This window comes from Onychomys torridus, chromosome 11 (genome assembly GCF_903995425.1).
Source record: "Onychomys torridus chromosome 11, mOncTor1.1, whole genome shotgun sequence".
NCBI lineage: Eukaryota > Metazoa > Chordata > Mammalia > Rodentia > Cricetidae > Onychomys > Onychomys torridus.
In genome coordinates this window covers 39,416,874-39,472,529 of record NC_050453.1, presented here as the reverse complement: position 1 = coordinate 39,472,529, position 55,656 = coordinate 39,416,874, and the positions used below count along the sequence as shown (strand labels likewise).

Below are 55,656 nucleotides of genomic sequence, written 5' to 3'. Positions count from 1 at the left end.
TTTAATGGTGTAACTTTATTGCTCCTTAAGGTTTAATGAGAATCAAGATTTGTTTTCTTTGCATAATTTGAAAATTGTATTTATCTATTATGTTTATGAGTGTGGGTGCCATGCCATGGTGTACATGGAGAGGTCAGGAGACAAGCTGTGGGTCAGTTCTCTTTTCATCTGGGAATCAAGCTGGTTAATAACTTGCCTTACTTTAAAAAGTATTTAAAACCACTATCTTCAGGGGTTCTTTGTTCATATGTGACCACTTGGATTTTGTTTTTCATTAAAGGCATTCCCTTGTTGTGACATACTTTTAAGCATTTCTGATGACCATCAAGTGAACATTCCATAACTTATTTATCACTTTTTAGCATTTAATATATAAACTGACTAACACTGGTCCTTGTTTATTTTAAGCCATCATGTAGAAAGCAAGAACAGACATGTTGATAACAATGAAAGTGTGGAAAGAAAACACAACCGGTGTGCGCATGTATGTGCACACTCCTGTTGTTGGGTGGAAATGTGAAAAATTATAGCCAGATCAATGGAATTTAATTTGAGTAAAAAATTTCCTGGAATGACCTAGAGAATGCACATGGACTTCATAGTTACTAGGTTGGAATGCAGGCTGGAGAGGTGGCTCAGAGGTTAAGAATGCTTCCTGCTCTTTCAGAGGACCTGTGTTTAGTTCTGAGTGCTCATATGGTAGCTTACAACTTCCTATAACTTCAGTTCTAGGGGAATCCAACTCCCTTGTCTGACTTACAAGAGCTTTTGCATGCACATGGTACATATTAACTCATGCAGTCAAATACACATACACATTTAAAAAAAAAAACAAGCAAATAATTTTTTTTGTCAAGGTTGCAGTAATGATAAAAAGTATAACATCTTATGCCCCTAGTACCATTTTCTTCATCTTCTTTTCACAAAAGACTTAGCATGAACTCAACAGAACAAACAACCCAGTTAAAAACAGGCCAAGGACCTGACAAGCCAAAGATTACACAAATGACTCCTGAACACATGAAAAGATTCTCAATACCATTAATCATTAGGGAAATGAAAAGTCGCAACCGTAAGATTCCACCTCACACCCAGTAGGTTGGCTGCTACTTAAACAGACCAGAAAATAACAAGTGTTGGCAAGAATATGGAAAAACAGGGTTGGGGATTTAGCTCAGTGGTAGAGCACTTGCCTAGCAAGCGCAAGGCCCTGGGTTCAATCTGCAGCTCAAAAAAAAAAAAAAAAAAAAAAAAGAATAATATGGAAAAACTAGAATCCTTGAGAACTATTATTGGAAGTGCATATTGGCATAGTATAGCCACTGTGAAAATAGTCCCTCCAAAAGAAAAAAAAAAGGATTTACCATATAATCCAGCAATTCAACTTTTAGTTACTGTATATATTCAAAATAGTTAAAGGCAGGGTATTGAAGAGATATCTATACATTTGTGCTCAAAGCATCATTGTTCACAAATACCAAAACTTGAAAGTGACCCAGTTGTCCCATGATGGGTGAATGGACAAACAAAGGGTGGCAGATAGCAGTAGAACATTATTCGGCTTTGGTGGTGGAATTCTGAAATGCACTACACCATGAGTGAACCTTGCCAACGCTATGCCTGGAGAAACAGAATGCTGTGGAATAATCCTTTTGTGCACTGTGAAGATGTGTTGCTCTCATTGGTTCACTAAAGAGCTAACCAGCCAATAGCTAGTCAGGAAGAAGTTAGGCAGGAAAGCAGACTGAGAGAATGCTGGGAAGAAGAAGAAAGGCAGAGTCACCAGCCAGACTTAGAGGACGTAGGAGATGAACTTGCTGTAGGGAAAAGGGGCTGGCTAAAAAGCTCACCCTGACCCGGAGCCCAGAAATAGGGAAAGATGGCTCAGAAAAGGCCAATGAAAAAACACAGTTTGGCTCTGAAATCAGAGCCATGTCTGCCCATAGCCAACTGACTTATGAAACTAACCAATCACAGAGCAGGACAGTAGATCCCTGGCCCTGGGGCCCAGGACCAGGGAAAGAAATACAGCCTGGGTTTGGGACCTGAGCCAGAGAAATGAACACTTTATCCCCAAACCCAGAACCAAGGAAACATGCCCTGACTCTGAAACTAGTGCCAAAGGAACACTCTGGGACCCTAGAATCAGAGTCAGTGAAAGAAATGTGCCCTGGCCTTAGAATTAGTGTCAAAAAGCTAAGTAAGGCCAGTGAAAGAAGCACAGTTTGGCTCAGTCAAATCAGAGCCATCTCTGCCCCTGGCCAAATGACTTGTGGAAACCAACCAAGCACAGCAATCACAGAGCAGGACCGTAGAACCCTGGGCCCCAAGTCAAGCCCTGGTTGACTCCACCTCCAAGACATCCTATATAAACCACCGTGCCTGGTCAGTTAAAAAAAAGAGCTACTCTCCTGGACTCCTCCTTCCCAACTAAATCTCTTTCTCAAAAGATGTCCTTGCTGAGACATCCCTCAGTGGACAGAGCAAGGAGGAGCCAAACAGAAGATCCTTGCTAAGATGTCCCATAGTGGACAGAGCAAGAGAGAGCTGAAAAGTAACACTTTTCTCCAGAGCCAGAGGAGATCTCCAGGGGTTCCCCCTTTTGCAGAGTGAAGCAAAAGAAGCAACATCTTAAACCAGAGAAGCAGAGCTCTGCTAGGAAGCCCCCTTAAGTGGGGGCTGAGCAAAGCCCAGCTGTAGCAGCTCTCCAGGGTTGCTATATCCTACAGGGAGACCATCCCCCATCACAAAAGGTATAGCCTGACTTTCCTAAACAGTCAGGATAACCTTCCCTGCTGAAGCAGTTCCAGGTGTGACTCTCCCGAGTAGTCAGAAAAACTTCCCTTCCAGGGCTGAGCTGTCTCTTTGCAGCTCCAGCGGTCAGAACTGTCCTAAGCAGCTCAGGGTGTTGCCTGACTCCCCAAGTAGTCAGAATACCTTTCCTCGGAGTTGCAAAACTCACATTTTGGTGCCAAAGTCTGGGATCAAACCCACAGAGTTGCAACATATTTACCTACACTTGCCATGCTGAGAAAAGGTGCAACATATTTACCTACACTTGCCATGCTGAGAAAAGGTACGGAGCCACATGGTTGAACATAGATTAAAAAATATGGGCAGCTAGTTAGTAGCAAGTTTAAGCTATCAGTGGAGCATTTATAATTAGTACTAAGGCTCTGTGTGGTTATTTGGGAGCCGGCTGGGGGGACAGAGAAAGTCTGCTTACAACAGAAAATCACAAAAGGCAGATCTTGTCTGAACACACTCATCAGAGGTACCTAGAACAGTCAAATTCAGAAATGTAGGAAGTAGGCTAGTTGATGTCAGAGATTGGGGGAAGGGATAGTGAGGAATCGTTTCATGGGTATGAGATCAAAGTATTTCTGGAGATGGGTTGTATCACTCTACACTTCAAAATGCCTGGGAGAAGCTAAGGCGTCGCCTTGTTGGTTAAGCACTTACCACACAAGCATGAGGACCACCGGGTTTGAACCCTAGAACACAGGTGAAAAAACTGGGTGTGGTGGCATGTGCTTATGATCTCAGTGCTGAGGAGGCAGAAGCAAGCAGATCTCTGGAACTCGAAGGCTGGCTGGCTTAGTCTAATTGGTAAGTTCCAGGCTGATCAGAAGACAAGGTTGACAATACCTGAGGAATGATACAAGGTTGTCTATTAGCCTCTGTGTGCACTTGCACACACATATATCCATGGACCACTGGACACACAAAAAGATTCACACACACACACACACACACACACACACACACACACACAAGACGATAGATTTTAGGTTTTGAGGGGTTTTTTTTGTTGTTGTTGTTGTTTTATAGAGACATGCTGGAGCATTGTCAGGTTTTTTTTTTTTTTTTTAAGATTTATTTATTTATTATGTATACAGTATTCCGCCTGCATGTTTCCCTGCAGGCTAGATCTCATTACAGATGGTTGTGAGCCACCATGTGGTTGCTGGGAATCAAACTCAGGACCTCTGGAAGAGCAGTTGGTGCTCTTAACCACTAAGCCATCTCTCCAGCCCCTGTTTTGAGTATTTTTACCACAATTAAAAAGTAATGTTAAAAATGAGTTTGGATGGTCTCCAGGATTTCATGCTTTGTAAAATGCATTCATATATATGAGCACATTAGATACTTACAACTTATAAGTGGGGGAGGCTGAATGTTATTACTTCCCGTTTAGAGAAGAAGAGATTCCTTGTAGGGGTAGAGGTTCTTTTGTAACCAGTGCAACAGGAATGGGGATATTTTAAAGAGACATTTGTGCCCTTCCCTTTGGCTCTTAGACTATGGAAACAATGATCAGCAAGAAATAGGAATTTCCCCTGGAATCTCATGCTGGCAGGAGAAGGCTGAAGCCTGGCGCAGGCCAGAGGAGAAACTTTTTGTGTGTGTTTTCTGAGGAGGAACTTTGTTTCCAGGAAAGAGATTTCAGATGGTCTGACAACTTATCAGACCGTGTTGTAGGAAAGATTGAGCTGAGACAATGTTTGGTCAGTGATGGGCAAGACTACACTTTGAAGATGACTACTTAGCTATGCACACCTCTGGCCCTGTATTAAAACCTTGATGCTGGCATCCATTGTGGTTATGAGCTATGATGTGATCTTCTCTGGTCCTCATCCCCACCGCTCTGTGGTGCTGACACCTAGGCCCTATTTTCCACGTTGTCATATCTTTATTTCCACACACCCTATCTTACAGGACCCAGTGAGCTCTCCCCACCATTTGCTCCCCTAATTTTGGAGACCTACTCAGAGACTAGAGTTTCCCCAGGAAACTTTCTCAAGGGCTCCATAGAAAATGGAGTTGGTATGTTAGCCTTCCTCAGCAACCTGAACAGAATTTTAGTGGCATGGTTAGGTGAATCCTGACAAATACATGCACCCTTGTACCCCACACCTTTGTCAAAATACAGAGTATTTTTAGCAACCCACAAAGTTTGCCACTCTACCCCAAAGCATCTACCTACCCTGTGGATCTCTCACTCTCTAAGAAATCTTCATTCTTTTGGAGAGGGTGGGGCCCGAGTGGGAGTGTGGAAGGCATGGCTATTTGCTGAGCATTGTTCCCAAGCATTGTTTCTCACCCAAGACCTGGGACCTGCTAAATTAGGGGAGGCACAAAAACACAGAAAACAAAGGAATAACTTCCTCTGTTTCTCACATTTAGCTAAAACTTCCCTTTCCTTGGATAGTAGAGGCCAAGTTCTAGTTTGAGAGGGGGTGAAGGATAGTGACAACCCCATACACACATGCTTGCTCAGTCCTCCGTTGTTTCCATTATTTTCAGACCCTAGTTATTAAGCTTCCTTGAACAGCTGCCCTCTATCCTCTGCTCCTACTCGTAAAACCCTTACGTCTTTGTAGCTCAATTAATAAACCCATAAGCTGGAGAATAAAGGTCTGTGCTAGCCCTCGATATGGTGATGACATTTACATGGTGCCCAGATCCTCCCGGAGCTTACAGTTCAGTGGGAAAGATCAGCATACATGAATCTAATATATACATACCCTAAATCAGGTCACCTTCTGGAGTCTCTTTCTTTTTAAAAAAATCTAACAGTTTCTATTAGCATATATTAGACATAATTTGTTTCATTGTGACATTTTCATATATGCATATAATGTATTTTGATCATGTTCTTCCCCTTCCCATTAGCTCCTTTTGTTCCCCACTTCCACTGATTTTCCTCAGTAGGAGAGTCTTTCTACTCACTGCCAACTCCAAACCCCGCAAGCCTTCTCACTAGCCCTTTCATCCTCTTTTTACCAACTTCTCTGCATCAGGAACCAACCGTATCTACCTCTGTGGTCTCCATACCTCTTCTCAAATGCACCCCCCCTCTATGTCTTCATTTCCACACTGGCTCGTAATCTTCTCATCCATCTTCTGGACTTTCTAGCCACTGCAATATCTGTCCCAACGCCAGCGACTTAGTTACTCTTCTGTTGATGTGAAGAGACACCATGACCAAGGCAACTTATAAAAGAAAGCATTTCATTTGGGGCTCACAGTCCCCGAGGATATAGAGTCCATGAATCATGGTGGGGAACACAGTAGCAGGCGTGTAAGCACAGCACTAGAGCAGCAGCTCAGAGCTTACATGTTGAGACAACAAGAAGGTGGGGAGTGCTAGCTAGGAATAGTGTGGGCTTTGGAAGTTCAAAGTCCTCACACCTTCTCCAACAAGACCACGCCTCTTCATCCTTCCCAAACAGCTCCGTTAACTAGAGAACAAGCACTCAGATGTATGAGCATATGGTGGCCATTCTCACTCAAATCACAGCAGTCAGTCTGATGCAGCCATTTCTCGAAATCCCTAGGCTTACAGGACATAACACACAGATGCAGCACTCCCAACCAGCTGGCCCTGCCCACCGGCAGCCTTAGCACCTGCTGCCTGCTCCTTCTCAGGCATGACAGAAATACAAGGGAAATTCATGAACATTCGAAAAAGACCCTCCCTATCCTAGGATCTAGTTTTCCTTTCCTGCTGACAGAATCAAGGAACTTGAACACAAAGGATAAAAGAATTACCTACAAAGATAACGTGTTTTCTTAAAGACATCTCAGTGCAGATGTTAAGAATAGCAAATGAACTAGTCTGTTAATTTTAATTTTGTTAATTTAAAATTTACATTTATTTATGTGTATGTGTGTATGTGTGTGTATACTTGTGCATACACATAGCACAATGAATATGTGGTGGTCTATTGTGGAATATTAGTTGAAGATGGACTACATTTGTTTATGCTGTAGAATATTTGTTTAATGATGCAAAGATGTGTTGCATTCCTTTATGTTGCATTTGTTTAACTTGGTGAAGCTGTGTTACTTTGCCTGCCTAAACCACCTGATTGGTCGGTCTAATAAAAAGCAGAATGGCCAACAGCTAGGTAGGAGAGAGAAATAGGTGGGGCTGCCAAGCAGAGAGAATAAATAGAGCAAGAGGAGGGAGAAGAACAGAAGAAACAGAGAAGGACAGGAGGATGCCAGAGGCCAGCCACACAGCCAGCAATGGAGTAAGAAGGAAAAGCAACATGTAGAATGGAGCAAGGTAAAAGCTCAAAGGCAAAAGATAGATGGATAATTTAAATTAAGGAAAGCTGGCTAGAAATAAGCCAAGCTAAGGCCAGGCATTCAGAAGTAAGAATAAGTCTTTGTGTATTTATTTGGGAGCTGGGTGGCAGGCCCCCAAAGAGTAAAAAAAAAAAAAAAATCTACAGTGGTCAGAGGGCATTTTTCAGGAATCAGTTCTTTCCTTCTATCATGTGGATTCTGGGCACTGAATTTAAGACCTGAGGCTTGGTGGCAAGTACTTTCTAACCTTAGTGAAACTACTCCCTACCCCCCACCCCCAGCAAGGCTTCTCTGTGTAGCCCTTACTGTCTTGGAACTGGCTCTGTAGACTAGGCTGGCCTTGAACTCACAGAGATCTGCCTGCCTCTGCCTCCCGAGTGCTGGGATTAAAGTAAAGGTATGCGCCATCCCCGCCTGGCTGCAATAAGAGCTCTTAAACCCTGAGCTGTCTCCAGATCTCTCAGCCCTAATCTAAACAATGCACCTCATAAAATCAGTTTACAACTTCATTTACTACAAAAAAAAATTCTTTAAAAAAAAGTTAACAAGTTCATATATCTACTTAACTTTTACACTTTAAATTTTAGACTTTGCTTAATCTTTTTCCCCCCCAGGGCTGAAGACTGAACCCGGGGCCTTGCACTTGCTCTACCACTGAGCTAAATCCCCAACCCCAAAATGAGGACTAGAGGTTTTGTTTTTGTTGTTTTTTTTTCCCCCGAGACAGGGTTTCTCTGTGTAGTTTTGCACTTTTCCTGGATCTTGCTTTGTAGACCAGGCTGGCCTCGAACTCACAGAGATCCGCCTACTTCTGCTTCCTGAGTGCCGGGATTAAAGGTGTGCACCACCACTGCCAAGCTTTGGCTTAATCTTTAAACCCTGTAAATTACAACCTTGGAGAAGTTCAGACCTGTCAAAGCCACAAAATTATCCATATAGACATCCAAGTATGACTCTCTGTGGAGGAGCCCACATTCCTGTCTCCAGATTGTGCCTGTCCTTTCCCTGTGTACAACTTGATTTCTAAATACTTAGTACATTTACTAACTTGATTTCATGACAGTTCATCCTGAAAATCTTTCTGAGGTATAGTTAAGATTCTGGCTGTACTTGAGTGGAGGAGGTCCTGAACACCAAAGGGAATGACTCAGGCTGTTGGTAGCTACCATGTTGGGCTGTGTCTCCCTGATGCAGCTGACACTTCTACCCCAGTAATGCTCTTTGCTCTGGCTTCAGGAGGCTGCTTTGCTGGTCTATATCACTGATCCCTTCTGCCGTTAATCGCTGTTTAGGAACCTCCCATTCCAGCCCCAACACATCCACAAATACACTAGTATCTCAGCTCTGTTATCTGTGTATTCCTCTGGTTACCTGTGCCCTCTCATTATCTGTAACTGAATGCTCCTCCCCACAGGCCTGAGAGCTCATTGAAAGCTAGGGTATTCATCTCTGAGTCCTACTTGAACAGAGAAAAAGCTCAGGTGTGCTAGGCTTTGTCCCAAGGCCTTTTCACAGGCCATCCCAGGCCTTGAGACACTGGAGGAGAAAGATGTTAGTTACTATGCCATCCATTCGCAGCAAGGAGAGTGAACAATTAGGGACTTTGCTCAAACATGGCTGCTCAAAGTAGCAGAGCTGAGGTTTTAAATTCAAGGATCAGCTCCAAGTCTCATTTGTAATCCCTGGGCTCGCCTGCCTTTCCGATGTCAATGTCACAAGAACGTTTTTATTTCCCCATCTCAGTATGTCGGTACCCAGAGCCTGCAACTCTCCCAGCAGCCCTGCTTCTCTGCATCTGCCGCCCACTGCTCCTTCAGTTCAGTGAAGCTTGGAGCCTTCGTCTTTCACGTCTCTCTTCCCTTCTCCCATTACGTCCAGGGACTATGTTTTGTATTCCTTGGGAGCATCTATCTGACTTGCTCCTTCTCCTTCATTCTCCCTTACCGTCATGTAATCTGCTTCCTTCAGCTGTCCCTGACAATACTGCCTCAGAGTTTACACAACAACACAAGAGCTAGCTAGGTATTGTTTACATCTTTTTTTTTTTTTTTTTCCTGAGACAGGGTTTCTTTGTGTAGCCTTGGCTGTTCTAGAAGTAGCTCTGTAGACCATGCTGGCCTCGAACTCACAGAGATCTGAGTGCTGGGATTAAAGGTGTATGCCACTAATGCCTAGCTTGTTTACATCTTAAAGATGAAGAATTGAATGAGGGACTACAGGTTCAAAGGAGATTTGTTTGATGTAAGTTCCAAAGAGACTAGAGACTTTGGGCAAGTCACTTAACCTCACAGAGTCTCAGAAAGTTCATTCATAAAATGCAGATAATAAATAACAGTAATTACCTTACTGAAGACAGTGAAGTAACTTAGAATCCTGCCCAACACTCAGTAAGTGCTCAGCGGTTATCAGCAATGAAAGGTCACAGTACTTAACCGTGAAAGCTATGTACAGCGTGTTGAAAATTCCAGTTCACTGACTGTGCCAGATAAAATGTTTTTTGAACGTTTTACAATCACGATTGAGAGGAAGTTACCCTGCCTGGCTCCTTTGCCCTTCAACTCTCTGCTGGGAAGTTCATTTTCAGAATGTATTTCAAAAGGTAATACTGTCCATTTGGGGGAAAGTGGCCAGGACCTGCGGTTCTGTATGTGACCCTGCACAGGAGAGACTGAAGCCTCTCACAGAATAGAAACAATAGGACCTTCGTCCCCCAAAGAGTATTGAGGATGTTTATACAGCCTTTACACACTACATGCATGACCTAAGACTTCGCTATAATCAGGTTATTTGAGAATCCTATAGTGCAATTTGAGGATGAGATGGGCAGGTAGATGACATGGCGTTAAATGCAAGTCTTAAAAGTTGAGGAAAGATAAGAGGTCTACGCAAACAGATTCAGCAACTGCTAAAATCCCCCTAGCCTTCTCCCAGTAGAGGCAGAAGACCTCCCCTACCTCCCAGAGCTCCGCCTCTCGGGCCCAGTGACGCTGGGCCCAAGCCCCGCCCCTCTTTGGCCCAGAGCCTGGGCGATCTGGGTCACGTGAGCTAGAGTGCGGAAGTGGAGCTGAGGTACGCATTCATGATTGGTCGCGGCTACGGCCTTGGGGGCGGGGCCAGGCGCCGGAGGTGCCGGGGGAGGAGGCTGCGGTGGGGGCCGGCTCAGAGTGGGATTCGGCCCACGGTGCTGACCGAGTGCTGGACCGGCGACGGACGGGCACCCTGGTCTGCGCGCACCGCTGCTCCGGGTCACCCCGGCCGAGACGCTGGCCGCGGGAGACCTCGGGGAAGGCTCGGGCTGCCGGGCCGGGCGCCATGTCCATGGAGGACCCCTTCTTTGTGGTGAAAGGGTGAGTGTGGGCCGAGGACTCTCGCCGCCGGTGGAAGGGAGGGAAATCGAGGCAGGGCGGCACCGCCTCTGCGCCCCGACACCGCGCGTCCTCCGGGGCTGGGCCCCCAGGGGTCCTCCTTTCCGCCCGCACGGCCACTTCCTCGGGGTCGCGCGCCGCAGGTGGGGAGCGACGCGCTGGAGCGGGCGGCCAGCATCTGGGCAGGAAAAGGGAAATGGCCCTCCTGGAGTGGGCGTGCGCGGGGGCGAGCTCCATTGTGGAGTCGGGAGCTAGCCCGGGACGGCCACCCCGCGGCTTGCCTGGAGGCGTTCAACCGGGAGCGGGGTGCGGGAGGACTCACGGTTTCCCGGGGGAGGAAAAGTCCTCCAGGCCCGGTACTGATGTTGGAAGGAAAACAAGATGCAATCAGCCAAACTAAACTTTCTGAGGCTTTCTGTGAGCCACCGGGATTTTCCCACCATGTCGAAGGAAATGAGTGTTTCTTTTGGACTCCTTGGTTTCGTCCTAGGTGTTTGACAGGTCTCCCTCACTTCACGTTCTGCCTTTCAGAAGCCAACTGCCCTCTCTTTGAGAGGGAGCTGTCCTGACTCCATCTTTGATTGTTGGGAGATGGAAACATCAACTTTGTAGCCATTGCACAAATGCAAGAAAGCGCAATTATGATGTCGCAACTTTTTTCTAATAACATGTCAGCTTTATGCTTTGACTGTCAGAGAAATATCAAAAACCTTGAGAACTGCAAAGATAAGACAGGATAATTTCTACTGACTGTGAAGCTCCCTTGCTCTTAACTGGTTGCTATTTGCATCTTATTTGTGCAGTGGTAAAAGCTAACCAGTTGTGTGGGTGTTTGTTTTTATACTTGAGGGTACTGGGAAAATTTAAATGATATTTTAGATGAGATACTTTACTATCCATAGTGTATACAATCAAATATATTAAGACTGTTTCTTAATATTCAGTAATAAGGTTTTTCTTTTACCTTGCTTTAATTTAGATGGGAGAAGGAAAACCTTTTTACTGAAATGTTAAGACTCTGGGCGGTGGTGGTGCACGCCTTTATTTCCAGCACTGGGGAACCAGAGGCAGGTGGATCTCTGTGAGTTCAAGGCCAGCCTGTGCTACAGAGTGAGATCCAGGAAAGGCCCCAAAGCTACACAGAGAAACCCTGTCTCGAAAAAAAGAAAATGAAATGAAAAGAAAAAAGAAAGAAACAGTTTTAATATATTTGATTGTCTACACCATGGATAACCTGGAACTTGCTTTGTAGACTAGGCTGGCCTCAAACTCACAATGGTCCTCTTGCCTCTGCCTCCTGAGTGCTGGGATTAAAAGTGAGTGCCACCACCGCCTGGCACATGTCTTTGTTAATAGATTCAAAATATTACTACCAGCTGTGATTTTTTTTTTTTTTTTTTTTTAAGATAGGGTCTTGTTATGTAGAGCTTGCTGGCCTGGTACTTGCAGTGTAGTCCAGACTAACCTTAAACTCAGCAGTTACTGCTCAGCCTTCTGAGTGCTGAGATTGTAGGCATGCACATGGCTTCAACATGCGGTTAAAGATTATTTGTATTAAGTCCTCAAAATTTGTTATTTTAAACTTCTACCTCATTTCAATTTGGCTGTTAAAAATGTGAACATATTCTCCTATATTTAGAATTCTTTAAACTTACAGTTCAAAGAATATATTCAAAGTCTGGGGTGATAGGGAACATCTGTAATCGCAGCACCTCAGAGTTAGTGGCAGAAGGAACAGATGTTCAAAGGCTAGCCTCATAATGAGTTTGAGAGTAGCCTGGGCTACATATGACCCTGCCCCTCAAAGAAGAAAAAAAAAAGACACTCACATACCCTAATTGCTCCAAACATACATACCACTTTTTTGGCAACCAGATTGTGTATCAGTTTTTAAAATAATTAAATGTTAGTTCCTCCATGACACTACTTTTACAGTCCTTGGTCATAACTGAATAGTCACATGTGAATTTCATATTGGACAGCACAATATAGCCCTTCAAGGCCCAAGCAGGTGTAACCCACTTAATATCATTTAATGAGTGCCCATTGCCTAAAGAAAAAAATACAAAATCAAAATACTCTTCGCTTTGCCTACTGCCAACCAAATTCAGCCAAATTCTGAAAAAGTCTCCACCTAATTATCTACAGTTATACACATTTTGACCCTAACTCACTTTTGCATTACTATCACCAAAATCATAGAGAGAACGAGAGAGGAAAGACCAATTTCTGCCTTGGGGTTTCAGAAGGTTCAGTCCATGGTCCCTTGGCCTCACATGCTTGGGCAGAACATGATGTCAACTGGAGAGTGTGGCAGAGGGGAGGTGTTCACTCATGGCAGGCAGTAGCAGAGAAAGTGAGATAGGAAGGGCCAGGGTCAGGACTCCCCCAAGGACGGACATACACACACACACACACACACACACACACACACACACACACACACACAGTGACTTACTTCTTCCAGCTAGATCCTCCCTGCTAATGTTTTGAGAACTCCCAGACAGCAGCACCAGCTGAGGCCCAGCCTGGGAATCCAAGGGCCTCTTGAGGTGGCCCTTCCTATCCAAAACACAGCATGCTGCTCCCACAGCGCCCCATAGGGCTGACACCTCTGACCCTGCAGGTTGGGTCAAGAGTGAATCTGACTTGTGCTTACTTCAGTGTACTTGACTCCAGACCCATCACACTCACTCTCTTGGACAGCTTCTGTTTCTGTGACGTGTGCTTTTCTAATGTGTCCCAACTTTCCCTTTCTCACCTAGTCCCACCATTCTTCAGTGTTCTTCTACAACTTTTGGGTGCTCACCAGCGTCTGCGGGTTCAGAGCACCTCTTAAGCTGATGAGTTTCCAGCTGTATTTCCAACCCTGACCACTTCTCCAGGGCTAACCCCCATCCTTGTTAGCTACTGAGGAACATTCCAGTTGCTAAGACCAAGCATCATCGTATCTCCTACAGGAAAGCAAGTATTCAAACAAGTAAGCCAACGCCTGCTTCCTTCTCTAACTCTTGGAGTAGCCAACATTGCCAGCACTTCACAAGTCTGGAAACCTCTCTAGGAGTGAGTCACTGACTCCTTCTCTTCTCCTCTTGTACAACCTCCACTGAGTCAAGCGCTGAGTTCTCAGACCTGCAAGGGACCTTTCAAGATAAGCTAGCCTTCACCCACAGGACAGCTAAAGAGATCAGGGCTCAGACATTTTGGCTGCTTGCCTCAGTTCTTTTGACCTTGAGTATGAAAAGCATTCCTCTACCAAGACCTGTTTAATCTCAGCCTCCAAACAAATCTGTTTTCCTTATGGAACCAGAAGATCTGAGTTTGAGCCCTTGAAAACGGAATTTTAACTCAGTGAACAGGAACTTCTTTTTTGTTGTTGTTTTGGTTTTTTGAGACAGGGTTTCTCTCTGTAGCTTTGCACCTGTACTGGAACTCACTCTGTAGCCCAGGCTGGCCTCGAACTCACAGATATGTGCCTACCTCTGCCTCCTGAGTGCTGGGATTAAAGGCGTGCACCACTACCGCCAGGCTCAGGAATCTCTTTTTAACCACCTGGGTGGCTGGAGAGACGGCTCAGAGGTTAAGAACACTTTTTCTTGCTGAGGAACCGGGTTCAATTCCCAGTACCCACATGGCAGCTTACAGCTGTTCATAATTCCGGTTCCAGGGGATCTGATGTCCTCTTCTGACCCCAATGGAAACCAAGCATGCATGAGAGCACAACAGTCATATTCATAGAATAAAACAAATAAATCTTAGCATTCCCTAAGCTTCCTGTCCCAATGAGGGAAAATAGTGAAACACACAAACAGGTAAACGAACAACAAAAACAAAACACCTCTAAGCAAGACGTGGCTGGTGTGTGCCTGTAATCCCAGCACTTGGAAGACAGAAGCCAGAGGACTGAGGTCAACCTGGGCTGCATATTGAATTTCACACCATCTTGAGCAACATGGTGAAACTTTGTCTGCAAAGCTGGGCCTGTGAGATGGCTCAGTGGTTGAAGGGCTGCCTTCCCTGGGAAGCATATGGTGGTGGAAAGAGAGAACTGACTCCCACAGTCTGACCTCTAAGCATTCAGTGTGGCATGCCCCCACCAGATGCACACAAGATACATACAAGTGTAGTTTAGAAAATTAAAGACAAAAAACTATAAGATTATGGCCTAGTGGCGTGGCCTTCTTATTTTATGTAAGTACGTCTGTGTCATCTCACAATGACAACCTTGTCTAATGAGGCATTTCTCGGACTGTAGCCCAATCACCAAGCAACATGTGACCTCCCTGACACATCCCCACACGCTCAATTTTATGGTTTTCCTGGTGGCTTGTTTCACTAGAGGTTGAAAATTAAAAAAAGCTAATTCTGGAAGCTTGGCTGCAGTGTGTGTGTGTGTGTGTGTGTGTGTGTGTGTGTGTTTAAAGAACCAAAAACTGGACTGAATTAACTCATTAAATACTGAGTAAGTTCCTATACTGTATTTTTTTTCACCCAGCAAATTTGTACTGAATCCATGTACTCGCAAAGGATTAATAAATAGGCCTGGCACACCCTGGGGTAGTCTGGCAGTATTTATGAAGAGCTTTGCTGTGCATGTGCACTGAACCAGCTATTATGCTACAGGAATATAATCCATGGAAACAACCTAAAGCCAGAACAAGTCTGGGACACGTAGCTTACCACCATATTTAAGAGTGAAAAAATTACAAATGTAAGTTACTTAGAAATTGCTTTTGCTAAACAAAACCAAAAGCAAAACCACAGACTGCTCTTCTGAGCCTACAAGGGACAACAAGGGCCCCTATGCAGGACAGACTATCCACAAGATGACAACATTATCTGCGATGGAAGACTGGAGCAGCTCATCTAGCAGGAACCAGGTTGGTCCTCTCCAATTGTCATTACATGACAAAGACTACCATCACCAGACATGACAGTTTGTCAGACCACCTTGCAGGACTGTGCTGATCATTGCACTTAAATCCGTGCTTCCCAAGGCTTCCTGCAAAGTTTCCCTCACACTGGTGTAGCCACTACTACCAAACCAATATTCCTAAATTCTTAATTTCATTTCCTTCCCAGTTCCAAAAATCTCCAATGGCATCAAGATGAGGTTTTCCTTGGGTCAACATAATTGACCCTGTTTTACCTGTCCTCAGTGAAATTAGGTTATTTAAATGTGGAGCCTCAGTTATTTATTAGCAGTGAGACCCCTATATACTCCTCGGCTTCTCTTCTTTAAAATGAGACAAAATCTCCATGACCTTGCTGTCTTTACAAGGTGACAGTTCATATAAAGTGCTCTTGGCTCAGGAGATGCATCCTTCAAATGTTAGATATTATGTCTCAACAAACTGTCCACTCCACTTGGCCGCTCACCTCTATGGCTTCTAAATACACGGTGCCCTCCTCCACTGATGGAGTTGCCTTCCATGAAGCACCCTACCTCCTCTACCCACACCACCAGCAGTAAAGAGTGAGTGCCAGCTTCTGTCTGTGCATTTAAGGTACTAGGCTGGAAATAGAGAACAAAGTAAAATACCAGTCCAGCCCTCTGCTCACAGACTACTTAGACACCGAGGAGGAGCAGCAGCGTGATAATGAGTGACAGGCCCCAAGAGAAGCCCTTCCTGGAGGCAGTGGAGATGCTCACAGTGACTCTGGGAAGCTGAGTGTGTAAATCGGCAGAGTGGTGTTGGCCAAGTGAGAGCACCTAGTGTGTGGCCGTCACAGACCGGCCTGGCATGCCAGGTCACCAAGTCAAGGGAGCAGGGTAAGTGCAGTCCTCTAAGACAGTGTTCCAACAGATACTGTTCTGGGCGTGGCTAACAAGGATGGGGTTAGCCCTGGAGAAGTGGTCAGGGTTGGAAATATAGCTGGAAACTCATCAGCTTAAGAGGTGCTCTGAACCCGCAGACGCTGGTGAGCACCCAAAAGTTGTAGAAGAACACTGAGGAATGCTGGGACTAGGTGGGAGAAAGGGAAAGTTGGGACACATTAGAAAAGCACACGTCACAGAAACGGAAGCTGTCCAAGAGAGTAAGTGTGATGGGTCTGGAGTCAAGTACACTGAAGTAAGCACAAGTCAGATTCACTCTTGACCCAACCTGCAGGGTCAGAGGTGTCAGCCCTATGGGGCGCTGTGGGAGCAGCATGCTGTGTTTTGGATAGGAAGGGCCACCTCAAGAGGCCCTTGGATTCCCAGGCTGGGCCTCAGCTGGTGCTGCTGTCTGGGAGTTCTCAAAACATTAGCAAGGAGGGTCTAGCTGGAAGAAGTAAGTCACTGTGTGTGTGTGTGTGTGTGTGTGTGTGTGTGTGTGTGTGTGTGTGTGTGTGTGTCCGTGTGTCCATCCATCCTTGGGGGAGTCCTGACCCTGGCCCTTCCTATCTCACTTTCTCTGCTACTGCCTGCCATGAGTGAACACCTCCCCTCTGCCACACTCTCCAGTTGACATCATGTTCTGCCCAAGCATGTGAGGCCAAGGGACCATGGACTGAACCTTCTGAAACCCCAAGGCAGAAATTGGTCTTTCCTCTCTTGTTCTCTCTATGATTTTGGTGATAGTAATGCAAAAGTGAGTTAGGGTCAAAATGTGTATAACTGTAGATAATTAGGTGGAGACTTTTTCGGAATTTGGCTGAATTTGGTTGGCAGTTGGGCTAAGTGAAGAGTGTTTTGATTTTCCCTTAAATGCAGATGTGTGTGGAAGTCAAGCAATGGGAAGAGTTCCTCTTTTATCAGTGGCTGGCAGTGGAAAGAAGTGTGTGGGGTGCAGGGCAGGAACAAGCTTGGGGAGCGTGGGCGGTGGGTGAGTAAAGTGGTTGCTGAGGCTTGCCCTGCTTGCAGCCTGGGTCTTTGAGGTTGCACATCTGGATCAGACTATTGCCTTTACTTGGCTCGTGTATGTTGTTGAACCAGAAACGTGTCTGTAAGTCCTTACAGAGAAGTTTGTTGTCTCAGACACAGGCTGCACCAGTGTATGAGTTATCCTGTTTGCTTCTTAAATTGGGAAGCTGGCATTCATTTCTGTCAGTCAGTAGTCTATGCTGCCTTGTGTTGCACCTGGCAGACCTTTGTAACTGCCTTGAGTGACAGAAGGAAGCAGTGATGCTCATTCCTCCAGTCCTTCAGCCAGTGCGGCCTCCTCCTGCATCATCTTCTCTCAGGACACAAGCTTAGGGTGCCTCAGCTGACACATACAAAGTCAGCCACACTGAGGCCCTCCACCAGAGGGGTGAGGAGAGACCTCAGGTTGCTTGGGAGAAGTGACGGGGAGCCCCTGTTCTTCTTCACCTTCTTCATCCCAGACCTGAGACAGGTCGTCCCTGTTGGTGTCTTATTACTGACCCACAGAGCCTGTGAGCACAACCAAAACTCTTTAGTTGGGGAGTAATTGTTGTGCAAGCACAGTAGCGGGAACAGATGCCAGCCCAGAGTCTGTCTGCATGGTCAAAGAAGGCAGAATCCAAAGGGAAGGGGGACTGAATAACAGCTACTAAGAAACAAAACCCTTTTCTGCTAATGTAGCACTGGACACTTTGTAAAGAAAAGAGGTTTATTTATCTCATGGAAAATCCAAGATTGGGTTCTGTAGAGAGAGACCCTTGGGCTGTATCTCAAGATGATCAGTCGTTTGTGAGAGGGACAGATACTGTGGAGGCAGGAAGCCAGAGATCAAGGAGGGGACAAGCTCTGTCTTCCGTAGTAATTTTTCTTCAGGTACTAGCTGGGGTCCCACAAGAACTGCTTTTATGGCTTTTGAGTGCCATGGCCCAATGATCTAATCACCTCCCACTAGGACATGCCTCTTAAGGCTCTCAACACCTCCACACTACCATATTGAGGGCCAAGCCACCTGCATGAACCCTTAGAGACACATTCAAGCCATATCCAAAGTGGGGCACTCACTACTAGCTGAGACATTCCTTGCTTCTTTTTATACTTGGAAACCTTTTTCTTTTCCAGAGAAGGCCTCACTAGGCCAGGCTAGCCTGGAATGCACAGAGATCCTCCTGCTTCTTTCTGCCTTCTGAGTGCTGAGATTAAAGGTGTTGTACCACCATGCCAGCCTATACTTGGCAAACTTAATTAGATACCAGTAAGAAAACATTGTGATTTTTTTTTTTTTTGAGGGGGTGACATTTTGGAATATTCTCTGTAGCCCTCCCAAGCTAGGTTGGTTGGGGTGGCGAGTTGTTTATTAGGCTGTGATAGATTGGAGTGTTGTATGGAAGAGGCTTTCAAATCTATAGCAACTAGTCAGCGTTGAGTTAGCTTCCAAAGGGGAGTCCCGTTGCTTCACCTTTTGTTTAAAGGGGGTGAAGAATCTTGTTCGGGTACTTTGGGTGGCTCTTCTGTTCTGCAGAGGTGCAGTCTTTTATTTACCAGGGAAGAAGTGCTCCTGTGGCCATGTGGGGGTTGGTGTTGAGAACTTGTCAGGTCCCTTGATTTTGACAGGCTGTCGGACAGCAAGTGGGTAGTCTGTTTTTGAAGCTTTCCTATCTCAGCACTTTGTTGCCTGTGGCATGGTGCCCGACACTGACTCTGGGAGCATATGAGCAGAACTTGCCTGGCTCATGGGGAGATGGTTATTTCTCTTCCTCAGTGACTTGATCAAGGCTTCTCTGCATGAGCTGCTAGAGCCACAGTCCTTAGGAAGCTAGCTTTCATTGAAATGCCAGACACAATTCCAGTGCTGTTGGTGAGCCAACTGTTACTTTCCAAGAAGCTTGCTTGGCCGAACCCTGAGAAGTCAAAGTGTATCTGTGCTCCTGTGTATTCTTTAATCATTCCCATTGCATATTTGGGAGGAAGACCTGGAAACAGCTAGGCTGGACTGTCCAAATAAAGGAGTGTTTTGGTCACAGCTACTCATTCAGTAAAGCGCTCACTGGGCTGGCTGTGGCAGGTGGTTTCCTGGAAGCCCCTCCTCAGCAGGTTTGACTGAGGCTCTCTCTTTCCTTTCCTGGGAAGTCTGAGAAGGAAAGAAATGAATGGATGGTTGGCAGGATTATGTGCTCCTGAGATTTATGGATTGACTTAGGTGAAATGCTAAGTACTCCTCAGTGTTTATTGCTAGGTGCTTGTGTGCAGTTCTGACTGGAGGGGTGTCCTGGTTGGTCTTGTCATTATTAAAGGTGGCTTGTGGCTCTTAGCACTATGTAGACATTTCAAGTTTTTCGGGAAGTTCTGAACAGTGTTTCTGAAAGTTTGCTGCAAGGCAGAGTTGCATATGCTCACAGTAAGCTCAGCCTTCAGGGAGTGAGGCAGAAGGATTATAAATTCAAGGTTAACCTAGGCCGCATAACATAGTGAGACTTTCAAAATCCACCACCAGCTAGGCGTGGTGGCTCACTCCTTTAATCTGAACACTTGGGAGGCAGAGGCAGGCGAATCTCAGTTTGGGACCAGCCTGGTCTACAGAGTGAGCTCCAGGACAGCCAGGGCTACACAGAGAGACTCTTGTTTTGTAAAACAAACGAACAAACAAATAACAGCCAAACCAAAAAAAAACCTACCACCATTAGAGAACTTGGCTGTGACCCACATTATTCCTTATTACTTATTCACGCCTGGAAAATGTTACTAGCAGGTTGGGCTCTTGGATTCTCTGGGAGGCCTCTTCAGTACTGTCAAGTTGAGGTTCCTGGATACACTATGACCTCTGGCTTTTCTTTCAAGGTCAGAGCCATTGATGACAGTACCTACCTTTGTGGTCTTTTAAAACATCTGCCATAGAAATGTGAACTAATGATTATTTACCTTTCCTACTTTGTTTTTTGTTTTTGTTTTTTTGAGCTGAGGATCAAACCCAGGGCCTTGCTCTTGCTAGGCAAGCACTCTACCACTGAGCTAAATCCCCAACCCCTTTGTTTTGTTTTTAAAAACAGAGTTTCCCTCTGTAGCCCTGGCTGTCCTAGAACTTGCTCTGTAGACCAGGCTGGTCTCGAACTCAGAGATTTGCCTGCCTCTGCCTCCTGAGTGCTGGCTGGGGTTAAAGGTGTGCACCACCACACCTGCCCCCCCCCCTTTTAAGGTTTACTTCACCTATAATAAAATCCACTCCTTTCAGTGTCTGCTTCTGCACCATTACATGGACTCCTGGGTATGCAATTACTGTAGTTAGGATCCCAGACAGGGCTATGGAGACAGTTCATTTGTGAGGACCTCGGTTGGCTCTCCAGCAACCATAGCTTGTTATCCCTTCCAGCTTGGGTAGGTGGAGACAGGGAGAGACCTGGGGCTTGCTCCCTAGCCAGCTCAGCTTCATTAATGAGCTCCTGGCCAATGAGAGACACAAAGGCAAAACCAGGTGGCTAGCTGCTCTAGAACAGCACCGAGGTTGCCGTTTGGCCTTGACATGCATGTGCCCACGTTTATGCCTGCATACTGACTTTTTGGTACAGTAGCCTCAGGATGTAACATTAAATGGGATTTAAGCTCAGTCATAGTGAGGGGTATTCATAGACCTTTTTAACTACATCTGTTGTGAAAGCATGCTGCGTGGTAGTGTTTCTGGGCCTAGTCCCATACTTTAAACAAGAAAAGCTTCAATCTGGTACACAGTGTTGCTTAATCTAGGGAAGCAGATACTAGCAAAGCTGAAATGTTTAGAAATCTTCCAGGGAGATTTTGAGTTTAAAATGTCTCAGATTCAAATACTTTATAAAACACAAGTCATGGGAGAGTAGTTAGTTCTCCACTCTTCCTACCCTAAGAAAAGAAAGATTGACTATGATACCCAATGAAAGCTAAATGAATGTGAAGGACCCTTAGTTAATTTATAGGATTGCTTCTTCGTGGCACTTTAGTATTGTCTGTTTAGAAAAAACAAAAACAAACAACAACAAAAAAAACCGGAACTGTCTTCCTCAAACAAATGTGATGTTAAAGTTGCTGAAATAATGGCCAATTATTCTGCATCTGCTGGGAACATAATACCCAGTCTGTGTGTTTGGGCCTTGTTCAGTACATCAAGGTTGTGAGGGTGGTGATGTGACAGGGTGGTGTGTGGTGATGTTGCTTTAAGTCCTGCTCTCCTTCATGGATCCTCTCCCTTCCTTGACTACAGAGAGGTACAGAAAGCAGTCAGCACTGCCCAAGGGTTGTTTCAGAGATGGACGGAGCTCCTGCAGGGCCCGTCTGCAGCAACAAGGGAAGAAATCGACTGGACCACCAACGAGCTGAGGAACAACCTTCGAAGCATAGAGTGGGATCTGGAGGACCTGGATGAGACCATCAATATCCTTCCTTCTGTGGTGGAGGGTGGAGGGCCTCGGCAACGGAGGCAAAGAGGGCAGTTCTGTCAGACCTTGAGCTGTAACGAAAGGTTTGCCTCTGTAGAGATTGATCTGGCTCTTGTTTGTACATGACACATTTGAAGTCTGCCCAGTGAGCTCAGGTAGGCCAGCCTTGAGCTTCCGTGGATGGTGAATCCTGCATTATCCAGGCTGCACAGGGTCCTATGGACCATGGAGTCAGTCTGCTGGTGTTCAGTTTCTCACTCTACTATACAGTCTCCCTTGTACACAGTTAAATACTAATAACTTGTGTTATCTGTGCAGATTTCCCTCACACACCAAACAGTTCTCCAGCAGACCCCAGCTGAGTGTCCTACAGTTTTGACACTATCTCCCTGGAGATAGCATGGGATGTTGTGGCATTCATGGCCCCCATATCAGATGTCACGTGCAAACCCCAGGTTCTGACCTGTGCTTCAGGCCCACATCTTGTTTGTTTAATTTTCAAGAGCAGTTTGTAGAGCTCAGAGAAATGCATTGCTTGGGTTGTTGCCCGTGTACTGGAGTCTGTATGTAGAAGAGATGCGTAGGAGAGCATGTGTGGTCTCCAGGAATGCCATCCTCCTGTGGTGCTCCACAGGAGCCCCGTCTGATTCAGTATTATGAAAGCTTCATGACGGAAATACTATTCATTAGGTCACTGGACATTGGTGATTCGCTCAGCCTTTAGTCCTTTCTCCTCCCAGGGTAATTGTGGCTGGAAGTTCCTGCCACTGGTTACAGGTTTGTTTGGTGATCAGAGGAACTGTGTAGGAATTATCAGTCATCTCCTAGCAATAGCAATAGAATCTAGAGACTCCAAGGGCCTTAGGAGCTCTGAGCCAGAGACAGTGTGGAATATATGACAATAGTGTCACAACAGTGTCTCTGGCTTTAGTTTCCTCTTCAAAAGAACACTGGGACAACGAGATTGCCCAACTTCTAGAGTCAAGAGTTAGATGTGTCAAAGCTTAGAATGGTGCCTGCCCAGAGTGATTGGCTGTGAAGGTTAGCCGTTGTGCTGGGGATGCTGCTTGGTAATATAGTACTGACTAACCCAACGCATGAGGACCAGGGTTCTGACCCTGCGGAAATACAGGTGTGAGTGCAATACACCACACTAACAGTCAGTGCTGAGTGGCAGAGTAGACAGACCAGTGTTACAGCTTGGTAGTTAGACCTCAAAAGAAAATCTCTTCAAAGACTCCACTTCCACTTAAGTGGTTTTAAAATGCCACTGTCCATTGAAGAGCTGCCTTGTACCATGAAGCTGTGTTTGGTGAGAGCAGGCCCCTTGTGCTGATTGATGCAGTTAATGCTGGGGGAAAGCCCACAGATCTGACTGATGAACTGGAGATCTGTTGAAGCCGAATTGTGCAGCTTACAGTTTTCAACTGGGAAGTCTCTGCACCCAAAACTGTAGCTAGAAAATATCCTGGCTCCTTGTCTACATTCTGGTTGGTGTTTCTCTTTGAAATAATACATCAAGGATACCGGCTTCTACGATGGTCACTCACTAGGCAGCATGGGCTTATAGGAAATTGATATGCAGAGTGTTTAATTGCTCTTCAAGTGACAATGGTAATTTTTCCTCATTAATTTTTTTTCATGGTACCTTTTAAGTTATTTAAAGACAAGTAAAATGTGAGGGGGTAGGATCAAAAGCAATTTCAAGGGATATCATTTCCTCTGAGACACGTTGGGGGACATAAATTGTGAGGCAAGAGAACAGGAGGGCAGTGGGGGCAAGCGCGCAAAGTATAATGTACATATGTGTGGCATGTTACAGAGAAGCCGTTGCTTTGCATGCTCACCAGATTTTTAAAAGACTACAGATAAATAAAGTGTTAAAACCTATAAGACAGAAAGTCGTTAGTGCTAGGCATGGTAGTGACTACCTGCAATCCTAGCACTTGAAGGATGAGGCAGGAGAATCACAAGGCAAATGCCAGCCTGGGCTTTAGGGCTATATAGTGAATTCTAGGCCAGCCTTGGTTGCATAAGTCTGCCATTGTTTCAAACTGTGAGATAAAAGGCAAAGGTTTTGATATTTATCACTCATTCACCAATCATGTATTGAGTGTTCTATGTACCAAACATTTTCTTGGTTTTTAAGGCTGGGTCAAACAAGCTACCTACCTACCAGGCCTCATGGAATTAGGGTTAAGAACAAATAATAAATAATGACACAGATACTGTAATTACAGGCTATAAGAGAGACCACAAGGTTTTTCTAGTGTCTGGCCCAGGCCTGAGGAAAAAGGGAGCAAAGGCAGCTTCCCTGACCTCTTCAGGTTGAGGAAGAGGGCTAGCATGTTAGCATAGGAAGAGTCTTGGAATGGCAACTCAAAAGGTCTACAAAAGCAGGCTGCGGTGACTCTGATCCTAGCTTGTGGGAAGTTGAAGCAGTGCTATAACTATAGGTCAAAGCCTAGCTACAGAGTGAGTTCCAAGCCACTCTGGGTTCCCTGTGTCAACTAATCGGAAGGCAGAAAAGGATAGAGGTAAGTGTCGGCAAACTTCAGGAAGATTCTAGCTGCCCGTGCTCATATAGCTATAAATTTATGGTGAGCCCCATAGCTCTTTTCTGCCCCCCACCCTTCCCCTTCCATTCACCCAGCTACATTCCCAGCCCCTGTTTTTTGAGACACAGGTTGGCCTGGAACTCAAGAGCCACCCGCAAGTGCTGCGATTGCAGGTGTGCTCCATTATGCCTAGCTAGCAGAGGCTATTTTAACTTTCCAGGTCATCTCTGTCTTGGGACAGAGGGATCTTCTCAAAGCTGTGGTTGGAGAGGAAGTTTAGGAATGTTATGTCAAGTTGGGTGTTTCCGGGGGGTTTGGGTTGTTTTAGTCTCATTTTAGTGTCCTGTGGTTTAACAAGACGCTGCTAGGCTTTTGACAGTACGTTTGCTTCACCTTAACTTTTTGGCCCACGCATAGTTGAAGCAAATCCTAGGAAATTCAACCTGGATGCAACGGAATTGAGCATAAGAAAAGCCTTCATCACAAGTACTCGGCAAACTGTCAGGGTAAGGTGCGCTCTTATGGTGTTGTGTAGGAGATAGACACACTTCTCAGAACCTCCCTCAATCACACACCAGCTGGTTGACTCTGAAACAACCAAGGCGAGTGTCCCTTATACAACTTCTCTGGCTTGGTGGAGGTGGGGTGCGCTGGGGCGGCGGCGGCGGTGGTGGTGTCTACTTTTAATACCGTCTGGTTTGTTAGAGTGAAAACAAGACAATACAGTGCCGGCTGGAAGGTTACTTTAGCAGCCTGATCCCACTTGCCTATATCTCTAATTTCTTTCAAATAGTGACTAAAAAAATCTCTCTCTTGTACAAGCCATTTGGTCTCCTGATCGGCTGGTAATCCTGTGCATTGTTGAAGAGTGGCTGGCTCTTCCTGGGTTTGGCTGGTGGCCCTCTCTACCATCTGAGTTGCTTCCAGAACTCCCACCACCCGTGCTATTACTGTGGCCGTATACAACTGCTTGATAACCTCTCTGGAGTTACCCAGAGCAGGCAAGCCAAGGATGGCATATAAAAATAAGCCGTCCATAGACACATCTTTAGTACTAAATTATTAAGACTACTACTCACTAGTAAAGCATAAACAAGAAAATACAGTTTAGGTAAAAATCTTGTGTCATTCAGATGCATTTTGTATTTTGAAACTATATGGCGCAGCCATTTGATTAGCATAACTAGATGTAAGAGAAGCAGCTGCCATTAACATATGTACTCGAAAGGAGCTTCCTTGAAGAAAAAGACTTGGGATCAGACCATTGCTGACATATGGTAAGAACCTTGCTACATGCTTGCCAGAGACTTTTATCATGTGATTTCCTCTTGAAAAGATCTCACATGGTAGATTATCATTGAACCTTATACATCCTTGTTTCACTCAGTAGTTGGCCTTTCTCTGTACTTATAACTAAATTGTTTGTATATACACTCACATGTAATAGAGCAGAAAGCTCTATGACTCCAGGAACCCTGTGGAGACAGTGAGTGTTTGGATTCAACATTCTGCCTTTCTAGGCAGTTGTAAATGCTGTTCTGCTGAGCACATTGTTAGGTGACATGTTTGTATGTAATTCCCTCATTTGTTTTTATTTACTTATTTAGACAAGATCTCACTCTGTAGCCCACACTGGCCTCAGACTCATGGTGATTTACTTGCCTCAACCTCCCAAGTACTAGCTTTGCAGGTGTGAACCGCCACATCTGGCTCTCTGAGCCTACCAGCATGTGGCTAGAACTAAACTCAGGAACAGCGGCAGGTGCTCTTAGCCTCCGAGCCATCTCTAGCCCTCAGTTATCTTCATATATAGTTGGTTTTCCTTCTCTCCCTCCCTTCCTGCTGCTTCTGTCCCATGCTCCTTTCCTCACTTCTTCTCTCTTCTTCCCTCCTTTCTGTCTTTAATACTGGTTTTTCTGAAGGAAGCTACTCTTAACCCTAATATTTCATGGTGCCTTGCTGTAAAGTATATGTTCTTTAATCAGTACATTTATTCTTTCTGTAAGGTGATGTTTGAGTTTTGAAAATTGGAATTCAGAGTTCAGTACATTGAAAATTTAATTGGTATAACTATGACTCGAGGTATATACTGAAATTCATTTCTTAATATTTGAAAATCTGTTTAAAGTACATCTTAGAATTATCTTATTTTATTTTTAAAGATTTATTTAAATTTTTTATGTTTATGAGTGCTCTATCAACTTTATACCAGAAGAGGGCATCAGATCCCACTGTAGATGGTTGTGAGCCACCATGTGGTTGCTGGGAATTGAACTCAAGACCTCTAGAAGAGCAGCCAGTGCTTTTAACCTCTGAGCCATCTCTCCAGCCCCCTTAGAATTATTTTAAATCATGGCAATACATCAGAATTTTACTATCCTTATAGAGTTTGAGATCTGAACCACAATCAGCTATGTTTTCAACGGACTACTTGGTAGACTTAGTTTTAATTTATTTCTCCCCTTTGGGAAGCTGTTAGTATTTGCCAGCTTTACTAACAGTTATTACACTTGAACTTTTGCTGACTTGGTTTTAATAACTTTTAACTGACAGTCTTACAGAAAAGAAGGAAATAGCAGTGGAGTCACCTTCATTAAAAATAAAAGAAGATGCCAGGCGGTGGTGGCCCAGGCTTTAATCCCAGCACTTGGGAGGCAGAGGCAGGTGGATCTCTGTGAGTTCGAAGGCAGCCTGCTCTACAGAGTGAGTTCCAGGACAGCCAGGGCTGTTACACAGAGAAACCCTGCCTCAAAACAAAACAAAACAAAACAAAACTGTAACTGGAGAGCTTCTCCGGGTCCCGCCAAGCCCTGGCAGTCCGACAACCCACTTATAAAGTAAACACACAGATGCTTATATTATTTAAACTACTTGGCCATTAGCTCAGGCCTACCATTGTCTAGCTCTTACTCTTACATTCAGCCCATTTCTATTAATCTATACTTTGCCATGTGGTTTGTGGCTTACCAGTACCTCACATCTTCCTTGTCCTGCTGGCAGTGTCCCCTTCTCCTTCCTCTTCTCTCAATTCTCCTCTCTGTTAGTCCCACCTATACCTCCTGCCTGGCTACTGGCCAGTCAGTGTTTTATTTACCAATCAATCATCCACAGCACAAAACAACAACAACAACAACAACAACAAAAAACAACCAAAAAACCAAAAACCCCCAAAAACAACAACAAAAAACCCAAAACCCAAAACAGTTGCATGTATTGACTTTGGTTTCTTTGCATTTGGCTGAAGAGATCTCAGGCTCTCTGGTAGAAACTGGAGAAGAGAGTTAGCAGATTTGGGCAATGGGACAAGACAAAGTTTACACAAGGACTTTGAAACCACAAGCTTAGGTAGCACTGACCCCAGTGACCTTTTGTTTAGTAGTGCCCTACTTTTTTTTCTTATTTTAACTTTTAAAATTGTTTTAGAATTCCATGTATAAGGGCTGCATTTCTACTCTCCCCTATCCGCCTTTCAACTCCCCCTTTGTCCTCACTTCTCTCAAATCCGTGACCTCCTCTTTGTTCATTACTGTTATTACACACACACTCGCTCACACATACACCCACACACTGTGTATGTATGTATGTATGTATGTGTGTGTGTATGCATATACGTGAATATATAAATTCAACCTGCTCTTTCTGTTGAGTGTTGTTTGCATATATATTTCTGAAGATCTGACCACTTGAGATTGGGTAGCCCTGTCACAGGCTTGTCCCTGGAGAAGCCTGAATCTCCCTCCCAGCAGCCATTCATAGCCTGTAGCTCTTTATCTAGGAGTGGAGCCTGTGATATTTCCCCATCCACATTAGGATGTCAAATGTGGTGTCACTGTGCAGGTCTTGTTTAGGTGACTGTTGTTAAAATTTCATGGCTGCCTTCCCCTGTCGTATATGAAGACTGTCTCACAGCAGACACCCTGGTCCTCTGGCTCTTACGGTCTTTCCAGCCCCTCTTTGGAGATGTTCTCTAAACCTTCAGTGTAGGCTTGTATTGTAGATGTATCCATTGGGGCTGGGCACCCCATGGTCAGTTGCTTCTCTGCATCTTGACTAGTTGTGGCTCCTGTCCTGGTCTTCATTTGCTGCGAAAAGAATCTTCTTTGATGCAAGTGAGGGCTATGCTTAACTGTGGGAATAAGGATAAGCAGTTAGAATGCATTTGGGAGTTATTCAGTTTAAAAAAGTTATTACCCTATATTCTTTGTTTGTTTTGAGGCAGGGTCTCATTGCATAGTCCTGGCTGGCCACTGTTTCTGCCTCCCAAATGCTGAGATTAAAGGTGTGTGGCACCACATCTATCCTTCGGCTTTCTCTTTATTTAGTTTTGGTTTTTTTGAGACAAGGTTTCTCTGTGTTTCCCTGGCTGTCCTGGAACTTGCTTTGTAGTCCAAGCTGGCCTCAAACTCAAGTCCACCTGCCTCTGCCCCCTGAGTGCTGGGTTAAAGGCATGTGCCATCACCACCTGGTTTCTAGAGCACATGCTAACTTGATGTGTCACTTTGTCAGAGAGGAGTCTCTGTATAGTAACTTTTTATGTGGAGAAGCAAATCGTTCTTCTGTATGATTTGTGTGTGTGTGCTACTTGGGCATGCTGGACAAGCACTCTGCCCCTGAGCTACAGCCCCAGCCTTTCTCCCAAGTGACTTTCTGATTGATATTCATTGGCCATGCACTTTCTACTCTTCCCTTGTTTGAAAAGTTTTGTGTATGTTTTTCTAAGCATCTTCTAAAGCTATCCATTTTAATCTTAAGTTTTCCTGGTAATTTTTAGCTGAAAAATAAATTTTAATTTTTTTGTAAACAGCCTCTCTTTGCCCCTTACTTTTCTCTTGGCATGCGCTGGAGATCAAACCCAGGCCCTCATTCATGCTAGGTGAGCACTGTAGCACTGAGCTACATCCCGGCTCATTTTTATTCAGGCAATCTTTTTGCAGTGTGGAATCATCTATTCGACAGTCCAGGCTGCACATGGGAAAGGTTGTTTTGTAGATAGATCCCACAAGTGACTTTGGGTTACCCTAGCAATTGAGTGCATTTAGTTTTGCAGCATATACTAGAAGAACAGTAAGACCCCAAGAAACCTGAGTTGTAGGCTAAGCTCTGACCTTAGTAGATTTTCATCACAAACCATAAGCCTCCCTGGACCTCCATTTCATCAGTGAAACAGTGCTTACTAACAGTCTCTGATTTTCACTTGGGGAGGAAATTCAGAACCACGCCTGCACCTGCACCCAGCAGTCCAGTGTCTCACCCCAAGAACAGCTCACCACCAGTTAGAGCAGAAGTGGCTTTGGGTTAGTCTAGAAGGTTAAGATAAGCGGCGGGTGTACAGATAGCATTGGGACAAGAGGCCGTGAGTCGGAGTTCTGGGATGGCAGGGTCTCCTCTCAGCTTGGAAGCAGTCGAAAACAGGAGCATAAAAACCAGGGCAGCTGTTGTTCTTTTGGCAGATGGATCATGTTTTATTGGGACTAACTGCTGATCCCAGGCCTCGTGTGTTAGAAAGAGGATGAGTAATTATGTGTTTGGCACGATAGATTGTTACAAGATGTTTAAAACTATTTAGTAACACAGCTTAAAATTCCATATCCCCGTGTGAAGGTGATCTGCTGTGTGGTGTCTGGTGACTAGCCTATATATATATAATTCCATCTACATATATAAAATGCCATCCACATGTGAAGACTGTACTCCACCACAGCAGTGAGCGTGTATAGGATGCACACCACACAGCCGTTAAGAGAATGTACCCATCAGGACTGTCTCTCTCTCTCTCTCTCTCTCTCTCTCTCTCTCTCTTTCTTTCTCTCTCTCTATCAAAGAGAAACTTTAAAAATCTGAGATTAAAACCCATATTTCATTCAACTATTGCATGTTTATTAAAGAAAATTAGAGTCTTTTTTTTTTTTTTTTTTTTTACAAGATGAGCAAAAAAACCAGTCCCTGATCCAGCATTGTGTTGTAGTTTCCTCTTGATGAGTAGCTGGAGCCCTGTTAATCAAGTGCATGTTTATGTCTTAAGAATGCTCTCACCCGATGTGGTGGCGCACATCTTTAATCCCAGCACTTAAGAGGCAGAGGCAGGCAGATCTCTCTGAGTTCCAGGCCAGCCTGGACTACAGAGTGAGTTCCAAGACTGCCAGGGCTGTTATACAAAGAAACCCTGTCTGAAAAAACAAACAAACAACAAAAAGAATGCTCTCTGTGTTTTTTAAATGTAAATAATTCTGTTTGAAAGGTGAAAAGGCCCCTTCAATGCTACAATTTACTCTTTAGAAATAACCATTTTCTGGGGCTGGAGGAATGGGCTCAGTTGTTTAGAGCATTGGGTGGGTGCTCTTCCAGAGGACTGGAGCTCGGCAAACTGTCTGTAAGTACAGTCTCAGGGGATCTTACACCTTCTTCTGGCTTCCACAGGCACCAGACACACACATAGTGCACAGGCATACTTACAGACAAAACACCCATACACGTTAAATAAGGAAGTAAGTAAGTAATTTTTTAAAAACCGTTTTCTGGGCCGGGTGGTGGTGGCGCATGCCTTTAATCCGAGCACTCGGGAGGCAGAGGCAGGCAGATCTCTGTGAGTTCGAGACCAGCCTGGTCTACAAAGCAAGTTCCAGGAAAGGTGTAAAACTACACAGAGAAACCCTGTCTCGAAAAACCAAAACAAAAAACAAAAGCAAAACAAAAAACCATTTTCTAGTATTGGAACACACAAACTCTTAGAAATGATATGATATCCTGTACTTTTTTTCCTATGAAGAGTTTTATTGTAGAGTTTGCCTAGCATGCATGATGTCCTGGGTTCAATCTCCAGACCCATCAGAGAGAGAAAAGGAGAGTAAAGAAGAGGGAGAAAGTGTGTTGTGACTTGGACCTGTGCCTTAGCATTTGGGAGATGAAGGCAGGAGAATCATGAGTTCAAGACCAACCTAAGCTACATAGTGAAAAAACGGTCTCAAAACAATTCACCACAACAAAATACATGTGTAAATTCAGATAGATGTACAACAGCCGGTCTACGTGAAATACAGTGTGAACCATTTATGTCTAGTAGCCTCATTAGAAAAACAAGCTTAATATATTTGATTTAACTTACTATAGCCAAAAGATTATCATTTGAACATATAGCCAGTGTAAGAAATATTAGAGGTTAAAGTTATTTTTTAACTTGTTATACTAAAAACTCTGTATTATTTTAAAAAATTTTTAAAAAACTAAATTTTTAGTTCAAGTGTGAAATTTTTATTGAAAATAATAGTCTTTGCTAGGCAGTGGTAATGAGTGCCTTTAATCACAGCACTCAGGAGGCAGAAGCAGGTGGATTTCTGAGTTTAAGGCCAGCCTGGGCTACATAGCAAGTTTCAGGACAGTCAGGGCTACACAGAGAAACCCTGTCTCAAAAAAGAAACAGTCTTCATTTAAACTTTATAAAACTTGCAATTGAAAAGTAGATTTACAAACCCAACTTTATGTGCATGCTTAAAAGAGTTACTGAATTTACTTTTTAGTTAATTAAAATAATGTACTGACCTTGTTTGAAGGAACTATGGCTGCTGTGGCCCCTATGTTGGACAGAGGCAAATTTTGATAATCCTTTTCAATGGCTGCATACTTATGTATGTGTCCATTTCAGTGATCACTGTGAATTACCACAGTGGCCCTGTGAGTTACAAATGCAGATGCACAGAAGAAATAGAAATGTAGCAAGCCACCCAACTTAGCCCCATCATCTATTGCTGAGTCTGAACTCGGTTCGTCTTTCCTGGTCTAATGGGGAAAGGCCTCGAGGTTTGCTTTGGTCACTAATGGGCTGGTGCCCCTTTCCATGCTTGATCCTTCACATATCATCTGCTTTCAGAAAGGAATCTCCTAATAAACATGCTGTGTATCTGTAGTACTGTAGTGTATGAGTTTAGTACCTTCTTTCCCCTTATTTGGACATGTTCCTTCTTTCTACTTTTATATTGTAAATGATGCTGCAGAAAATTCTTTACACATCTGTTTTGGTTAATGTCTTTACATAAATTGCTATTGATGGGGTCAAAGCAAGGAGCTTCTTTTTTCCCTCCCTCCCTTCCTTCCTTCCTTCCTTCCTTCCTTCCTTCCTTTCCTTTTTTTTTTTTTTTTTTTAAAAGACAGTGTTTCTCTGTGTAGCCCTGGCTGTCCTGGAATTCCCACTATAGCCCAGCCTGGCCTCGAACTCAGAGATCTACCTGCCTCTGCCTCCCGAGTGCTAAGATTAAAGATGTGCACCACCACCTCCCAGCTGTCAGCAAATATTATTTAATTGTTCGATACAAAACAACAAAATTCATTTTCAAAGAGTTTGTCCTGTTACCATCCATCCATTATATGGGAGCAGTATTAGTTTCTTAAATACTTTACTGACATACAACAATATAGAAAAAGGCACATATCCTAAGCAGTTTGAGTTTATTACAGGGATACTCCATTTGAGCAGCACCTAGAAGCTTGAAGCAGGCTTACATAGTACTTCAGGAGCATGTTGGAGGTGTTCAAGTCATTACCTACCCCTACCATCCAACTTTAGACAGCTAACAAATTCTACAGACAAGGTTTGAAAGCTAAGGGGCCACATTCTCTATATCACAACGATTCCATGATGGAAGTATTGTGCTCATTGTTTTCTTAGAAAGACTTATAACTGTTTTACAAAGACTGTTATAAAGTCGGCGAACTGGAGACCATCTCTGATATTGCTCTTTCTCATTAGTATGTACATTAAATAAATGTAATTTCTGGATTGAATAAATGTTATCTTAAACTAGTTGATAAATATAAAGGGAATTCTGCCATCTAGGATATGCTGTCATAACCATCTTGTCTTGAGGTTTCTAGAATTTGTGTATAACAGAGGTTCTCAAGTTTTAGTCTTTTTTATTTGTTTTTTGAGATGGGGTTACTTTGTGTATCCCTGGCTGACCTGCTCTGTAGACCAGGCTGGCCTCAAACTCTCTGCCTCCCGAGTGCTGTGATCAAGGGTATGCGCCACTGTCTCCTGGTTCAAGTGTCAGTCTTCAGACTCCCCAGAGAGACTTGTTAATAAAGACTTGCCATAAAGAGCCTGTGGCATAGATCAGGATGGGGCAGAGCGGAGGGCATTTTTAGTAACCTCTTGGGTGTGTGAGTTGGATACTTCACTGTGTGAGTTCCAGGGAGCAGAGAACTAAACATGTCACCTATGTCATGCTTGGTATATATCAGACATCAGTGAGTGCTTGCTGAATGAATGATCGGGTACTCTGAAAGTTGACGCAGGGTGGTTTTTCAGAAGCCATAGTAGGATTTTAAAGCCATGGCATGTCTGATCCAGCAGCACTCACTGTCTTAGGTCTTGGTGCCTGGCAGGGTGTTATGGTGCACACCGTTAACCCCAGTACAGGGAAACAGGCACACAGACCTCCGATTTCACGATTAGCCTGGTCTACGTAGTGAGTTTCATGCCAGTCAGGGCCCTAGAGTAAGACCCTGTTTACAATAACAAAAGTTGAGTACCCTAACATTTGCATCTGTGAGAACAAGTACACCTGAAATTTCAGAAATTTCAGAAAATTCAGAAATTCAGAGAAAAGCATTCAGAAAAAAAGAGAATTCCAAAGTATCTTGACTTTTTTTTAAAGAAAAATTGTATTGCAATTATAACATACTTACTTTAGAATTTTTTTTATTGTTTTCCATTATAGTTAAATGTAAGAGTTAAAATGACTCATATTTAATGAAGTTTTGCTTAAGGTTAAATAACATATCCCGACTTTTGCTAGTACTTTAGAAATACCACTCTGCTGTTAGAAACAGTCTGTCCCGTAAATGAATGCAACTCAGAAGTGGACGTGCAGGAGTTTCGGGGTAGTAATGGTAAGTGTGCTTTAGGAAGAGCAGGCTTACATGTGCTCACATGGTCCTTGAGCACAGACCTTAGGTTTTCTACTTTCTTGTTGTCCTTCATCGGCTGTTTGACTTTGAGAAGATATCAGTCTTTCTGGACCTAGGCCCCTCAGCCTGAAAATGGAGATTCCATCAGCTCTTTGGCTTCTCTGGAAAAGTTCAGAGAGCCCTGATTCTGTCTGATGGTTGCCTTTCTCTGTCTAGTTAAATTTAGTGTCCAAATGACCTGTTTGTAAGGGAAGGTCTTTCCTACTGCCCTTGGGTTTGAAATTGAAAACAAAAGCCAAAGAAGGCTGTCTTTTTTGCTTGAAGATCAACAATCAATTGTGTATTTTGCTAATATGGGAAATACTAGCCTTGACTTTCTTTCATGGCATTTTCCTTTATTCTCCGCCCTTCTGTCTCATTAGGACATGAAGGATCAGATGTCAGCCTCGTCTGTGCAGGCACTGGCTGAAAGGAAAAACAGACAGGTGAGAAAGCATCCGAATGTAAGTGTCCATTAAAGAAGACGTGTGTCTAGACACTTGGGATTTGAAATTGCTGACCTGTGTACATTGGCCCAGGGTTAAGGACCATTTAAGTGCTCAGCAATAGCTCCTGATTGTTTCTCCTGACTGGGTGTCCCTGCTCACACAGGCGCTGCTAGGAGACAGCAGCCAGAACTGGAACGCTGGAGTGACGGGTCGATACGGGCGCCTTGATCGAGAGCTGCAGCTAGCCAACTCCCATTTCATTGAGGAGCAGCAGGCACAGCAGCAGGTACCTGAGAACAGCCAGCAAGGCACAGGAGGGAGCAGGCAGGGTGCCTCCCCTGACTCTTCTGCTAGCCACAGGCGGTTATGACAAGCACGTTAGACCTGAGCATGTCCTGTGCTTGATTGTGGGGTGTGTAATGATTGTATACACTGTTTAAAATCTTGAGAGTGTGGTGTCCCAGGGAACTAGACTTGATCAGATCTCAGAAAACACAGAGCTGACATCAAAACTGGCAAGGGCCAGGGTTTGTTCAGGCTTTGTTGCTGTTTTGAGATGGGTTCTCAGGGTATAGCTCTGGTTGGCGGGCTGGCCTCCATCACAGAGAATTGCCTGCTTCTGCCTTCTGAGTGCAGAGTTTAAAAATGTATGCTACCTCCAAATAAGGCCAAGGATTTGAAAAGAGAAAACAACCTTTCTTTCCCCTTGTATATTCAGACTTTTGTTTAACAAAGATGCTTTCAGAAACATTGAGTACTTGTTTTATCCATTAAAAGTCGTTAACTTGTTCCATTATATATAAAAACCAGTTGCTTTGATGGAGGTTGAGGTATAGAAGGAAAATGAACTTGTCCCCACGTTGTTACATTCTTTATTTATATATTTATTGTTATTATTTTACTGAGGCAGAGTCATTCTGTGTAGTCCAGGCTGGCCTTGAACTCATGGTTCTTCTGCCTTAGCTTCATGTTGAGATCTTAGGCTTGGGCCACCTGCCCCCTGAGTTCTTGCTTTTATGGATCGCAATGCTAGTAAGGGGAAGCTAACGATTATGTTATGTATCAGGATATGAGAATCACCTGTCCACTGAAACCATGTTTCGTAAATACTGTTTTGTTTATTTATGTAGACTTTGTGTTATTTTGTTGTATTTACATTATCATGATGGCCTAACTAGTTGTTTGCTCTTAAAATGTTCCGATGAAGCAAAGGTTTTAATAGAGTAAGGGGACCACAGCACAATTGAATGTAGGCCTTTGTTAGCCCACAGTTGTCATGGGTAAGTTAATTGAGGAAGAAGAAAAGGGCTCTCTGCGGTCCTCCCACATCCAGAGATTTGCTAGGCTCTCTTTCACCCATGCTGTGGCAGTGTGTTGTGTTGAAACCTCGATCTTGGCAGTGGGCTTCCTCATCCTAACCAACCCTGATGTGGTGGTCATATACTTATGTGCTTTTGGCCATCGTCTGTCTGTTCCCTTACTGGACCTCAGCCAAGCAGAGTAAATCTCTCTTGGTGGTTTCAAGCCCTGCTGACTGTTCACAAGTTGGATCAGCAGGGGATATGGGTTGCTTGACAATCCAGTCTTTGGAGCAGTGTGTTCTCAGAGGCAATGGTCTGTGTTCTTTGATTCTGGGCTTTGCTTTTGAATGTGAATTGTCCCAAGCTGGCAAAGAAACTAGCAGCTGCTGGAGTGCTGGGCTTGGAACCAGGTAAGATGGATTTTAATTGCTTATTTCCGTTTCTCTGGCACCAGTTGATCGTGGAACAGCAGGATGAGCAGTTGGAGCTGGTCTCTGGCAGCATCGGGGTGCTGAAGAACATGTCCCAGCGCATCGGAGGGGAGCTGGAAGAGCAGGCAGTGTGAGTAGTGAGAATGCCCTTATCTGCAGTGATGCGGAGGGAGAACCATCCCATGAGACCCTGCAAGCCTAGCAGTGAAGTACATAGCTAGGAAAGAGAAAACGCAACTTAGAGTTACAGTTTTTACTTTGTTGACTAGCTCCCCCAAAGAAGCAAATCTACCAGATAAAATTCACAATGGTTGTTTAGGCAAAGCTGTTACTTTAAAAATTGTTTAAAAGATTCACAAAATTCTTTGAACAAATTCTTTTCTTTTCTTTCTTTCTTTTTCTTTCTTTTTCTTTTTTTTCTGAGACAGGGTTTCTCTGTGTAACTCTGGCTGTCCTGGAACTCATTCTGTAGACCAGGCTGGACTTGAACTCACAGAGAGCCTCCTGCTTCTGCCTCCTGAGTGCTGGGATTAAAGTGTGCACCACCACGGCCTGGCTCTCTGAGTAGATTCTTGAGGCGTATAGGTAGGGCTGTAGACTCTGGAGACAGTGCTCTGAAGAGGGTGACAGGCAAGGAGAGACTTGTGAAAGTGGCATTAGGATTCTCAGCTGTCATCCCAGGACCTTCTACACTAAACATAAATTATAATCTTATAAAAGAACATTTAAACTTGATTTTAACTAGCAAAAACAATTTTCCCTCTCAAAACAAAGAGAAAAACGAAACATAACTTTTGAAAGTTGTTTTTGCTTAAGGCCTTGTCTTTTATACTCTAAAAGAATGATAAACAAAGATAGCTTTCTCGACTGCTGCCACATAATACCATTCTATTTGTTTTCCTGGGTGGGTGGGGTGTCCACTAAGATGGTTCAGGAACTCTACCTGCTCTTAATTTTCACTGTTATACATGCTCACTATCAGTTCTTCCTGGGTACTTGTCTGCACCAGCCTGTCTGGGAGGCTTGGGGATACAGGAGTGCGCTGGGTAGACTCTGCCTGCCATTCGGAATGCCCGCCACTTCCCAGGTACAGCACACATTGTACAAATGAAGGAAGCAGTTAGTCTCTTGGTGGCGGTGGGAGAGAGCCACTGGTACTGGGATAGGCCCATTCAGCTGACTGGAGAGCCCTGTCTGTTCCAAGAAAGAGGGTCAGCTGGAAGCTGTGGGGTGCTTAGAAGGTAGGTGGTTGAATGAGCCAGTGACTCTGCAAAGATGTCAGCAGGTATGTAGGAGGGAGGGTCAGAGGTAAAGGTGTGCACAGAACAAGGTGCCGAGCGTGCAGCATGCCGAGAGAGGGAGTCAGCGGACTGCAGGGAGGGCTTCATCAGTGATGATGGGAGGGGAGGGCTTCGTCAGTGATGATGGGAGGGGAGGGCTTCGTCAGTGATGATGGGAGGGGAGGGCTTCGTCAGTGATGATGGGAGGGGAGGGCTTCATCAGTGATGACAAGGCAGGACTTTGCCTCTTCGTGTGGTGGGAGGGCAGGGAGGCGGAGTTTGGAGTGATGGCACGAGCTGGCGGAGCTGGGATTGGGAGGATACACCAGAGTGGAGCCAGGCGGGTATGGCAGGTGGGAATCTAGAGTGACAGGAACCCACATGCACAGGCTGAGTCTCCATTTCAAATGGAAAGGGGCTCGAGCCACTCTGTGGGTGAGGCAGTGTGAGAGTAGAGACACCTGAGATACAGCTAGGTAAAGATGCCGGTGATGAGTCTGTCGCTCCATTCCCTTCAGAGTCACCACAGCAGTAACAAATGTCTTTGAAGGATTTCAGACCTCCAGAGAACATAGAACAGGAAACATCAGTTATACTAGTTTAGATGATGGACGGCAGGCTGTGGATTCAATAGGCCAAAGAAAGCTGCCCCCTGAGCCAGTGGGGAGTGAACAAGAAGCAGTGTGATTCCAACCACAAACCTCAGCTGTGACTAGTCTGCACTTAGGTGACTTAATGTTGAGTATTGATCTAATCCAGTAGTGACACACTGGATCAGAGAAGTGGGAAGGATTCAGAGGTGGGAATTACATGGACTAGAGCCAAATCCTAATCTAATAGTACTGCACAGTCAAGAGAAGTCTGAGGACAAAGTCAGCATCGCAAGAAATAAGCAAGCTGGGTGGCGGTGGTGCACGCCTTTAATCCCAGCACTCGGGAGGCAGAGCCAGGCAGATCTCTGTGAGTTCGAGGCCAGCCTGGGCTACAGAGTGAATTCCAGGAAAGGTGCAAAGCTACAGAGAAACCCTGTCTCGAAAAAAGAAAAAAAGAAAAAAATAGAAAAACGTAAGACACAAGCATGCTACTTCAGAAGTGGAGAAAGTACCAGAAGAAGCTGAAGTCATGGAAACACCTAGGGAACAGAAGAGAACTATAGTTTAACATAAAATCCCTCTCGGACTGTTTTCCTATTTAAACTGGGAGTTCATGTATCTGATAAAAATAAAAGAGAAGAAATATGGGAGAATAGCCACCAACCTCATGTAGCTCCTAAGCATGTGGAATGTGGTCAGACTGAGCTAAGATGTACTGTGAGCATAAAGTGAATGCTACAGTTTGCAAAGGGGTTTATTACAGTTTGCAGAAGAATTTATTAATAATCTTTATATTACATGTTGAAATGATATTTTGGATGTAGTAGGTGAGATAAACGTTGTTAAAAATGAATTCCAAAGGCTGGGCATGTAGCTCAGTTGAGTGTGCATGAAACCCTGCACTCATTCCCCAGCAGTGCATTAGCCAGGTGTGGTGGTTCACACATTTGGGGGATAGAAGCAGGAGGATCAGAAGTTCAGGATCATCCTTGCAAGTGGGAGACCAGCCTGGACTACATGAGAGATCCTGCTTCAGTTTTTTCAACCTTTTTCAAAGCATAGTTGTCAGAAAATGCAAAGTGGCATTTGCGACCCTCATGGTCTTTCTGTTGGGCAGAGCCTTGGCTGTGGCTGTACGTGACTGAAGACTGAGTGACATGCCTGTTTCAGCTTTAGAAAGAAAAGTCACACCCAGCACACACAAGTAGCTCTTGTTTTCCCATGCTCGGCCTGGCGATGCCTGCCAGCTACAGGACCAAAGTGCTGCCAGAGTCTGAGATGAGCTAACCGTGTTTGAATCTGAGAGCTTGGGTATAGAACAAAGACGTTTTTACTTATTGTCAGTGTGGAGCTTGATAGTTAACTTAATGAGGGTTTGGTGGCTTCAGAACCAGAGGGACTGCCATGTGTCCTTTGTGGGCTTCACCCAGACCGGGTTTCTAACTGCTAGTGACACTGTTAAAGTAAAAAAGGACTTTGTAGGAAGGCCCTGGTACTAATTGGTGTGTTAATTTTAGCCTCAGACTGATCATGTTCTAGTCAGAAGTTGAAGTCTGGAATGTGCAGTAATTCACAAAATAAGGGTTGCTAGAATACAAGTACAGTATTAGTGCTGTGTTATCCAGCACATGCTGGGTAACAAAAAGCAGTGGCCTCCTGTGCTGGTTCTCCAGTTCTCCTTGGAGAAACACCACTTGTCTGAAGAGATGGGGTCTCTCTCTCGCACACACACATACCCACACACCCACCATCCACACCCTACCCCATACTTCATCAGGGATGTCAGGCCTCTGGCTTTTAGCTTACTATAAGACAGTGCTTTAACAAAGAATCTGACATAAAGTGCTTTTGTGTGCTGTGAGGGTCTCCCAGCAGCCCTCAGCAGGAATTGGGTTGGTAGAGTCACCCTGTTTAACAGGTGACAAAAGTCTCAGAGTTGTAGAGGGTGCCTTGTTCCAGGCAGCAAGAGACAAAGGCCGGCTCTCTGATGGTCCTGTGCCTGAGCTGGCAGTGTTGCATGCTCAGAGCCGTACCGCCTTGTCTGTGAATCTGAAATCTACAAATCCAAGCATTTAATTTGCAGCAGATTCGTGTGATGGAAAAACCTCAGTTGAACTGTCTGTAGCTGTGATTCTTTGTGGGTTCTGCAGAAATACAAGCATGCTTGATTATGGGAAGTATGCCAGACTTTGCTAAGAGCTGTTGACTAATCTATAGCATATGTAACTTATCTTAAAAACAAAACAAAACAAAAACAAAAAAAAAAACCCCACAGATTTCCCACATTTATAAAAATGTTACATTGTCCCAAGGATTTGGGGTAATAGAATGCAATCCTGAGTCCGAGAGGCCCCCTTTTATCTTTATGGAGATGGAGGCCCAGACCTAACTTCACCCACAGCGAATACAAGGCTCTGCTTACCACCTACTTTCTCCTCCTCCTCTCCAGCATGCTGGATGATTTCTCTCATGAGTTGGAGAGCACGCAGTCCCGACTGGACAGTGTGATGAAGAAACTTGCGAAAGTGTCTCACATGACCAGCGGTATGTATGTGGAACTCCTTGGGAGTTCCTACTTCACTCTCTGTGACAGTCCCTTGCCTGTGGCCTAGCTGTCTGTGTTCCTTTAGGGTCAGAAAATGGAATGCTCGTGTGTAGAGACCATAACTGCTCATTATCAAACTTTGGAGACAGGTCTTGTGCCCAACACTTGTTGAATATTCTCATGGTGGAGGAACTTCCTTGCAATTACAAAATCCTTTTTTCTATTTTTCTATTTCTCTTGCCGCATTAGAGAACTTAAATTTTTTCCTTTTGATATTTTTATTTTAGCGTGTGGATGCACACTTGCCACAGCACATGCATGCCTCAGACATGGCAGCAGGCATCTCACTAGCCCTGGGGACCTTACTTAGAGCCACAGCTGATATACCAGGTTGTTCCTTCCTTTGAACTCTCTTCCTTCATCTTTAGAAAAATACCTCCTACTTTAGACTCTAAGAGCCTTATAAAGTGACATCCTAGCAAATGTGTACCAGGATGGGGGTGGAGAAGTAAGTTTTCATGTCAGTTTCTGTGTTTGAAGATGTTTTCTAATGACTACAGTTTTTTGATCACTCTAAATCGCCTTCCTTGTCAGACAGGAAATGATATTTTAAGTCACTATCATCCAGTTTCTCCTCTTTATCTGGAGAGGTTGCTTGGTGAAAGGAAGAACTGAGGTATTTCTTGGGGTAATTTGAATACTTTTGGGCCATAGGAGGCCTCTCATCGAGAGACCCTTTCTTTCCCTTCCTAACATCTCATTCCTCTGTGGGTTTTCTGCTGTCAGGTACATGTGACACGGAAGATTAAAATACAAATGCCTGTGTGATCTGCAGCAGTTCACATTCTAGCTGAGTTACAGAATAGTGTCTGGGGCTTCATTTCCTAACTAAAAAAATGGAAGGTGGTAGGTATAGCTCAATGGTAGAGCACTTGAACAGGCATGAGCGAGGCCTCGTGTTCTGTGCTAAGCACCATAGGAAGGTGAGCATTGAATGAATAATATCACAAGGGTATTTAATGGTGTATCTATGCTCTGTAAATATTTTTAACTGTTGCAAGGTAGAAAAGACCCTAAAGGACAAGAAACCATCAAATCCAAACCAAAAAGAGACTCATATCTGGAGTTACTTCCTTTCTCTCGAGGCCCTTTACGCTTTCAAGCAGGATCTTTGCTAAGCTGTGAGTATACAGGAAGCAGGCAGCAGCTCAGTGTATCTTCCCTGGAATTAGAAGAGAGTTTGAATGCATTGTCTGGTTCCTCTGTCCTCTCCTCTACCTATCTAGTTAGTCCTCTGCTTTATTTAGGTATTTGTTTTTAAATTTTATGTTTGTGTGTGGTATACATGTGTGTACATGTATTTTTGCAGGTAAGAGTGTGTGTGTGTGTGTGTGTGTGTGTGTGTGTGTGTGTAGACCAGAGATTATTTTAATTTTACTATTTATTTATATGTGTATGCACATGTAGGTCAGAAGACAGCTTGAGGAAGTCTGTGGGTTCTGGAGATCTAACTCAGGCTTGACAGCAAGCACCTTTCTTCACTCAGTCCTCTTGCCAGCCTCTCAGCCTCTCAGCCTCTCAGCCTTTCAGCCTCTCAGCCTCTCAGCCTCACTTTTTTGAGACTGTGTCTCTCATTAACTCGGGCCTCACCATTTTGGCTAGACTGGCTGAGCAGTGCTGTCTCTGCTCCCTGGCCCTTCCCCACCCTAGCAGATGCTGCTCTACTGGGGTTTTACATGGCTGTGGGGTCCAAACTCAGGCTCTCATGCTTAACCAGCAGACACTTCACCCACTCGGGCGTCTCCTCAGTACCCTTGTATTTAAAAACATGACAGTTGTCTTAAGGAAGTCTTCCATAGCCAGTTTCAACACTGACCTCTTACTGGTCTGTGTGTTAGCTGTAGCCTCAAGTAGCTACTTCTGCAGGAAGAGTGGTGAACAGTGGTGACTGTGTCTTTTGTTTTCCAGCATTCTGGGTGTGAGTAGTTTAGAAAAGTCCTGGCAGTGTGTTTGTAACACCGAGGCGTTCTTATGCTTTATTCTGCTATTTCCAGAAAGAAAAGTTTGGGAAACAACATGAGAAGTTTGGTTATATTTGTGTACAGAAAAGAGCCAGGTAATAGAGCAGTTAGCATGAAAGTAATTAATTTTCATTTTCATTTTTGCTTGCTCCCGAAGAAGTACTGCTATGGTAATACTGCAGTGTGCTGACCAGGCAGTTTGTAATGGTCTCTTTCTCTTCCATAACTTGTGGTTAAGTTCCTTGTTTTGTTCTCAAACCTGTATGTAAAGATGGTCTGAAAACACCAGAGTTTGGTGGGGCAGGCTGAGCCCACATCAGCAGCTGCTTAGAACCAGGCCCTCCCGGCCATTCTTGGCTGGCTGCTTCATGGGAGGATTGGGCCAAGACACCACACTCACTTTTGTAAATGACCCAAGAGAGACACTAATTTGCCTTTCTCTTACCCAGAGAAAAACACTCTTTTGAATAAAGCCAAGATCCCCTCCCCCATCAGCAGTCTGGGATTCATCTCTTCTCTTGAAGACAGGAAAATATTTTGAGAAGGAAACTACATCTGCTGTAGGTGGAACGTAGGCTCAGCTAGAGATACATGCCTGCTACTGTAGTTAGGACCTGGTCCTGGCGTGCTTGGAGCCATACAGGAAGAGCTCAGACGTCTGCTAGGGTAATAGCTCCCTAGGGTTGCCTCACTCACGCCCTGTAGAGGCAACCTAGCACTTCAAAGGAAAGTGGCCTTGGAAGTGCAGGCCTGGGCCTGTTAGCTCCGATGGTGGTCTGCTTGACTAGCCCTGTGCTCCATCCAGTTGCTTCGGGAGAAGGCCGTTGGGGATACAGAATCTGGACTGTCAAAGGCTGAGAGAGTCTAGGAAATCTGGCACTTAGAGTGACAGGGAACTGGTGGGGGCGGGGCAGGAAGTATGTGTGAGGTTGTGGGGGAAGGAGGAGGAAGCAATTACCTTCTGCCTTTGCCCTGGGTAAGTGTCAGTTGTTTTTAATAACAGTGATTTATTACTGTGTTTTTATATTAATAAGCTTTGTTCCTTTCCCCCTCCTCCTCCTCCTCCTCCTCCTCCTCCTCCTCCTCCTCCTCCTCTTCCTCCTCCTCCTCTTCTTTTCTGTTTGTTTGCTGTTTGAGTCAGGGTCTCTTTACATAGCCCAGGCTGTCCTGGAACTCACAGAGATCTGCCTGCCTCTGCCTCCCAAGTGCTGGGATTAAAGGTGTGCACCATCACAACTGGCCTTGATCCTCCTCCTCCTCCTCCTCCTCCTCCTCCTCCTCCTCCTCCTCCTCCTCCTCCTCCTCCTCCTGTTTGTTTTTGAGGCAGGGTGTCATTGTGCAACCCTAGCTGACTTGGAACTTGCTCTCTAGACCAGGCTGGCCTCCAGCTCACAGAGATCCGCCTGCCTCTGCCTCCCAGTATTGGGATTAAAGGTGTGCACCACCACACCAGGCCCCTGTATGGGTTTTGACAAAAATATATGTATCCATCATTATCCTGTCATACAGGAGAACTGTGCTTCTCTGAAAATTCCTGGTTAATTTAACTTTTGGAATTAGCACATAATATTTGTACATATTTATGAACTACACCGTAATGTTTTGGCCCATGTGTACGTTGGTAATGAGCTAGTGAGGAGCATGGCATAGCCAGCATCTTACCATGTTCCCACTTCTCCCCCATCTCCTGACAGGATGCCTGAGCTTCTGGAAGTAAAGCTCAGCAGTATGTGTCTCCCTTTAACTGGTGAGATCTAGACTTGGCCACACAGACTCCCCAGCAGCTGGTCGGTTACAGCTCAGGGTTCCTAGCTCCACACTGGCTCTAGTGGTGGTCACTGCTGGGGCTAAGGTGGAAGGCTCTGCTCTGCTGTGTGATCCCCACTACTTGTCTGTAGGCTTTCTGTTGTGGGGTGGCAGCCTGCCCTCCTGTGGCTTTGCTTCTCTGGAAGATAGAAGAAGGAGGACTGTTGTTGTTACTGTATTCACCTTTCCTTGTTAGGACCGAGTGATGAGGGACAGTCCTCCACCTGACTGGAACCAGTAGTCCAGTATCTTTAGAGAAATAAGAGAGCGGTGGCTAGTGCTTCCCCCACACCAGCATTTGCTCTACACTAGCATAGGCCTACTCTGCCTTCCCACGCCTATCCGAGCAGTCCTCTTCAGAAAAAAAGGAATGGGTAGACTTGGGGTCTTAGTTACTCAGTGAGTTTCTGGTGTATCTGGATAGACAAGGTGTTGGTTCAATAAAAAGGGATTAGCTGTGCTTATTGGCATTCCCATCTTTTGGCCACTGAAGAGTTCTAAGATGTTGATATCCGTGGCATTTACTAAGTACATGTTTTGCTCTGTGGAGAGTTTTAATGGTTATTTTTCCTAAATTCAGACCATGCCACAAGATGATCATCAAACTGTGGTTACTGAATCTGTAGGCTCTCCAGTAGACTTTGCCAGCCTCACCCCTTTATTCTGCTATTTCGATCTGCTGCTTCAGCTACATTTCAGAGACTGTGACACTGTGCGTGTGCAGGTCGGGTCTAGAGGTCAGCTTCGGCTGTCTCCTACCACTTTCCTTTATTAGTATTTTCATTTTCTGAGGCCGAAAACTTGTCATTTCTGCTCTTCTGGCTGGCCAGTGAAGTCCCAAGGTTACCCACCTGCCTGTTACCCTCCTACCCCGGGCTTCAGGTTCCTGCTGCCGTGCCTTATTTTGACCTAGGCTCAGGGTGTTGGACTCAGTCCTCACGCCAGTGCAGTAGACAGTTTGCATACCCAGTCATCCTTTTTGTTTATTGACAGAATTTGTCTAGCTCTGGCTGATTTGGTACTTATGTAGCCCAGGCTGGCTGCCAGCTTGTGGGAAAACTCCTGTTTCAGTCTTCCGGGTGCTGACTTACCAGCATGCCCAGCATGCCCAGCACGCCCAGCTCCTTAGTAACATTCTTTTGTGTCTCCACTGGGACTTGCCAGTGGAGATGCCTCTTGCATGTTCCACCTCTCTCCAATAGCTTACGTGTCCTAATGATGATGATGTCTGAGCGTCTCAAGCTTGGGCCCTGCGGCATGTGGTATAGTTGTTATTAAACCCTCACGAGGGCCCGGTGGGGCAGCTGGTATAGCCCACCAGCATGGTGGGCTGCAGCAGGCATCCCTGTCCGTCTGTCTTGGAGAGGGCTTCCCTGCTCTCACCCATACAGAGGAGGTCCAGCCTTTCTGTGTCCTGTGCCAGTTGTTCACAAGTGTTGGTAGGGCTGAAGGTTACAGAAGACACTGGCTTTCATTCACAGATACACTGGTTGAGGAATCTTACCTGACTAGGTGTGGCATGAAATTTCTCGTTCTCTGTCATGGGAGCTCGCGTTCTCTGCTGTCATTTCCTGAAGTGACAGCAGTGGCTTTCACCCCTTTCCACTCTCTCACAGTCCTCACTAATAGAGAGCGTGTGCACTGCTGAATTACATTTCTCCGGGAGATTGCGGCAGGTGGGCTTTGTCTGCCACACCAGCGCCGGCAGCCTTTTTAGCGGTGCACAGACCACCGGCAGAGAGCCCAGGTCCCTGGCCCTCAGGTAAGGCCTGCACCTAGTGGCAGAGTTGTAGATGAAGTGCAGCCCTCGGGCAGAGCAGCAGTGGGGCCTGGGGCCTGGGCAGGGGCCACTCTGCTCCTCCTCTGCTTCAGCCATGTTGGAGTACCTGCGTCAGGGAGGGAGTGCCTAACCCTGGGAGGGTCACCTCTGTGTCCTGCCTTGCAGACCGGCGCCAGTGGTGTGCCATAGCCATCCTCCTCGCGGTCCTGTTGGTCGTGCTGATCCTCTTCCTGGTGCTGTGACGTCTGCCCTCCTCAGCCCCTTCTGCACTGGGACCCAGGGGAGAGGAGGAACAAGCACTCCGCCACACGTTCCTCTCCCCGAAACATGCCTCTGCCCCTTCCTCTGTGTGACTCACGGCTGAGACAGCCTCTGTCCGAGCGCTGGAAGGGCAAGGTTGGGAGAGCAAAGAGGTGACCGCACTCCCGGCTGGAGAGTAGAAGGCCTGCTACCCGTTGGTTCTGAGGACAGCTAGCCACTGCTTTGCCTTACTGGCCCCCGCTCCTTGAGGAAGACTGAGTCATCAGAAGAAATGACAGCCCCACTTACTCTGTCGCTCACCCTGCTGCCCTCTGGCAGCCTTTCCTTCTGCTCAGACCCTTCCCCTGCTTAGTTGGGAGGCACTGTCCCTTCAAAAGAAGCCTGGCAAGGATGAAGACGTTTGGGGATGGACGTTTCCCACTGCTGTTGTATTTCTTAGCCTGAGAGCTGGCCATTGATGAGAACGGAAGGCTCAGAAATACTTCGTGACAGAAATGCAGTGTTTCGTTTTGCTGGGTAAGAGCTGAGATGAAATTGCTTTTCCAGATGTGTTTGTGGCAGGGCTAAGCAACAGGAAATAGTGAAGTCCCTGGAGATTTGGGGGTGCTGACAACAAATGGCTTTAATGGACAAGAGCAGTTGAGGGCAGCAGCCCCTGTGCTGGTCCAGCTTAATGAAAGGCTGGCAATGTCTCCAGAGGCCAGGCCAGGCCTGCTGACTGTCTGTCCCAGGGATTTCTCGCCAGAGGTGTGGTGGCATTGTTAGAGTGCCCTCCACACAGCGTAGAATAGCCTAGTGGTTCTCAGTTGGCTGGGACATGCCTTCTCCTCAGCTGCCTTTACTCCAATGGCACTCAGAGTGAGGTGGAGGGCTCAGACATTTATTACATTTATGTAGAAACTGTCCTGATGCAGAAAGACTGGTTCTGGACCAGACGTCCCTTACTCTGTGAGTAATAGCGTGGGCGGGTAAGAGAACTCCATACTTCGTTCTCTAAGAAGCACCTTGACACTATCATGCATTTGAATAACCCAGCCAGTCCAGCTCCACTGACAGGTGGTGTATTGGGTTGAAGGAACTGAGAACTGCTGACACCAAGCTTCAGGCTTCAGGTGACGTTTTAGATGCTTCAGATGTGCACATAGAGAGAGGATTTTATAACATCCCTGATGCATAACCTGGTGTTAAAGTTGCTGTCAGGCCCAGAGCCGGCCTTTCACGAAGGAGACTGCTGCTCAGTCGACTCTGTGCTGGGAAGAGCAGCATCTGGACAGACTTTGACCTTTGACTTCCCTTGCTTTGCCTTTCTGTGCATTCCTTAGCACGCCAACTTAAAAAAAAATCCTGGGTTCATATTCTTTGGGATTTGATTTTTGGGCCCCTTTTTTGTTTTGTTATTCCCAGTGATGTGCTTGCCCAGCTAACTTTTAAATTGCACTTTTAAATAAACATTTGTAACCGTTTGTAAAAGAAGGCTATTTTAACTCGTTTAAGATCATGATAGGTAAGGAAATCTACCTGTTGGTGAAAGCTAAAAGATTCGTAAAACCAAAAGGGTCGTCAGCACCACGTTTACATTCAGCTCTGGTGTTTGATAGAGCGACGTTATTTCTTTTCAGATTAGGGGAAAATGTGAGTATTACAAAGGGCTTCAATGTAGGCTTCTGTGTTATGTATGTTTCGTGGAATCTTAAGGTTTTGAATAGTCTTCTGTGAACTTAGACCATGGATAGTCCTTAGATTTGCATTAAAATATAGAAGTCTTTTGTTAAAAATCAATGTGGGCCTTGTCTGAATACTGTAACCCACACTCCACATTACAAAGCCGTGAGCAGTCAAAGAATTAAAATTACTCTGCTTAAAGCCATGTTCTTCTGCTCTTAGAAGAGTCAGTCAGACCCATTCAGAAATGGCCACTACTTTAGTAATTATTCCCCATCAGTTCAGGGATGAATTTTTGTGATTCGGGGCTTAATCTGGTTGTCTTCACTTTGAATTGGCATGTTGACCTCACTGGTTTATTTGCTGACCAGTGTTGTAGACCTGAAACAGGCTGGAGCTGAGTGTGGAGGGTGTAGAAAGAAGGTCAACTTCATATGCAGGTGTTCCTTTCCTAGGCCACATCCTCCCGCAGCAGCTGGCTTAGTGCAGGCCCATCCTTTAGTGCCCAGGCAGTCACTGCAGAGCCAGGGCTCCTGTGAATTGGGGCAAAGAGAACAAGGACATGGCTTTCTTTCTCCGTGACCCAGAGAGCCGAAGGGTTCTTCCAGCATGTGCCCTCCAACAGGAAAGTGGGCAGCAAGGTGCCCACACCGCTCAGGAGTGTCTCTTGCAGACCCCTTCCCCCCATCCCCAGCCTTCTGCACTTGGTCTCACATCCATCACATTTAAAGAACTGGCAAAATGTGCTGGATAACAGAAAGAGCTCAGTGTGTTTACTGGAAGAACACTTTACTTTAACTGATTGGGGGTAAGATGGAGGATGATCCATCGAGAGCATTTGCCAGCATGCAGACCCAACTGGAAAACCAAATTACCTTTAGTTCTCAGCCCACATTTCGGGTCCTGTCTTTGTTTGGGCTACGAAATCACAATGCTATCTATGCTCTGGACTGTGAGGCAAAGGGAATTGTCGTGTATGTCTGAGCATGCGTGTTGTATTTTCTTCCATTTCAGAATTCACGCTAGAGCTGAAGCAGGGAAATTTGGTAACTTGCCCATTATTCTCTGCTTTTAGCCAGAGTTAAACAGACTGGTGGGTCTGGTAGCCAACAACTTGGCAACTCCCATGCCTTCTCACCTCGTGCGAATACGGGCTGTGAAGAGAAATCCAGTCTGACTCCAGCAGGGGTCTGTCTGCATCGGGTGCTTTACCTTCTGCAGGGAAAGGTGCTGCAGCCAAGGTTTCCCTTTTGGTAATTGTTCTGTCCACCGAGTGAGACCAGAGGGGCATTCATAGCGTCTGCAGATCCGAAGCTCAAGGGAGGAATGAGTCCACCTCTGTGGACTCGGTGAGGTTTGGCTTCACCCTAGGCCACAAGGTGAATTTGTCAGCAAAGCAGAAAGGGAGGGTCTGGAAAGCCAGGTCTGAAATGTGGAGTGCGGCACCTGTCACTTTCTTCTGCCTTTACCCCACTGAATAGCCTTCTCTCCCGAATGGTAGGAATGGGGGTTTCTGCTTTTTTTTGTAAAGTGTACTTTGTCCGTCAAACATAGAAGACAAAACCAGAATTCCCAAATGTATCAGCTCTCCATCGCTGTGCCTGCCCCCACAGTCAGTTCCTGAAGAGAAGACTCCCTAACAGGAGGCCTTACTAGGCCACTGGAGACCCAGCTGTAAGATCCTCTCTGGACCCTCTCTTCCAAGGGGGCTTGGAAAGACAGGAGGTGAGGGGGCTTAGAAAGACAGGAGGTGAGGGGCTTAGAAAGACAGGAGGTGAGGGGCTTAGAAAGACAGGAGGTGAGGGGCTTGGAAAGACAGGAGGTGAGGGGGCTTGGTAAGACAGGAGGTGAGGGGCTTGGAAAGACAGGAGGTGAGGGGCTTGGAAAGACAGGAGGTGAGGGGCTTGGAAAGACAGGAGGTGAGGGGGCTTGGTAAGACAGGAGGTGAGGGGCTTGGAAAGACAGGAGGTGAGGGGGCTTTGTAAGGCAGGAGGTGAGGGGGCTTGGAAAGACAGGAGGTGAGGGGCTTGGAAAGACAGGAGGTGAGGGGGCTTGGAAAGACAGGAGGTTGAGGGGCTTGGAAAGACAGGAGGTGAGGGGGCTTGGAAAGACAGGAGGTGAGGGGGCTTTGTAAGACAGGAGGTGAGGGGGCTTGGAAAGACAGGAGGTAGGGGGCTTGGAAAGACAGGAGGTGAGGGGGCTTGGAAAGACAGGAGGTGAGGGGCTTGGAAAGACAGGAGGTGAGGGGCTTGGAAAGACAGGAGGTGGTCTGTCTGAAATGTCCAGCTACCTGTACTCAACTCCCGACCTCTAAAAACCATGCTAAGCCTGAAAATACACTCTTGAGAGTACAGCAGTGGAGACCGGTGAAATGGAGATAGGCACCTGCTGCCAAGCCGGGTGACCTGGCTTTGAGCCCCAGAACCCACGGAAGGAGAGAACCGACTCCCACAGGTTGTCATCTGACCTCTCCATTCATGCTACATTGTGGGCTTGCACACACGCACAATAAATAGGTATATAAACGTACATTTTTTTTAAAAGGAAAGAGGATGACATTGGTCTGTTGTATATAAACGTGGATGCCGCTGTCATCCATTTCTTACTAAAGCTCACTGGGCAGCTTTGCTGTCTGGTTTTGAATCCAGAAAAGTGTGAGTTGGGAGTGAAAGAGCACCTGTGTCCTGGGCAGCAGAGCTGTGACCCAGGACAGAAAACGAAGCTGGGAAAGTACCATCTCCACCATCACTGTCTTCACTGTCGACTCTGAGACAGGAGGCAGGGTGCCATGGGAAGACGAAGAGCCATTGCCGAGGGACTTAGCCATTGGGAGCCGGCGCCCTTTTAGGACAAGTCAAGGCACTTGAAGCTGGCCTCGGTAACAAACTCAGACCAATGTTAACTTGTACTCAACTCCTCGCCATGGTGTGTTTTGCCTTGGGACAAACTCTGAAGCCAAGCATTGCACAATGCCTGTTCAGGTGGCTGCTGCCTTGCTGCATTTGGAGACTCTGCATATGTCACAGTCAGCTGTCAGGACAGGGTGAGAAAGGAAGAAAAAAGCTCGTGTGCATGCATGTGTGTGGGCGCGCGGGCAAGCGTGGATGTGTGTGTGTGTGCACATGCACACCCGTCCCCCTGCTGTCAGCTAACATGCTGGTGCTATTCTGACCTTAATCCAGAAATGCTCTCTCCCTAGCTGTGCATACTAGCTGCTCAGGCAGCGCCTGCCCCACTGCTGGGGTTTCACAGGAACATTTCATGGACCTGGTTTGCCAACTGCAGCCAGAGCTTTATGAGAAAGTGTATTCTACAGTTTGTTTTCTTATGGTTCTGAATTGTCTACTGAAAGGCCACTTGGTCCTCAGGGGCTGTTAGAAATAAGACCATCTGACTTCAGTGTTTGCTGACCAGATATCTGGACCCTGCCCCCTTGCCTTGATGGAAGCCCAGCCCCCCACTCCCACCCCTCCATCTGAGCTTTCATGAGCCTTGGGGTGGGACCAAGAGCAGGCTGTTCATTCCGGCTCTGTCTGTCGAATGTACATTCAGCTGCAATCAATTTGTGAACAGCAAGTGTGACCCTGAAGCTGAGGTCTGTCCCGGGAGAAGCAGGTGTCTTTATTCCCGGGGAAAACAGAGTGCCTGTGCCCTGGTTGTCTCGGGAGAGGGCAGCCACTGGTGAGACTTCAGAGTTGCTTTTTTATTTTGTTCTGCTTTTTTCTGTTTTTGCTGTTGGCATGGCTTGGGATTGAACACAGGACCTTGCACATCCACTGAATCACATCCCAGCTTTGGAAAGTGTTTTTAGCTCCCTCTGACTTTTTCCTAGTTGGCCCTGGCTGGGCTTAGCCCTCAACATGCTAGCAGCTATGAGGGCCATCTAGGAAAAAGCTAAAGGAACCCTGTACATGATGGTAGCTCTGAGTTTTACAAGTGGAAGTAGCTTCCCTGGCTCATTATAATCAGAGATTGGTATCACTGAGAACTGGAATATGTAAGTGACAAAATAGTGGAGAATAAACCCTTATATATTTTCCCAAGGATAATAGCTTTACTGGGTTTTAACTTTTACACAGTAGGATGTACACGGTGGTATGGGGTCAGGATCAGAACTTTACCTGGTATTGTCCAGGTTGTGCTTCCCCACAGCATGGTAAGAGTGAGCCAGATCCCTAGGACTAGAGTTTTGTCTCCTCTGCCACAGGTAGATTTATGTGGCAGCTTTCCCCGATTCAGAAGTTTGTTAGAGCTGGGTGGTGGTGGCACACGTCTTTGATCCCAGCACTTGGGAGGCAGAGGCAGTGGAATCTCTGTGAGTTTGTGGCCTGCCTGGTCTACAGAGTGAGTTCCAGGACAGCTAGAGAAACCCTGTCTCGAAAAACAAGACAAAAGAGAAGCTTATTTAGAGGTGCATTTTCTGTGGAATCATTAGGTCTGGAGATGAGGCCGGCACTGTTACTCCCACCCCACCCCCAGGCTCCAGTGTATGCCATTGAGGACCATTGCTGCTGCATTGTGGACCTCCATCTACAGGGAAACATTCCTCAAAGAATCACCCCTGCTCTGGTAATCCTTTGGTAATCCTAAATTTCGATGACATCACACACTTGAAAACTTGTAAAGCATACTTGTGTAGAATAACCAGCCACCCGAACAGTGATGGCTCACATTTCGCACTTCTGCTCTTGAGGTGGCGTTGCAGCCGTGGGAAAATTCTGTATTAAAGCGAGATGGAGAGACCAGAGCTTCGTCCGGAATGTTTCTTTCTTTCTACTTTCTTTTGTTTTAATGGAGGATTGAACTTAGGTCACCACCCATGCTAGACAAGTGCCCCACACATCCCAGCCCCTCTTGTTACTGTTTTTAGCCTTTTCCCACCTAAATGCAGGTTATTACTCCTTCCCATCTGTAGAACATATGGAGGCTGGGGACCGAGCTCGGGGGAGAAGAGCACTCACTGTGTAGGCTGAGCACCCAGTTCAGATTCTTCAGTACTCACATAGAAGCTGGGGCTTGCTGGCCAGCCCAGCTGAATAAAACCAGTAAGCTCTAAACTCAGTGAGAGACCCTGTCTAGAGGAGCTAAGGAGACTGATGGGGGAGGGGCACCTGAAGATCTCCTCTGCCCCCTGTACACACATACTGCAGCACACAACACACACACTTTAAAATTATTAACGTATGAAGGAAGCTATTTGCAGTTGATCCCTGCTGGGTATCAGGGAAAAATCATTTTTCTTCTATGGAGTATCGATGTGTATATCATCCTCCAAGGCAGGCCCCATGCCCAGGAGTAGTTGGCCAACACAAAATGGACCCCGTATTGTTTTGTGTGATCTTTTTTTTTTTTTTTTTTTTTAGATTTTATTTGTTACATATACAGTGTCCCACCTGCGTATATGTCCACAGGCCAGAAGAGGGCACCAGATCTCATTATAGACAGTTGGGAGCCACATGTGGTTGCTGGGAATTGAACTCAGGACCTCTGGAAGAGCAGCCAGAGCTCTTAACCTCTGAGCTATCTATCTCTCTTGCCCATTTTGTGTGATTCTTGTTTTGATTTTTTTTTTTTTTTTTGTCTTACTGTTTTATTTTTCCTTCCTCTTTTTAGTTTGTTTAGAAGATCAGGCTTCTGAGTTGTGGGAGCTAAAGATGTAGTGACCTTGGTGGAGAGCTTGCCTAGCATGCACAAAATCCAGGGAATTAGATGTGGTGCAGATGTGGGGCCTGCCTGGAACCCCAGCATATAGGAAGGTGGAGCAGAAGGTCCAGAATTTCAATCCTCCTGCCTCAGCTTCCTAAGTAGCTGGGATTACAGGCCAACATCTGCAGACTGCATGAAGGAACTAAGAAATGCACCCGCATGGGGCTGGAGAGAAGGCCTGTGTTCTCTTCCCAGCACCCACATGGCGGTCACCACTGCCCATAACTCCAGTTTTCAGGGGGTCTGACCTCTTGGGCACCAGGCATGCACAGGTGTACATACATACATACATGCAGGCACTCACATATATACATAAAATAAATCCTTTTTTGTTTGTTCGTTTGTTTTTGTTTTGTTTTCTTGACAGGACAGGGTTTCTCTGTGTAGTCCTGGCTGTCTCACTCACTCTGTAGACCAGGGTGACCTCGAACTCAGAGATCCACCTGCCTCTGCCTCCCTCCTGAACACTGGGATTAAAGGCTTGTGCCACCACCTCCTGGCACACAAATCTTAAAAAGGAAATTAACCACCAGTCTAGTGTCAAAGGCCTATAGTTCCCAGCCATTGTAAAGGCCGAGGCAGGAGGATTTAAATGTCAAGACCAACCTGAGTCACTTTAGTGAGACCTTATCTCTCTCACTGCCATCCCATCTCCCCCAAAAGAAAGAAGTATGAAATGGTGCCCAAATCCAATCCTGGGAGCCCACATAGTAGAAGGAGAGGGCAACTCTTCCAGGTTGCCCTCTGACCTTCACATGGGTGCCATGGCACATTCGTACCCACACATACAGTACCTCCAGTGCTGATGCTGGAACCAAGTCTTGACTGGACCACAGGCCTTCGCTTTAGGGAAAAGCTGCCCATCTGAGCTCAGTGATGGCAAACAGGTATTCACTAAGCTGTCTCTAACCTGACATCAACATGGATCAACATGTTCCTCAGGAGCCAGCCACCTTAGTTTTTAAAACAAGGTCTCCATCTGGGGCTTGGTCAGCCAGCAGATTCCAGGGCTCCTCCCACCTCTGCCTTCCCAGCCCTGGGATCACAAGCATCTGTCACCATGGCTGGCTTTTTAAAAACTGAGGGTACTGAGACTTGAACTCAGGCCCTGAGGCTTTATATGACACTCCACTGACTGAGCCACCTACCTCCCAGCTCCTAAAATACTGAACTCCTCAGGACCTAGGATGAAGTGTGGATGTCAGCTGCCTTGGTCTTGACTGTCCCAAGCCGTTACTACTGTTAAATCAGGCAATCTGATCAAGGCCGGGGCATGGTTCCATAGGCCTGTAATCCCAGCCACTCAGGAGGCTGGGGATCACAGTGAGTTCAAGGCCAGCCTGGGACACACAAAATAGTAATTCTGGTCCAGGAGCTCAAGAAGTTAGCATTAGTGGTTATGCCAGCTGCTTGACACACAAGCTGGAGTCATGTGAAAGAAGGGAAACATCGTGGAGAAAATGTCTCCATAAGATCCGGCTGTCGGACATTTTCTTAGTTAGTGATTGATGGGGGAAGGCCCAACCCATTGTGGGTGGGGCCATCCCTGGGCTGGTGGTCCTGGGTTCTATAAGAAAGCAGGCTGAGTAACCCATATGAGAAGTCAGTGAGCAG

At 45.7% G+C, this 55,656-nt stretch overlaps 1 protein-coding gene across 1 annotated transcript; it reads left to right on the top strand.

Annotated features, from left to right (window-relative positions):
- The first annotated feature begins 10,230 nt into the window (after positions 1–10,230).
- On the top strand, positions 10,231–50,173 carry Stx6 (syntaxin 6). Its single transcript, XM_036202285.1, has 8 exons — positions 10,231–10,445; positions 21,536–21,705; positions 24,680–24,774; positions 34,591–34,653; positions 34,820–34,942; positions 36,412–36,518; positions 40,711–40,805; positions 46,579–50,173. Exons 1-8 carry the CDS (start codon positions 10,411–10,413, stop codon positions 46,653–46,655), a joined length of 765 nt encoding a protein of 254 aa, XP_036058178.1. The 5' UTR covers positions 10,231–10,410; the 3' UTR covers positions 46,656–50,173.
- The last annotated feature ends 5,483 nt before the right edge of the window (positions 50,174–55,656 follow it).

Coding starts and splice junctions, on each gene's coding strand:
- Stx6 (XM_036202285.1), top strand. CDS start 10,411: ATGTCCATGGAGGACCCCTTCTTTGTGGTGAAAGG. Junction 10,446..21,535: donor CCCTTCTTTGTGGTGAAAGG/GTGAGTGTGGGC, acceptor CCTTGACTACAG/AGAGGTACAGAAAGCAGTCA. Junction 34,654..34,819: donor CTGAAAGGAAAAACAGACAG/GTGAGAAAGCAT, acceptor CTGCTCACACAG/GCGCTGCTAGGAGACAGCAG.